The sequence below is a fragment of the Rhamphochromis longiceps genome, linkage group LG19, assembly GCF_057381845.1.
Source record: "Rhamphochromis longiceps isolate RC_006_pf linkage group LG19, R_longiceps_female_GT1.1, whole genome shotgun sequence".
Taxonomy (NCBI): domain Eukaryota; kingdom Metazoa; phylum Chordata; class Actinopteri; order Cichliformes; family Cichlidae; genus Rhamphochromis; species Rhamphochromis longiceps.
Genome location: NC_140575.1, coordinates 31,495,747 through 31,554,913, shown reverse-complemented (window position 1 = coordinate 31,554,913; position 59,167 = coordinate 31,495,747). Strand labels below are relative to the sequence as shown.

Genomic DNA, 59,167 nt, shown 5'->3' with positions numbered 1-59,167 from the left:
CAGGGTCCTCGTTTTGTGTGGTGTGATTGGGGGGCTTCACATTACAGACAGGAGCACAGCCCATGACTATAGATAGAGCTGATCTCTTAGCTCGGGACACAAGGGGAAACACCTGCTAGCACTGCGCTGAACGGACTACACCCATCAATAGAAAGGACCGACAAAGTGGATTTAAAACATCATAGCAAAAACAAACATTAAATCACTAAATGGTATAAAGAAGAATATGCTAAATAATTCTTATGCATCTTAAACTTGAAGTTTGCTTCAAATTATATTTTCATACTTTCGGGAAATAATATTTGTTTGCTTTCTAAATATTACATGATAAGGTAGATGGTACTGTCACAGCTGTCCCATTAGACTGTAAATAAAAGACAGGTGTAACAGTCATCGCTCTTTGTTTTATGATAATAATCAGGGTGCAAGATTTTTGTTTAAAAAAAAAATCTTAGCAAACGTTTTTTGTTATTTGCGAGGAAAGTGAGGCTGAGAACCTGAGTACCCTGCATGCACATATCCTAGACAAGATAGCGACACACTAAGGGCCTTTTTATACCCATCATGCAGTACCTCACACAGTACTGTGTGACAAAGGTCGTTCACCTTCCAATTTTCGTCTCCTGGCACGTTGTGCCATGGCTGCTGAAACTGATTTGAAGAGTGTCTCTTACCGTGAGCCTGGTTCTGCTGGAGGTTTCCTCCTGTTAAAAGGGAGTTTTTCCTTCCCACTGTCTCCAAAGTTCTTGCTCATAGCGTGACTTATGATTGTTGGGGTTCTCTCTGTGTTCTTTATATTATTGTAGGGTATTGACCTTACAATAAAAAGCACCTTGAGGCAACTGTTGCTGTGATTTGGCACTATATAAGTAAAATGAAACTGAATTGAATTGAAATAGCATATGAATGCCATTTTACAACATTTCTGCCCTGGTTTCAGTTTTCAGACCACCAAATATGTCCATCTTTTATATACAGTTACTTGTTTGGCTTAGCTTACAATAAGAATAAGAAATGGAGGAAAAAATATAGCCTGACTGAAAACCCATATCTGGCTACCAGCAGATTCAAAGCTCACTAATCAACCAATGGGATGGTGACCTTCTCATCTATCTAACAAATTATTATTAATACTTTAAACTGACTCAAGAAGAGACACAATAGGTTTTTAATTTTATCTCCTGTGTTTGCATATGTTACATGAACTGTTCTGCACACCCAATTCACAACTCCCTCAATAGAATAACAACAGAAGCTAAACAATGGGCAGGGAAATAAATCCATCACACAGGCTAGCAAGTTAGACTGGGAAGTCCCATGGAAGACAGCAGCGCCAGCCCCAGTCAAATGCTAAGGGGACGTTATATGTGATGGATGGAGTCTTTGACTTCCAGTAGAAGTGGCATGATGGCCTGGCATCTCTCTGAAGTGCTCCGTTCGCATTGTGACCAAATCCTGTTATGTCCCTGTTTCATTGTGGTGACAGCATGAGGAATGCTTGGTTTTGTTCTCCCCACTGTTGCTATCCATCATCTGTGGAGAGAGAGAGAGAGAGCACAGTGGCACTTTGCTTTCCACCCCCATCCCACCCCAGCGCGTGCACACACACACACACACACACACACACACACACCTACACATGCTCACACCTACCCACACATGCACACACCTTTCCCGGCACATTCCTCTCTCGAACTCTCTGTTGAGACATCCTGTCTTTGCCACGGCGCTGGCCCCCTCCTTTTCATCTACACAAGTGTTGTTCAATTACGGGCGGGTGACAAATTAAAGGAAAAAAACCAACAACAACATTAGGTGTCCTGCTATGGTGTTAAGGCCAAAGCGCGACAAAGGAAGAGCTTCAATATGCCTTAGCTCAGATTCTCTACCTCTCTGAGGGTATTTTGAAGGGAACATTTGGAACAACATGGTTCCAAAAGATAGTTGCATGCACTATCAAATTTGATAATCGTTGGTCGAGGTCTCACGACAATGATGACCACAGCCTTTTAGTCACATGATTTTCATGTCTTGAAGAAATTATACTCATTAAAAAGGTTTTGGACTGATTTACAGTACACCTAAACTAGGCTTGGAAAATGCCCCACAAAGCACAACAAAGCTGCAGGATACCCTCACTTTTTAGGGTCATGGATTCTTCTCCTTCTTTTTTTTCATTAAACTGTAAACATCTGAATCACTTCTGTTTTTCACATACTCCCCACTCCATTTGAGCGGAGCCCTTTTTTTATGGGGGAATATGAAAGGGCAGTAGAGGAGATATATGCTGCAGCTCTATTCAGAAATACTTAGCTTGTAAAGACAGCCTATCCTTTCCCCAATCAATCCACTATTTAAAGGCGGATGTAATTTGAGCTCAGTCAATGTGCTTGGTGTTGAAAGCATCCTGCCTGGGTTTTCCTAACCTGGGGAAAAAAAACAGTGATGTCCAAGCGTCTAATTAAAGCTTGAGTCTCACTTGATCACATTCTGGAGCGGTCATTGGGTGCGTGGGGGTGTAATAGTTTAATTACCCCCCTTTTTCCCTACCCTCAACGTGGTTAAAGCTAATATTTAATTACAAAACAAACAGAAAGCAGAGACCTTGGTGTGCAATCGTGAATCAATGAAGCACAGCCAGGACCTATATTGTAATAATAGGGGAAACTCCCAGCTTATATTGCCGCATAAAAGACTCATAATTAGTCAAACGTAATTAGCAGAACATTACGGAATTATTAGGCTGCAGAGCAATGCCTTTCATGCTTGTGTGAAGAAAAAGCAAGGAGACGACTAATCAATGAGCTAGTCATTGCACAGGCTTATGCATATAAGTGGTGTTTATATACTGGTGAAAACCATCCAGCTCTTTACTGTAATGCAATCTGACCCTTCATAATCATAGTGTTGTCATTTTTTAAAATTAATTTCTTTAGCTTGTGCAATCTGATTTAAAGGCTGATGCTTTATAAAACACCGTCGGAACATTTGTTAGCATTGTCAATAAGGATAAAAGTGATAAAATCCGTCTGTGGATGTTTATTGAGGAATATCACACCTCAGGCAAAGTATACAGATATGCCATTATTCTGCTGCCTAATAAGCACCGAGAACCTGGCACTGCGTGCGAGTGTGTGTCAGCGTGGATGATGCAATCTCAAGTGTTGAGATCTTATCTCATAAAGAGGCTTATAAATGTACAACTATCTCATGTCATATAAAGGAGCCCACTGATTTATTCCTATTGATCAACTGCCGGAGGCCGAGACAGCCTCGTAACGGAAATCAACACTCCCTCAAAGCCAAGGCAGTCTGACTGCACAGACACATGTGCACGCAAGTCATCTGTTGGACTGTAAGGATTAAAATGGAAATTATGCATGATTTATCACGCTCCGCTTGCAAGTAACTCCATGGAAAGAATTACAGGATGCATTGCAGAAAGACTGGCGGACAGGTGGACCATACAGAAAGGCATGAATATTGCAGGTGCACGCTACACAACAATCCCATCCCCAACTTTGGTGAGCTTTAAAAAAACAAACAAGTGGAGTAAACTGACAGCCAAGTTTACGAAGTGTTTATGTGACATCACAGCTGACCAGTGCTAGACAATGACCCTCAACCTGTCTCTGTATGGTGCCCCAGAGGTGTCATAAAACCTGGGCAGGGAGCTTTGCTTGGGATGACAGAGTGCCAGGCGCTCTCCCACCAGGACCTAATTTCCCCCTGTGAAAATGGATAGCACGTCCATAGCGTAGCTTAGTTTAAAATGCAAAATGTGGACATTATCTGGCATGGAGATTCAGCGGCATCCATCACACTATGCTAATGCAGCCCAGTGGTTAAGATATTCTAATGTAAGCCACCCTGGAGATGTAGAGGAATTAACACAAACAGAGCAGGGCGGCGGGAACACAGAGGGGTCAGGAGATAGGACAGGGAAGCTGCTCGTGAGACAGGCACTGCCCCACACACGCACAAACACACACGCAACACACACACAGGCTTAAATAAAATGAACCCCATTAATGTTTCTGAGCATGTACACACACACACACGTTTGCAGGTGCACGCGCTAATACACCTTTGAGGGAATGTCACCTTTGATAGATGTAAACACTCAAATTGATGGAGGAATATTTCAATAGACATAAACATTCTTCAAACCAATCGCCCGCTTATGAATTTCCCTAATTGTACAGGAATTAAATATCTAACAGGATTCGTTTCTTGCTGTTGTATCCGATTCCCTCTCCATTCACATTTTTCCTCCCTTGCCAGGACTTTCTTTCCATTCATGTTCCAGCTGGAGGAGCAGTGAGGTTGTTTCCCTATCCTCTGGGTTGTTTGGGGCTGTGCAGAGTCCCAGCAGAGTTCCTGTCCTCAGCTCTGCAGCACTCATGAAAGCCCTGTCCCAGTATCCTGCTCTGCCTGCCAGAGCTGTAAGGGAAGGCATTATTATCATTATATTAATGTGACATTAATTGCTTTTACTTTTTCACTCCATTAAGTGTGCTCTATCTCTTTGGGAGCCTGGCCAGATGGTTTATCACTTCCCATGCTGTTGGTAGCACCATTAATGGGCTAAGACACTGGGCTATAAAATAATTGTGCCGCAGTGTTGGAAATGTTCATCGTGCTAATTGAAAAGTAATTGCGGAGGTATAGTGCAACTGTCACACCATAAAAGCCTGTCATAGAGAGAGGGAGGAGTGCTTTCTTGTAAAAAGGCTATTGTTTGCAGTCATACAGTACAGCACAGCAAGTGGTCAAAGCAGTCTTTAGGCTAAATGTTAACAGGGGCAATGATCCATTGAAAACATTATTCTTTTTTCCCGCAACACCTCACATATTAATGTAATAAATATATCACCGCAGCTCTCTTTTATACGCCTGTCGTGATTAACTTCATCATAGTGTTTTGTTATGTCTTTAAGCCGTGTCTATACATAGTAAAATTAACACTGTGAGCAGGAGTATATGAGACAGTTAAATGAGAAAAATGACAATTAACAGTTGGGAAAAATTACGGCACTGAAAGGTGATTTCCCAGCAGGAGGCCATGCAATGTAAACATCTTTCTTAAAGCAACGGAACGAGTACGTAAGTGGTTAAAAACCATGCATGGAGCACAGACACACGGCCGCCCTTGCTTTTTCATGTGCAATCAGCATAAGCGTGCATTAAGTTCCCGTGGTGTGAATACATGCTGTGTTGCATGTGCACGCTCATGCGTAGTCACCTCTGATCAAACATTTGCATCCGCATCCACGGCTTTTCTTGCTATACCGTATATCTCGGTGTAATATAAATCAGAATTACAATTTCAATAACTCCAGCATGATCAGTAATGAGATATGATTTACTTCTAATGAACTTTGGATATTACAATGCAGAACCAAGAGTATTAAATCGTTAAAGTGTTAATGTAACATTATAAAATGCCATTAAGCTGGCAATTAATCAGCATGAAAAATAAAAAGGAAGGGTTTTAGTGCTGGATTTCTAATTTCTTAGTTAGCGCTGAGAAATAAGACCCTGCAACCCTTGATCTGGATGAGGACGTTGTGAACTTTGGGCTTGACAAAATAATATCTGAAGAGGTTGTGCAAAACTGCGTGTCATAAATGTTTTAAGGATGAAGCCGTACTAGAGATATGTGTTATTGTCCCTTTATTGATGTAAGCTTGTTGTTTGAGTTGAGGCTCTGGTTTAACGGAAGGGCCGACGGGCGTTCTTTTAAGCCGTCATTACTAAAACAAAGCAGCCTGCTTTTCAGCCCCTCATCGACTCCCTTTCGAGCCCCTGTCGCCCGGACAATCCAGCTTATTGACACTCATTGACTGGGTGTTGAAGAAGAACGGGATGGTGAACTTGTCTAACGCAGATCAGGGTCAGGGCAAGGGACAGGGGAAGGGAATGTTTGTGTGAGACCCCCACATTCGGCTTCATGCATTCAATAGTGCTGCGTTCGTGTTTAAAATCAATAAAGTGCCGCAAAAATCAGGCCAGAAAATGGAGTGATTGATTCCAACAGATTTGGTGCCATGTTCTTGAATGTGATGTTATTTGCACTCCTTTGATTCCACAAAGGTTGCAAACATCATTGAGACTGTAAACTATGTGTGTGGGCCGCACTGAGATGGCCTAGCTGTAGGTCAAGCAACCGGCATGAACTGTGAGCCACCTCAACCCTTCACCCAATTTCCCCTCCCTCGTTCTCTCCTCCTTCCCAAGGTCAATATCCTCAACAATTAGTCCGAGGAGGAGGAGGATTTGAAGCATGGTTGCACCCTCTACAAATGCCCCCTCAAGGGCTTTAGGGGGCAGCAACGGTATGTCAGGCTAAAGTGAAAAGTGTACCCATTCCCTCTTTATGTCTCCATTTGCCACCCTCATTAGGGCCATTCATGAGCACTTAGAGGCCCCCTGCACATCCACACATCACCCTGGTGGGGTCTGCCCTCTCCTCGATGCCCCTTTCCCAATCAGATAACTATCATTAAAAGTCCATGTGTGCTTGTGGGTGTGTGAGTGTGGAGAGAGGCATCCACCAACTCGTATCCATATCAAACTAATACAGTATCGATTGGTCCCAGTCACCATGGCACCAGGACAATAGTCCAGCCTTGCTGACCACTCAGTCTCACGCCAGTCTCCTCCTCCACGTGGCAGACTGTATGATCCATGCTTCTGGCATATCAAAAGGCACGGCTCTCTGCATTTAATGTTGTAACCTATAAAGAGGACAAAATCATAAACTTCATAAACTTCATCCTCCGGGTGGCAGATCGATGCAGCCGTAAATCTCTGGCTCATCCTCTTCGCCGCTCTTTTTTTTTTTCTTCAAGAGGGACAGATGCCCGCTGGCCTGTCAAGCCTCAAAGGAAGAGAAAACAAGACGGGGCAGTTGTCAGGGAGCAAGAAGAGTGTGAAAATACAGCGAGGTGAAGGAAGTACAAATGTTGAGCTCAGAGAAACCAGTCCCCCGTGAGCCCATGTGCACCGTTACAGAGAGAGAGAGAAAAACATGGGATGGAAGCACTGCATTCAGCTCAGGTTGTGTTGTTTGCTCCCACAATAGACTCATACACTTTTACTAAAGGGGAAAAAATGTTTTGAACCAAACACAGCGTCGAGTTGACGTAATTTTGAATTCCTAATATCTGACACTGTTCCTCAGTTGTTTTGTCTGGACAGCTGTCCCCTTCCATCCAGCGGACCACACATTGTCTCAGAAACGGGGTGGGCTTGCAGAAACTGTGCACAGAAGACAAGAAGCTTCTGATTTTCTTGATGCCTCAGCTGCCTGAAAACAAAGAGCACGGGCCTTCATTTTTGATTCAAGTGAGTGATTTGCATAGAAAAGTTCATAAGCACGGGACATAAGGATATGGTCGTAAAAGAGGGCAATAAAAAATTTAACTATGACAGAATATTAAAAGTGGCAGTAAATTGAAGGCAGGGTGCAGAATGACCCTTATAGAGTGACTTCCTCGGTTGGGACTGCTAATCTCAGCGTGTGAGAGGGGGCACTCACTGTACACAGAGAATAAAACATCTCCTGCCGACCCCTGACAGATATGGTTGTCTCTCACACTTTCATCCTGCTGGATAGTTAAGATTTAAGATAATGACACAACGACTTTCACGTTGATGCCGACATTGAATCTTTTTAAGAGGCCTCCTGCTGCCGAGCCGGGACGGCCTGTCAGCCACTGGCAGTGAAAGAGTTGAATGTCTTGCGCATACTCGTTTCCCGATGTCAGGAAGAAATTGTTCGTAACACCGGCCCCTCACACTTGTCTCAACTCATTTATTTCAGCCAAGGTCTGCGGATATAAATAAAAGGAAATGTTACTGGAGCATTTAAACTCGGCGCCAGCCTTGAGACCAGTAATGTAACCACATATCATCAAAAGTGCTGAATCTCCTTTTGTCACCACACATGACATGCAATTCCTCCAAACATATTCATGTTTGTTGCATTCATACAAATAAATAATCACAGGAAGCCAGGAGGGCCCTTTAAAGGCTGACCTCTACAGTAATACTGAGTGTCCATCAGATTTATCCCGTGGCTGCTAAAAATAGAGCTTTGAAATCTGAAATTGCCCCACACAAGCCTTTCTGCTCCCCCAACACCAAGCTGGGTTTACAGGATTTTATCATGAATGCAGTTCAACAGGTGGTCCATAGATGGAGCTCTTCTCATTAGAATATGCATTACATTACATTACAAGGCTCTTCTCCGGTAACTGTGCGCCGTCCATCATCCTTAAACAGCATCACAAGAGCTGTGCTGTGGTGTAGGCTCAACCTTTACCTGCTCCATGTTAAAACAAAAAACCCAAAAGTGTTGCCGTTTTCAGGAAGAAAAAACATTTAAACGGCTATAGTGACCATTTTAGTTGTGTTTCTCTGCCTTACTTAATACACTGGACCCCTTGTGGGTGAGTGTCAAACCACAAACCACCGGGTCCCTGGAGCGGTATGACTTAATTGAGCTATCCTGGGAAATCTAATTACAATAATGCACAGAGGATTGTGTAATATTCCCTCTGCTTCTGCTCTAACACCTATCCCTCACACACATGAACTCTCGTTACGCTCTCTCTCACTCACACACTCACACACACAGATGAAATGAAAGGGGAGGATGAGAGAACATGTACAGACACTTATAAGTTAGGAGGTTGTGGGTACGCGCGAACTGCAACAAGCGTAAAAGATATTTCACAGGAGATGTTTTCATCACGATTCATGAACCAGTAAAGCTTTAAATAGCAGGCAGGCAGATGTGCTGGGCACTGAGGACAAAACAATGTGATGTGATCGCAGGAAAAAGTTTCATTTAATTTTTCAAATTAAGTTTTTCTGTCTGTCTTTGAAAGTTTGTGAGAAGCAGTAAGAGAAACCAGTTTCCTGGGCAATGATCATAGCCGTGTCACTGTAGAGAGCTGTGAGCAAGTCACAGTAATTCAAATGCAGGTATGTGCGGTGTGTGTCTGCGCTGCTGGGGCCAAGAGACAAGCTGCAGATCACACACATACTCACCGATGTGGTCACAGGGATTTCTAAAATTATTCATCCTCTGACTGCTCACTCATTAATTACGTTGAATGTGTCCTAAAACGCCTCGCAGATACATGAGCTCTTACTGCACAAAGAAAAAAAGAGCATGTACACTAAAAATATTGGATGTTTGTCAGGCTCGGGTAGATTTCTGTTTGCCTGAGTCTGACAATAAGAGGCGCTTTTAATTGCTCCATAAAAAAAGAAAGAAAGAAAAGAAAACTTGCATAAGTGGCACTAAACTAAAATGAATATATGAATCTTTTTTTTTTATTTACCCCAGAGTTTCTTTGTGTGCAGTTTCTCATGCTGTCAATATGTGTGTGAAGTCTGTTTGTGATTGAGTGCAAGGTCAAAGGGACACAATGGAGAGACGGGGGAGCGGCAGTGAACTGAGAGGGGGACTGCTACTGTGCCCAAGGCCATACCCGTGCAGACGGACACCATATTGAAATTAGCAAATGGACTGCAGAGTGTAGCTTGCTGCCCCATTTGTGGTCCCCTTCCTCCTGGTGATATACCGACGCACCCAGTGATGGGACATCACTGTGTTAGCTGGGCAGCAGGGTGAGGTTTTGGGGGTTGGGCCGGGTTGGGTGTGGTGGTGGTGGTGGGGGGGACAGCTGACCTCCCCACTGTCCTAAAATGAAACGGGTCGAGTCTTATTTATTTACAGCATGTTTTGCACTCGTCCCATAACACTGTAAATTACCTGCATGGTCAAGGCTTCTTTCTCAGGCAAGGAGAGACAGGGGAGAGGAAAGGACATAAAACGTGCGATCTGGATGATATTTAATTCAGGAATCACATATGATCTGTCAATTTCCATAAATCACACTTTATGAGTCATATTTTAAATACAAAATCACATTTATGAATACAAATGTGTGAATTACAAGCGGTCATATGTGTTTGTATGATTTACAATACGTCTATAGGCCCCAGACAGAGTGCCTTACCAATATTTATGAGATTTCTATAGAACATCTCATCAGAGGATAAGGGATGGGCGATTTCCTTGCTGGGGGTCTTACGTGGCTGATCACGTATCTATTTCAGACTTCGCATGCGTGCTTATCGTGATGTTGACTGTTTGACTCCCTGTTCATCTCCTCCTGAGATGACACGAAAAGGATGGCCATAATGTGAAATATGATGTGGCACATTTATCCTTTGGAAAGCATGTTGAGTTTTGTTTGCTTGATACAGAAGAGCGTGACACTTACTTGAACGTGATTATATGGCAAAGCAGGCGGCCGGAGACAGCAGACTCAGTGTATGTGTGCAAAGATTTCCATCAGAGGGAAGTCTCTAAGGACCAGACCTGGTCCTTGGCTCAAAAAAGGTAAGGGGCCTCCTCCATTATGGCAAACAAGTGCATTTGTTTTAAGGCCAATGGAGACTTCTAACCTTTGCTTGACACACCGAAAAGGTCAGGCCTATCCGTGGTTTCCTTCCTTCTGGAGTGAAGACGGACCATTTTCTCCCTGCTCTTAGGACCGCTGGAAACCTTTGGTACAATCCCAGGACCCACACTACTAACAAGCATAGTGCAGATAAGCAATCTGCACACAGTTTTAGCCTAAAACATGTAAATAAATAAAATAAAACAATTAATGAACAATCCCAGCTCTGAAACTGTAGAACAATCCCACCTGCACACTCGGATGAAACAAATGTCTTAATATAATTCAGAACACAGGCTGGAAACGCTCTAAAAACACTGTAATTGTTTTAAACGCCTGTGAAGTGAGCACACACAGCACCCAGTGTGAGTTTTTCTCCATTTGATGGACGTATCCATGCTTATCAATGTTCCTTATCTCCCTTCATTACTTCCTAACCAGTGGTTAAATTGGAAAAGCCCATAAGAACGTGTGAATACATGGCAGAGGCAATAAAACAGTAGGAAGAAGAGCCCCCGCCTCCAACACACACGCACACACACACACACAGACTGTACATCCCACAACAGTGTTTTTCTTGGGTGGAGGCAGATACATTGAGCAGATAGTTGGAAATATTTCTACTCCCTCCACAGCTTCATATCAGTGAGCAGCACAGATAAAGATATAGGTGGGTAAATAAATCTCAAAATGAAGGAACAAAACCCTTCACAAGCAGTTATCAGTGTGTGTGTGTGTGTGTGTGTGTGTGTGTGTGTGTGTGTGTGTGTGTGTGTGTGTGTGTGCAGTTTATTACCTGTTCTCTCATAGCACTTGTGTTCCTGCAATGTTTAAGTGCTGGGAGAACACAAGTGCACTGATTTCCGCTAAACGTGGCATTTTCTCTGCAATACTAGCAGCTCAGTGTGGTCTCATCCTCACTCTTCTTGTGTGGTGTCGCGTCTCCGCAGGGACTTGTTCTCAGTGGATTTTTGTGGGTTTGCTTAATTTCTACAGTGCTTATCAGCTAAAACGGTGAAAGACCCGAACCGCAGTTTGGCCCAGAAACAGGCCGCCGTCGTTTAAGAGACACAAAGCTCGATATAATATTTCCCGTTTTCTTTTTGTTCCAGATTTTTTCGCTCTGACACTTAAGAGTCTGCTATCGGATTAAAAACGGGGATTTTAAACGTTCACCTTTCACTACATCGTTGCGTAATGGCTCTGATGAAAAAAAATGTAACCAGAGTCATTTGACAAACTGGGACAAAGGTCTGCTGATGGCCATTGGGTTTTTAGGACAGCAGCTCAGCCATGCATTAAGTGGCGAGGAGCTCAGGAGTGTAACCTGATAAATGCACTTAAAACAGTGAAGATGGACAATGAGAGGGCGAAATCTCAGATGGTCGGGCCTGTGTGCCTGCTAGGCACTTTGACAGCCTATTGATCAGCCAAAGAGAGTATTGTGTGGGGTCAGAGGTGTGGGGATGCATGGCTCAGATACTGTTAGTGGGACACATACAGCACAGCGTTAGGATCTATTAGGAAACAGATCCACTGTCGAGCAAATCACATTGTTCTTTTCGTTGAAGATCAAACCTGTTGTTGACTTTCACAGTCCTCCCTGCAGAGATGGCTGAAATTTCTCCTCCGATATAATACACAACAACAATATAGCAAACTGTCTGCCTTCTCAAAGTGATGTGACGTAACGTTTTCTGTCTGGCACCATTGATAGCCCAACGCTAGTGAAAATGCCCAGCTCCTGTTATTGAATAGTAATAGGCTTGTCGGCCGGTGCCTCCAATTTCACAAATGGAGCAATAAATACACATAACAGAATCAGTGGAACAATAAGAACGGCCATAAAGAATTGTTGGGCAAAAACAAGGAGCACGGGTGGGGAGGAGAAGGAAGGAGTGGAGGGGGGGTCAAAAAGAAAATTTGACAAAAGAAAGAGATGAAAAGTGTGAGCGTGCGAGAGTGAAACGGAGAGGGGGCCAGGAAGATGGTGGCCCACTCTTCATTTCTGTGCCACCAGCTCTCCTGGGCATTTACGTGCTCCGTTTTCAACCTAAGTGTAATTTGAGCCCTGGGTTGATACAAAGTGTATGCAGCAGCTCTGTTCAAACCCAATCACTCACCCTGACGTGTAATCCTTTCCCTCACCATCATCAACGTTGCTTTGGGAATAATGAAACACACTTAAGCAATACGCAGCAGTCGTACAGCTGCGAGCGGGGCCGCATCTTGATGAGATGCCTCGTAACTCTAATGAAAGGTGTTTTGACCTGTCAGTGGAGGTAAATGATTGCCTCGCTACTGTATCTGTGCGAAACGTATCGATGGCAATAGCCGGTCCCACTGGATGATTTGCATGAGAAATGAGGAGCGCATTACTTTAAAAAATAAATAAATAAAAAATAAAAATGACAGCAGCTGGCAGCAGCGCTCTACATTGTTTGGCCTCCAGATCTCCTTTTTTCTTTCCCTTTCATCCTCAATTCATCTTGTTTCTTGTCTTGTGATGCCATTGTTTCCACATAGAGGATTATCACGATTAATTGGCTAGCAAGACGTTATTTCAAAAAGGGAAATTGGCTCTTATAATTATATAGTGAAGGGAATACTTTAACTCCCTGTAATATCAGCTTCCTGAAATAATGGCGCTCCAGCCCCTCACTCCCCCCCTCCCCTCCTACTCTCCACCGCCGCCTCCATCAGCGTTAACATGTCTGTCTGCCTGTTTCCTGTGACGGATCCATTTTCAACAGTTCCTGGCCCTGCAGAGGCTGCGGTTGATTACTGGATGGTTGGGTGGCCTGCGTGAATCTCTCACTGGCTTGCCTCACTTACTGCCACCAATCTCTGGTCTTCTGGGAGCTCCTGTGTGCTCTTTGTTTTGTCCCATCGCCGAACTCGCTCTCAATGTGTGTGTGTGTGGAAAGGGGGTATTTACACCAAGCAGAGGACAAGGTTAGGTGAAGTTGCTACACTGAATTAAGTAGATACACAACAGCGTCAGTGCTGCAAACACACACACACAAAACCCCTGTAAAAAACTGTCACCCTTAAACATTACCATCCATGTGAAATTTCCTTCAAAGTTTTACTCGACAGACTTTTTAAGCCAGAACACAAAATAATCACAGAGGTCGGTGAGTATTTAATTCATTGATCCTTTACCTTTTTGAAAATCAAAACATAAAAGTTACACAGATATTGGTGATTTCAACGATCAGAGATATCAATGTACACCATCGCCAAATGATATATTTCACATCATAAATACTCACAGCGCAGAAGCAGCAAATCAGTCACCTGCTCCTGTCTGCAGTTTCATCATCGAGGGACCAATTCTGACAAACTGATGTTCATATAAACACACACTTGCTTAGTAACCAAAGCGTGGGGGTCATGCCCACTGACGGCCAAGTCGTATGGTCGATGTGAACGCATGCTTTACCTTTACAAAGAGATCTATGAAGAATGACGGGGAGGAGGAGATGTACAACTACAAATGTTTTGGCAGGAGCACTGCGGGAGAGAAGAAGTCTTTGATAAAAACATGGATGGCTCAGGTGTGTCACAGACGTGAGGATGATAAAGACCAGAAAGTGCTGAATCAGAGAAATATTGACAAAATGATAATGAGGTAGTAGTCAGCAGGGCGCTGCATACTTCTTTTTTTTTAAGTGGTATTTCGGCAACCTACTGTATTGACGCTGATATATTTACACACTTAGACACAGCTTCTAATGTAAGACATGTTGTCTTTTCCTTAACATAGTGTCATATTGCAAGGTGAAGAAAAAAAATCTAATCGAGTTTCTTATGGCTGATCATCTTAGGCCACTACAAATTTCTATTTGTCGAGATTTTCTGCAGATGCTTTCATTAATGCCGCGCTTTCACTGAAACAAGCACAAAAGTCATCAGTGGAGCAAATCAAATACAGTTCTGATATACAGGATACATGTTACTGATTAGACGGATTTAGAATATGTCACTTGATCGCTTACAAATTCTCCAAAACCTAAGTAAAAGCATGCTTTTAGCATGGTTTCAGTCAGAATTGGTCCCTGTTGTATTGCACAACAGTTAAAACAAGTCAAGTTGGTAATGTCACCCTTTACAGCGGAGCTCGTTTACTCGATGGCGGCTAACTCAGGTTTTGGAATTGGGCGGGAAAATTTGGAGAGGGAGTGGGCGGTCAACCTTGGATGCACGGCCAATCAGACTGCTACTTAAAAAAAACCGTCATGGCGGCGGCTGGATCAGTGTTAAACACTGATATCACAAGCGTGGCGGCAACTCTACCCTCCTGCGATGTCAGGGATTCCTTTGATCGCGGTATCATATTGTTGTGACAGCGCCACAATTTATCACATCACATAAAATCCCTCAGCAGTCTAAGCATTCCCCCTTCAACACGTTCCCTCTCACACGAAGACCAGTGGCATGACTCCAGTGGACTGGACTACAGTGTTACTCACACCCAGCACAATGGACCTACAGCTAAACACAGTGGGGGTGGGGGATCTCTCTCCCACCAGAGTCCACACCTTGCACTGACACAATGATGGGCTGCTGCTACCCGTTGTAGCATACTGACCCTCTATTTCTTGCATAGCTATTCACAGGTACATACTTGAGCACCCCGAGCTCTTTCTCACTGACGTCTACCTGCCTCTCGTCCGGCGGGAGGGGTGCTGCTGGCCGTGGTGTCAACGTGAGGTCAAGAAGAAGTGCTCCACGTGTCTATCGTGGTGCGACACTGCGCACACAACAACCTCCTGCTGGCTTAAAAATAAACCCAGTGTGAAACGCCACAACCGCATCTCTGCACCTGCCATTTACCTCTGTTTCGTCGAAGTCCTATAAATGCAGGCGCAGCTATTAAAAGACAGGAGGCGTCTAAAATGGTGAGAGCAGATGCTGGGCACCTTGCTCCCAGTGTGTGGGATGACTCAGCCACAGGCTTAAAGGAGACCAAAATAGAGTGGTTGACATATGGGCCTCTGATTGTTTGAACACGGAATCTCCTGGACCTCTGCCACTCGGCATAAATCCTTTGATACTGCCACACCAAAACCCGCTGATTAACTTTCGCCTAGCCTGAATCAGGTCATCCATTTGCATGTAAAGAGGCAATTTTCAAAGGCTCAAACAATGACCAAATCTGAGGTTCAGTCTGGGGTTCATTGGCTTGCACGAGCAGCAGCAACACAAACCGCTTTGGAGAAGGAGAAACGGTGGTTAACCGAGGTACAGCGGCGTGTTCCACCGCTGAGACGGGGCTACGCAAATATGGTCTTTTAGTAACAACAGCACTGAAAAGCGCACAAAAGATAGGATCTGAAGCTTGGCTCCCCAATGGCTCGCTTTATTGCTGAGTTACTACAGAATAGGAACAACTGACTATTGTACCTGCCTACGCTAGTTTGGTTAAACATGGGACCAGCGAGTCTTCCAGTCTGAGCATAGATCCACGACGATCACACGGCATAATGCTCTGGAGAGGTATATCCAAGGACATTTAAACTGATAAGAGTTCACATATAAGTAACCACTTTCATTCTTTTTCCCCCCATTAGAAGAAGAACAAGAGAAAATGGCCACCAAGTTCACCAGACTTTGAACTGTACACTCAGTCTTTCAAATAATAAATATTTACAAATATTATATTCCAGACCACAAAAAAGAAAATCAGCTGTTAGACAAGTAGGTGTGTTTATGATGGTTGACACCTCTTCAGAACATTTTTTTTTAATTTTTTTGGAACTTTAAATTTTCTGAAAAAAAAAAGTCTTGTTATCAAGATCTGGCAACTACTAGCTGAAGTAGTTGCCAGATGCTGAGCGGCAGAAGGGTCCTTCTTCATATACAGCATGACAACTGACAGTTAATTAACAAAAAAAATTATTACTGTACATAGTATTTCTTATATATTTTAAATTAATCTGCATCATTTTATATTTATACTAATAACCAAGTTTTGCATTTGCTCTTTTTTTCCCTTTTTTTTTCTTTTTGTGTCCCGGGGTTCCAGGAAGAGGAGGAGTGAGAGAGGTCAGTCTCCATCCTGCCTAGCAGATTCAGCAGGGGTGTCTCCCTCTCTCCTGAGAACCCTCAGCCTTGGTTCAAGTCACTTTCTGTTGCCGCAGCCAATCAGCCACCCTCCGATCAGACCTTGGCTTCCAGCATCTCCAGGAAGAGTTTGTGCATGGGCACCTTGCCCTGCACTTTGATGCTGTAAAAGTGCTGCACAGCCTTTGTGGCTGTCTGCCTCAGCAGGGGCAGGGTCATGAGCAGTTTGCCAGCCCGTCGTGGATCCTCCTGATGCTGGCTGCTCTCATAGTCCTGCAGGGCCTCGTGGAGCGCGTCCTGAAGCTTCTGGACTGCCTCCATGTCCTCTATGTGCATGGAGTCTGACAAAAAAAAGGAGAGAAAGAAAAAAAAAAGAGCATGAATATGATGGATTTTTTACATTTGAGACGAAGAGGGAAAAGGGAAATTGTAAGAAATACAGTTTGCTCTTCTAGACGGTGGTAATGTAACAGCAGTCATGGGAAATAGAGTCTTCTAAAACAAAATAAAATCTCATGAGTGATCTTAACTGCTCGGTCAGTTGCAGCAAGGTTAGGAACACATTATCAGTATAACTCACACCCTGACAAGATAAAGAATAGATCATAAAAAAAGAAAACACACACACACAACAACAACATCTGCTTTGTTTTATTTATATATTTATTCTTTGGTGGATTGGGTAGGGTATTGATATGGCCCTTGACCAGTGGGACTGAAAATCAATGTTATCCTCCAGTAACAATAGCATGAATAGCATCCAATCTTTGCTGAGTGAGTACACATTAAACACCTGACTGTTCCAAAGGACAGAGTGTTTTCCAAAAAAAAACAAAGGAAAAAAAGGGAGCTCCATTAGAGAATTGGACACCATAAACAAACGTGAGATGAATGCAACACTTCCTTTTGATACTGTCTCCTGCAAAACGGATGCGAAAGCGATGAATGTGGACATTTCTCCACGAGTTTGCGCTGTATTATCGAAAAGTGTCCACTTCACTACATTCTCCTGCAAACAGCTAAAATATGACTCTCTCACTTTCTCTCCCAGCTTCAGATAGTCCAAATCTCTCCCACCTCACCTCCTGGCATTTCTTTTTAGAGCTGTCTGCAGTTTCCGTCTGGCTTCCCTCCGGTGTTCTTCGCTCCTATAACGTTTCGCTACAGTGCCACTGTTTTTCAAGCGATCCTCTTGTACATGGTGTTACCGTACTCCCCTCTCACTTTCGCCTTTTTCTGCTCCCACCTCTCTCAGGGACAGTCTAGGGGTCGCCCTTTCTTTCACTGGTTAACTGGCATCTGGCACTCAGGAGGCAGCATGTCATTGGCTGCCTGACTCGACTCACCTTGGCGGCGCATATTTTACCACACGGGACAATAAAAGGCAAAACAGATTTCAGGCTTCGCCCCAAATTCATTGACTGGAACAACTGTATTCCCAAGACCTTGAGACATTTCTCACCCTGACGGTTTTCAAATCCACAGTGGTAAAATGAAGTAGGTCGTTTTGTAAAGTGAATGTGGGAAAAGGAGGGGGGGTGAAGGAGGGAGGGGATGGAAGAACAAAAGACTCCGATGAGGATGTGGTGTGACATAATTATCTCTTGTTCTTTTCACACAGGCTGCATTTTTACAAATCAAACCAATTTTTTTTTCTTTTCTTTTTCCTTTCTAGTTTCTCAGCAGCAAAGGCATGCGCACACTCTAACAACCGACCTGACTGGCGCTGCGCTTTAAAGGAAGGTTTTGTCGAAAGAGGGAGAAGAAGAGAGAATAAAAACAGGGATGGAGACATCTCGACAAATGGGAAAGAAAATGGGGCACGAGAGAAAGCGAGCAGCTTACAAACACTGGAGGAGGGGGCTGACTAAAATGTAAAAAAGAAAACAACAACTTTGAAGAAACAATTTCCTCGCAATCCATCAGTGAGCCCACGTCGATCCGATTGATAAACTGCTAATTACAAAATCAATTGCTATGAATTTTCACAGCTGTCAGACAGAGGGGCTCCCGGGAGAGTGATCTCCCAGAGACCTTGTTCTAACGTTCTGGACACCCTCCGCCTCCCCCTCCTCCCATCTCTCCTTCCTCCTCTCACCTCACCTCCCTACCAACGCTCTGTTATCTGAAAGCAAAGTCCAAGCATCAGCATTTTCGTTTTTCAGTCCCGGACAAAACAAGGGAAAAACTGGCCCGGTGACCCAGGCGTGGATTGATCAGAGGAGGACTCCTCAAAAAGGCGCCTGTCAATAGCGGCGTGCCGTCTTCGCACTGGAACAAACGAGCCCCATCACGCCCTGATACTCATTCCATTTGACTTAACACATTTTATTGACAGCCCCCTGCGCTCCTAATGAAATGCTAAATTTATCTCCCGTGGCTGCCGTGCCCTGCAGCTACTGTTATGGAGATGGAGAAAGAGGAGGGAGAGGGAGCGCTGGAGAAATACCACAACATTGAAGGTGTTCAATTAAAAAAAAAAAAAACTCCCTCCGTCCCTCTTTCTCGTACACTGGCCTTATCTTCTCTCCATCTCTCCATCTCACGCTCCAAACTAAAGGTTACACTGAAAAACTCATGAAAAACTAAGAAATGTCATTTCTGAAACTGTGTTAGACAAAACCCATATTACACTGACTAGTGTGCATTCCTCAGAGGTCCAGTCGGGAAAAAGTAAAATGTCCTGAGTGAGTAATGCCCATGAGGATTTTTTTCAAGAATATTTTTAAACCTTCACTTTTGTTTAAGCCCAGAGATTGTGTCCTTTTTAGGATAGTGTGCGTGTATTCATTTGTTTTAATTCAGGTGAATTAAAAGCTTAAAATTTCATTGCTTCTTATTACTGTATGGTTCATTAGTTGTTGTATGTCAAATTTGCATACTTACACTTTTTAAACAAAATGCAACAAAATATTTTAATTACAGACATGGCTTTTATTTTACAATCGTTTTTAAATAAGTGATTAAACTAAAGAAAGGTGATTTTTTTTAAACAAAAATAGAGGAAATGTTGGATAAAAAAAAAAAATTAGTTTTAAAAAATTATATATTTGGTTTCCCCAAAATTTTTAAATCAAATTATTAAAAACTCCAATTTTATTTATATTGTAATTTAACTCTTTTGAGGATTCTCTTTTAGTCTACATTAGTATAAAATAAAATGTATTTCAATAAAAACTCAAGCGCACTCCGTGTCATATATGATGCGTCACTGTGCTGAAGATAACCCACCTGAGTTGGCAAGAGCAATGGCTTTGAGGGTTACAAACTCCTCCTTCTCCACTTTGAGCTTCTTGTATTTGCGGACCAGCTGCAGGATGGACACGTAGAGGTCGAGCAGGCCCGTCAGCCGCGAGTGCTCCTCATCCATGATGTAGTCCTCGGCGTACACCAGCTCGTCTTCGTACGGCAACGAGCGGAACACGATGCTGAGGATGAGGATCTCCATCCAGGCGCTCTGCAGCAGACTCATCTGGTCTCCCAGAGAGAGAGTAGAAAAGCCTGGGCAGGAAGAGAAGGGGAAGTTGAGCGAGAGAACCTGAGCACAATCTGCAAGCTTATATTTCTAGTCAAATGTTAAAGAAAAGGACAAAAAAAGAGCAATTATGTGATGTACGTAATTTTATCTCTTCCACGATTTAGAAAAAATCTTCTTTATTAGAGGGAAAGAAAGCTAAAACCGTAGGATGTCGGAGATGCGATCAGTAAAACAAATACACATGTACATGCACATGTTAGCGAGTGGTCTTTAATTTCAAATGCACAGTGCAAGGTCCTCTTTGAAGCTGGTGTCAGAGCACTTGAGTGGGCTTTAGTGTAAGTGAGGACAGTAAATCGGTGCAAAGGTCCGGGATACACAAAGCCATGTGGTTACCCCTTGTATCCTGTCACTCTTGTATTGGTGTGAGGGGGGATTAGCACCAAGACACATCCTCATTGGAGGGGTTGAGGACATGACACGCACTGTGTAACAAGAGGAGGTGATGAGGGAATGCACACACACACACATCCACGGAAGTGCAAGAAAACAGACATGCATGCATATTCAGATAAAGGCATCTACATGTATGCACATGAATGCATAAACGTAAAACGACGCACATCAAGAGACACAAACGAAGCCGGGGTCACATGGTGCAAGTCATGCCCAAAGGCCTGCTTAAACCCAGGGCCAAACTCTTCGACAGCAGTAGAATAAAGCTGAAATCGGCACGAGGACAATACACCTCCGTCTCTTTCTACCCCAACGCCACGACATATGCTCAGAATAGAACATTAAATCAAACAAAGTGTGAGATCCCTGAAAGATGAGCTGTGAGAAATTCAAACAAATTAATAAGAGCAAAAAAAAAAGAGAGCCAGAGAGGAATCGTCTCGTCCCTTTTCCCCTTCGTAGCTCCCTTTAGCTGTCAATAAACCGCATGACATCCCCCAACACTCCCCATATTCATTCCCCCCAATCTCCCACCTCCCCTCCTCCTGCACAGCGTTCCTGCAGGCGCCTCATTCTGACAGCATATTAGGCTCTTCGGCTCCACCCCCGATTAATAAGATTGCCTTTACAAGTTTGCTGTTGCCACACTTGCGTAGCCGTTGTGTGATTTAAGGGCGATAGATTACAGTATTGACCAGAGCGCTCACTGCACCCGCATTCCACATTTTCTCTTAAATATAAATGATCTTACTAGGGTGCAGCCACCAACCTGATGTTTATCTCTTTCTGCCAGGACAACATAAACGCATAGACACGCACGCACACACGCACGCATGCAGCTTAAGAAGAATAAGAGACATAATGAGGAAGCGTCAGAGAATGCGAAAAAGAAACGGGACGATGAGAGCGAGCGAGGGAGACGGGCGGAAAAGAAGAGCTGGGGAGAGAAGTACCCGAGTGTTCAATTTCCCTTATCGTGGTGATGACCACTGCAGGGGAAGAGCTGGAGGATACATTAATTAACAGATTGTGATCAGAATGTGAGGGCCTTCACATTTTGAAGGGGAATCAATAGTCAGTAAAATAGAGTGCTAACTGAAAGGTACCAGTGCCCTGCTGGACTGGTCAGAGGTTGTCTCTGAAGAGTCCAAATTAGACCCAACAATTCAAACTGCCAGAAGCACTCACAACACTTTACTATTATCAGTGAAGGCAATAAGCCATATTTTAAAAAGGCCTGTGCCATTACACACATATCCAGACAGCATCTTAAAACTCTTTGTTGTGTTATTTCCTTGTCTGCATACGTGGCCATTATGTCGGACAGAATGTGGACTGGCCGGAGCAAAATTGTCATGCAAGCGTGGACGTGGTCTTGATTGCCGCATCAGGTTGGCATCACAATCACAGGAAAAGGCTTTGTGTAGCCTTTTAATGCCAAGGAGGAGTGAAGCGGAACTAAAGCGCTGTTCCCAATATGACAGCTCGTGTGAAGGCCTTGTTCAGGGCTCGCTGAAGTGGCTTTGGAGTTGTTCTGATACAACAGACACCTCTCAGCCATATGCACACATGCGGCTCCAGCAGCCTACAATTACCTTTGACGCTAAAAGTCCTTGAATTTAATCCAGTGTTGTGAGATGGAGAGGTAGTGTTTTTCCTTTGCTCCATTTTCTCTCTTCAAGGCCTAAATTATCGCTCCAAATGGGATCTCATGTCGTTGCCTCGCCTTTTTCCACTCAATTTAATCGAGTAATGAAGTGACTTCCCGACTCCGCAGGTCACACGCCGCTCCGGCCGCCGCACTCTGAAGGTGGCCCGGTTAAGTGCCGTCGGAGTGGGTGATTTCCTCTAATGAAATATCAATATTTACATCTTCATTTCCAGCCCACTGCCTTGGCGGGGTTTGACCAAACATGACACAATATTGACCAAATCACAGAGGCCTGTCGGTGCGCTTGAAGGGCCTTTTCCACTCCACTGCTGAGTGCACCGGCAGCTTTCTGTCTGAAAGTCTTTGCGGCCGAGGAGATAATAACAATGCAGCTCTTGAGTTTCTCTTTGTTCACTTTGACTTAAGCACCCCGCTCAAATAGGGAGCATTTATATCTCAAAGAAAATGTTCACTTTCAAAATTCTCTGCTGCGACTTTTTTTTTTTTACACTGCTTGTGAATGAAAAACTCAATCGAGACAAAGGAGCACAAATAAATACGAGTGATAAAGAAACAGCACCGCATAATGGCCCACCTAATCGTCAACTGCATCATCATTAATAGCTCAAAGGGCAAAAATCAGACCACTAAAGTCCAACAACAGAAGCCAAAACCATCATCTCCTCCTTTATCTACCCAAAAGCCCTCGGCTGTGAGCAGGAGGGGGCAGCCCAAACCTACAGACGGCTGCTTTAAACCCCTTGCAGAGATTAATCAGAGCACTGTTTCATCTGCCAGAGCACAGGACTGTCCAAAATGAAATGCTGGAGATTTCTGTTGAGCTGGAGTTCATATTCTATTAATTTATTATTGTTTCCCTCTCCCCGAGGGCCATTAGCGTGGGTAATAAAAAGAGATGTAATTACGAGGCACGGTGGCCCCCTCCAGCTGCAGCCCCCTCGTAACTCAACCTCAATCAGACAACAGAGCAGACAGAGCGAGGGAGAGAAAAAGAAAAAAGATGGCAGGCGGGAGAGAGGGAGGGAGAGAGCTAGAGAAATGGGGGATAAAAGAGAGGAGAAGATATGGGCCAGGGAGGAGGGAGATAAGGAAGAGAGAGAGCAAAGGGGGACCAGAACATAAGGGAAAGGCAAAAAAGGAGATAGAAAGAGGAAAGAGAGTAATTCTGGCTGGACAGGGGCTGATCTATCATGGCCAGATATCAGAAGGACAAGCAGGCCCTGAAGACTTCTGCCCAGCGGCAATCTCACCTCAGCCAAGTCAAGTGCTCTCCGGGCTCCAGTTAGAGTAAAACTGCCCCTAACAGGACCCCAGAGGTTGAGCACATCTTTCTTTTTTCTAACCTCAAACTGGGCTGAATGATCACACTGCCATAAGCTTATTCTATATCAAAGCTTTTTGTTGTTGTTTTGTTTTATTTCAGATAACAGTTTAAAAGGGGGAAAGGACTGGGGAAAATGTGCGTGCACCTCTGTTTTGCATGGATTCTTGTCACTTCCAAGTGTGACACACAAGACATACAAGCAATATAGGAAGAAATGTCCATTTTGAGCAATTTTACAGATGGCGCAAACTCGTCTTCATGGACCTTTGTGCATATAACTCGCATGCCGACTATGACCCTTTTTTGCATTTATATGACGGCGTCAGGAGGATCCAATCAATAGCAGCTTGGTAATAAATTGCTGTGCTTGACGTAAATAATTTGACCTGAAATCCAGCCACATGTACAACACAGACAGCTCAGTTTGCTGCGAGCTTTCTCTGGACATTGATTTGATGACACGAAATGCTGCTTTTTTTTAAAAAAATTATTGAGTAAAGTCTAGTCAATACAAGCTGACTAGGTGAAAAAGAGGTTGATGACTGAAAATTAATTGCGTTTTCAGGAAGCGCCTATCAGCCTTCTTTTGACGTGATAACCAGCCCATTATCCCATTGTAAGTAGCTGGAGAATGGGGTGATTTGACCAGCAGCCTGTGAATGTTATGAGGTTGAAAAACGTTAAATACAGTAATCCCCTTGTTTTAATCTGCACCCTATAACCTCCTGACCCGGGCAGCAAAGTCTTTAGCTCTCCCCAGGGTCCCACTGGCCACTACTGACTTTACATATCTCTTAGCCCCAAAGACCAGGACGAATCAGGCTTTAATCATTGCTATAATTACACATAATTTATCTCCACTGTCATCAAGTAACACTGCTTAATGAGGTATGTCTCTCTGCTGATCATCACTTAAAGGCACATCGGCAAAAAAGATTTCACACAAAAAGATTATGCACACATGTTAAAGTTTAAGAAAGTATTTAAATTTGATCTATTTTTGTCATTAAAAATATGTATATAACAGCGCCGGATGTACCTAGCTATACATCTGTCACAATAACTAAACAAGCTTGGCTTCCTGGTCCTGCACACTGTTGGCTTCCTGTCCCCCATCTCAATCTCCCTGCATGAGATTGGGGGGTTCTGCCTTCCTTCCACTCTCTGACTGGGTTCAGGCCTCAGCATCCACCTGATTGCTCAATCTGTCTTTATCTCCTGTGTTGAAGCCTACGTCAGAAGGTAAATTGAATATACTAAGAGCTGTCTGTTGGTGTCTATATTTAATAAAGTGCACTGATGAGGTGCTGATTTATTGCCAGGCAGTATTCACACTCTATTACAAGGAGATTACGCAGCTCGAGTGGGATCAGGCTGGCAACACAGTAAGTAGATTTTACAATTTAATGGCAAAGAGAAAACAGGAGCCCGGGAGGAGGGGGGGGGTGAAGGAGGCCAGGCGACTATAGTGGAGGGTTGAGCTGACAAAAACAAGACAACGTACAAGAGGCACAATCTTTTTTCGACATCGGTGCCTCGGTGCTAACAAATAACGCGCCAGGCAGTTGTGTGTCAGACGCAGAAGCTGATGAACTGAAATCCAATAAAGCACAGACGATGAATATTCCCAAAACACCAGCGATGAAAAGAACAAGGCAAACTAGTCTGATTCATTAGGTTCCTCTGGCCTGAATCTAATACGAGAAAATCCTTTGCGTGTATATTTTATAATAATTCATTATAATTAAAGCTGTGTGACAAATGAACTTCTTAACGTTACAAATGTAAACAGACCTGAGAAATAAACAATCCTCACTCAGTGTCAGCCAACATCACTTTATTGTTCAGATGATACCCATTTATGCATCCAATTGGCACCGTCACACTGCGCACACTATTTAAGTTCCTTTAGTCTACCTATACAATTGTCATGCATCTGCAATCCGCTTTGCAACCCACATCCACCTTAAATCCTTTGACTATATTGGTCCTGACTGAAACGTGTTTTCTTTGTATGGTGCAAAGTAGGACAGTGTCAGTGTTTGCTTGGCCCTTTAGCCCTGAGAGAACTCCCAGCTGAAAACACTCGGAGCTGGGAAGCTGGGAGGTGAGCTGGCAAGCACCAACCAACGAGCACCTTTTGTATAAACAACAGGCACGGCACTCTTTACATATGAACACATGACATTCCCACTGCGGGTGTGAAGGCATGTGGGGAAAGCACAGGGTTATGGGGGGTTACACTTGAAACTCACTGCTGCTGAGGAAGGCAGCAGTGTCAAGTTGGTAAGCAGGTTCTAGTGTACTGAAGTGGTCAGGGCACTTAGTTGCTCACTAAACGTCTTGGACAGAGGAAAATGCAGCTCTAAATTGATGGAAGGGACCAGAAGGGGTGGCCAGAGGATTGCTATGTGTGTCGAAGGTTGTTAGCACCTTAGGAGCAACAAACCATCTGTCAGCGTTGCCCTAACACTATTCCTAATGACCCCGTGCCCCTAAGGCAACAGCCGTGTTACTTTGTGCTGCCATTTGGAGCAGTGACACAAGTGTCTAAAAGCTCAGCGGTGATTATCAGTTAATTAAAGATGCTCTTCAGATGAGGGCAAGGCTGCAGTTTTGCAATGGCAAACCTGTTAAAAAGGACTGATATGTGACACCACGCTGATCTGAACAACTGAACGTGTTCTTATTTCGCCTAAAATTGCAGAATTCTGTAACACCTGAAAAGAACTTCACGTATGTAAGCCGACCTTTCACGGCCAAAATAACAAAGTCGACATCGGAGCCTGTAAGGCAGATATCGGCTCCACTAATGATACAGCTTTGTTATCCTCCAATTGTCCTCCCATTAAAACCCAATAGGGCTACTCTTCTCAACATTACGCCACTTTTGAAACTCGTTCCAAATGTTAGCTGAAAATAGGAGAAATTAAAAATCAATCGGGAGAAGGTAACTGCCAATTTTCATGACATTTAAATTGTTACACTCAGACTTCAGTTGCTGGCCCATCTGTCAGTGGCCTAATCAATGTGGTCTACTTCATAATGAACAGTTAATCTCTTTAATTCCATTGCCCAAGGCCACAAAAATCTATCAGGATACAATCAGCAGGTTTTTTCCCCTCCTTCTCTTCCCTGTCGTAGCTGGAGAAGAGAAATATAGTAGGAGCGGAGCGTGGTAGGCTGCCCTGAGGTACCGCTGGTGCATGCAGTGTTAGCGCATGGAGTCTCGCTCAACCAGTGAACCGTCTCTGATCAGGTTCAGCCATGTACAACTCAATTATGCAGCCATTTCATGGCCAGAGGACACCCACTGCCCTAATGCAGACACGGACCGAGCACTTAGTTGAAGTGGAACTCCTTTTTTGCCCTCTTAAATTGTTATTTAACAAGAATGAGTGTGGTTTTACGAACAAAAGCATTAAAACGTGGCCACAAACGAAACCAGTGTCGAGTCTTCTTCAGAAGCAGATGAGAAAAATCTGCTTCCGTCTTGTCAACGTGCAGCCAGTGCAGATTATTTAGGGCAAATCAGTTAGTGCAGCTATAGTTCCACGCGCCGGCTCACAGTGGAGCACACAGTCGGGCTTAGTGCTTCAGGTTTTGGGTTAAATGATCATTATCGCCACATTTGGAATGACGAGTCGTCAGCTGCAGTCTATGGGGCAAATCCCATTAACGTTATGAATCTATCCACTGTACAATACGTGTTAGTATAATCTGATTAGCAACGTTTCAACACCACGACACACAAAATCCGAGTAAGCATGTACACATATTAAAATGATGAAGCATTTCAGGGATGCGAGATAAAACCTTTAATACTTGTATATTAGTGTTTTTTAAATAATTGGCTAAAAGGACCATCTATGAAGAAGAAACATTTCTGACTCTGAACAATACAAACTAATGCTCTCTTTATTCTCTCTAAATGCAAGTTTGCACTAGTGACGATTCTTCCTGTCTGTACTCTACAGTCAGCCTGGGAATGCTGTCAATTTTGTGCATGTCTGCGCCACTGGTGTAATTTTTGGGTCACAATGATGAGAGTGTGTTATCGGGTCAGCTGTGATCCAGTCCTGAGTAAGCTCCTTGGTTAAACTCTCAGTCTGCTGACCATGCATGGCCTGTGGGGAGTGATCCAAATGGTTTAGTCGCGTAAGGGACTGGGGCTGAGGCCAGGGGCTGGGACCGTATCCATCTCTAATCTCCTTACTATCAGATCTGTACCTGATTAATACCCCTTCTTCTGAGAAGTACTCTAATACCTATCGGTACACAATGCACCACCCCGAGGTCACTAAGAGTCCACTTTGTATCAGTGAAAATAAATAAACTTTTCATGTGCGTGCCATGCTTAGAGTGTGCATATGTGTCAGTGTTGTAATGATGTCGTGCATTTCCTGCATGCTGACAGATGCATGCCTGTCCAAGTTATGCTGATGAGAAGAAGAGGTTATGGCGTTGGCACCGAGGGACACATTGATTTAGTTTGTTACCGCTTTGTCTCTACAGCACTGCAGTGCTACAGAGTTATGGGGGTCGAGCGAAAGATCAAGCGGGAATCTGCTTTAGTTGCCAAAAAAGAACAGCTAAACAACATGTACTCTGTCAAAATCAGAGGAAAAACTCTCGAAGGAAGCAAAATCTCTGCTGATGTGAGGTGGCCTATCCTCAATTCAACAGCCTCTTATAACCTAACACCTCCTCTATCAGAATGTCTATGGGGCAAGGAAGAAACATGATTATGCCCATCAATAATTCAATATGTGTGTGTGCTTGCACTTGTGTGCATTCATGTGTGCATATGTGTGCCTGTGTGTGATATGATGTCTTGTTTGACTGGGCAGGTCCCCAACTTTGCTCTTAATCTCCCCGGTGATTACAACATACAATGGCACCGGGTCTGTGTCCCCCCTTCTCCATTGAATGGAGGGATTTAAAATGCACTCTATTGATTTGTTTCTCGCACAGCGATGTCCATTTTGCACACCCCTCAATCCTCCACGCACCCGGAGGCTGTATGAGCTGCTGTCATTAATTATCTACGTGTGAGTGCATGTTTATTTTCACAGAGCAAGTTTAAAACTGGGGGCAAAGAGAGATGAAAGAGGAAAAATAAAACAGTATTGAAAAGGAGCATGCCTTGAAATAAGACAATAAGAGAATATTTTATATGTATTGTACCTGGGATGTGTTTAGCCCAGCCGATTATGACCACCAGCTCGCGGTCAGCCAGGTCACAGAGCGTGGTCAGAGCCTTGATGTCACTCTCCGGCATGGTGGGGTCAGGCATGGCATAGATCTTCTCTGGCTCTGCCACCAACAGGTGAGACACTATCTTTGTGACTGGATCGAAGAGGAAGGAGGGTGGGGGTGTCAAAAAAAAGGAGAGGTCAAAGGTTATTTCACCGTAATGCTTAGAGAGGCACACAGATGTGCAACACTGATATGCATGACAACATGACGAAACAGTAGCATGGTGGTCCCACCTTCCCTTTTTTTTGCCTGTGTGTGTGAAGGAAACGCCACATTGTGCAAAGGAAATTTACAGTGTGCAAAAAACATGTGAGACAGGAGTGTCCTCGAGATCTCTCACTCTTTAATATCAGTCATCTGTTCAGAGACTTATCGTAACTCGGCTCCGAGCAGAACAATACGTGGCCTATATTTACGACAAACGAACTCTCAACTGTCCAAACATGCAACATGATGGAGGAACGCGAGTCTGTCCTAGAATTTTATCTCAGTTTTACTTGCTTGCTCGCCTGGTAGAGGAGAGGCAGCGGAAGAAAGAGACAATGGGCTATTGACGGGGGGTGGGGGGTACTCACGAGGCTTTTTGGTGGGAGGAGGGAGCGTCAGGCCCAGGTACGGATTGTTTTCTGTGTCCAACCTCCTCTTGTACTTCTGTCTGCCCCCTCGCACACGGTCCAGACGAACCCCTAAGAAAGAAAAGATAAGACCGCCGTGTAAATTGTGATGAAGTTGTAAAGACAAAAATATAGGATTATGGTTCAAAATTACACCCTCACATATTCTATATTATAATATATTAAAGTAAATGTGAGCTACAGTGCTGGCCTTTAGCTTGTATGTAAGGAATATAAAAGGACTACGTAGAGGTATAAAAATGTGTCCGTGTGTATGAGCATACTTTCAGTGTGTGTGTGTGTGTGTGTGTGTGTGTCTGTGTGTGTGTGTGGGGATGTGTCAGAGTCGCGGCAGGCTTCCCATATGTGGTCCATGCCTGGCTGGTCTACTGTGACACAGCTGAGCCCAGAGCAGGTCTAAACATATGAATATTTAACGCAGGGTCAATGATCTCACAGACTGGCCCTCTAATTATTTAGCTTTTGGGGTGAGGCAGACTGAATACTAATTAGCTGCCAGCCACTTGCCTCTTTGCTTGTGTGTGTGTGTGTGTGTGTGTGTGTGCTCAGGTGTGTCCTTTTTCAATATCCACAAACAGAAACTTAACCAGCCAACAAGCAAAGACATAGTCACACATACAGTGTACAAAGCATCCACTGTCATACTGCAGATAGATAACTAGGTATTGCTTTCCAATAAAAGACCCTTATTTCACCCCTCTTTCACAGGAGTAGCACCGAGGCCTTATCATCCGCAGCCACACCTAGGGGGCCAGGTTCCACACTGATACTGTAAATGTCAAGCTGGCCTCATCATAACATAAGTTATTTATTATCTCATTATTTGATAAGAATGTTTCTATTAAGATGTCTTTTCTATTCTATTAATTTTCAACATTGTAAACATATTTCATCTGCGCCGTTCTATTCATTTGATGCCACTCGGCAGGTATTTGGCCATTTAATGAAATTGTATGCAAACATTTATATCCTGCATGCCCTTATTTGGAATTGTGTCACTGCCACCGGACAGTCTAAACATACCGGCTATCTTAATCCAGCTGAGAAGGAGAATCTGTTCAATTTACCTTGTATGCATAATGTAACACCACCACCCCCTTACACAGACGTGCAAACAAATTTAATACTAAATGTTGGATGAGGAAAAAGGCTCAATGAAATTCTTGCGGTGGAGGAGGAGTTAATTTGTCAGCCTCCCGTGTCCTTTGAGTGAACAACACCCGCAGCTGGAGCACTTCCTTGATGATTTCATCACTTTATAACAGGGAGGACGGTGTCAAACCTGGGCATTGTGTGGCCACTGCAAATGAGCCTAATACAATTTGCCCATCAGCAAGTGCTCTTGGAGAGGATGAGTTTGGATGTGTCCCATGCGTGGCGATTGGAGGTCGCCCGGTGAACGGATGGGGAAAGGGAAAATCAGATGATGTAAGATAGAAGTGGTGGCCTTCATTTAACAAAGAGGAATTCAGCAGCAGATTTATGCAAAATAGCTGATTTTTATATACAACAGACACAAAGCCCTACTCGCTCTCTGTGTGAATGGGGAGTCCAGTAAGTTGTATTAACATGTAACTATGAAACAAAGATTTTTTTCTACTTATATAAATTATTTGATTCCCTAGAAACACAAATCTGATTAGGACTGTCTTTCAATTTCCTGACACTGACAACCTACTAACCTAATTACCCCCAACTCCCAGCAGAGCCTATCCTTCCCAGTGAGTACCAGGGAATCATCTGACATCAACTACCTGTATTTCATGCACAAGCGTGGATACTTGGTGACAATTTATTTTTTATGTGCATTGTATCAAGCAATCAATTCTGGCAGTGTTGTGGGCTACTGCTTAAAAACTTTCTGCATTAGCTAAAATACCGTTATTCTTGGATGCATGTCCTGTCAAATGTGCTATCACCACTTTCTACAGTTTCTTCCGGCTCTCCAGATGAGCTTGGCTGCTGCCAGGTGGCAACGCTTCTGCTCTCCGTGTTCCTCTCTGCCGGTTGAGTCGTGTGGCTGTGTCAGCCAGCATAAAGCCAACTACGGAGGTAGATGGGTGCCTCTTTTAATTAGAACAGTCCTGGCCATAATTAACAGATGCTGACAGGAATTAAAGCTCCGCACTAACCTGTCTCATTTTACTGTCCAACAGGGCCAGACACAGGCAGAGAGGAAGAGAGAGTGATTAAGAGCAGCCAGACAGATTCATTCACTCATGCTGTCAGGTACTATAGCCAGGACTTTTATAGGGGCCTTTGTGAGGTTCATATGCCCCTTTGGTGACGCTTTAAGCGCTCCGACTCTGGCCAGTCTGTTGTGCTCCCTCCAGAGTAAACAGTAGGTGCGTTATAAATGTGCAAAGCGAGTTGAGTGCCACCTCATCCACAGTCATCTTGCTGTTTTATGGCCCACTACACAGTGCGGCAAGGGTAGCAGCGGGTGAGCTCGGGTATCATCTCTTCAAAGGAGGGTGCTCAGGGAGGGGGCTTTTGGCCAAGGCGGCTGGCATTTGTGCACGGATTAGCACAGGCCTCGAGGTGGGGGCTGGGGCCAGCTGACCTACAGCTCTTCTTTCTCTCCAAAAACAATAATAATCCCCTTCCGAGCACACTCCTACAAAAGGGCCTGTCTTCACTCACTTTATGCGGTAGGGGTCCTTATTTTGAGTCCCTCACCTGTTCTGGGTGTCTCTCCCTGGGGAAAGTGTCAGGATGTCTGGGATGGTTGGCAATGCCAAGGGGGGCTTAGGCGGTCCCTATTTTAGCTGGGAAAATCAGAAGGCCACATGGCAAGGCATGGTGAACCTTGCCTTTCAAGGAAGCCGCCCGCTAAACTGCCGTCAGCACTATTTCAAAGGGCCCTCGTTGCCAGCTTTGCATGCTTCTAAGTGCATCGCAGCATTTTTAATCACGAGTGGTGATGAGCAGGGGTAGCGGAAAAATTGTCACGCATTGCCCCCCGTCCTCATCTGCTGACCCCAGAGGCTGCCATAGTGACACCCTTGTCACATACTCCATTTACAGGTTAGCTACAGTATCCCTCGTGAGCTGACATCCTTGCTCGTACTGCTAATTGAAAAGACTAAACGGCACTTAAACCTCACTTCAGAGTCTAAATTAAACTGTTGAAAAAACATTTCAAGTGATGTTTGCCACAGTGGAGGCCTCCTGTTACTTACTTATTTCAATTATAGATCTTAGAAGCAGACTGGATTCATCTTACTGGTGCACACAACTTTGAAGAAATGACGTTTAGTACTTTACTTCACTAAACATTTTTTTTTTCCATTTGTATGTTGTGCGTTTTACTATAACTGACTGTTAGAGCTTGTTCTCTGCATGAAAATGTATTGCATATCAGTACTAGGGCTGCCACGATTTGTCGACTAGTCACGATTACGTCGACTATCAAAATCGTCGACGACTGATTTAATAGTCGACGTGTCGTTTGAAGCTTTGTAAGATCGCAAAAGACGCAGGAATAATAGCAGGATTTAAGAGTGTAATAACGGACTGAAACAGAAGATGGCAGCACAGCATGTACAAGGATGCCAGCTGCCGTTAAACCCCGAAGAAGAAGAAGCAGCTGTGTCCCAGAATTCATAGCGCGGTCCAGCTTAGTTTCCAACAATGGCGGTAGCTAGTTAGTTTTAATATTACTCTTATTATTCTTTCTGGGTCACAAAATAAACGTTTAACATATTTTCAGGCGAGAATGTAGCTGTGTAAACCTCAAATATCGGCTCAGTTTATCAGGACACCACATATTTTCAAAAGCGCTCCGACGTTTTCGGAGACGTCTGTTACCCACTAGCTCGATAGCGAGCCGGGGGCTAGGTCACTAGCGCCGTGAGAACACCGGACTCCCGGCAAATTGTTTTCAAACCCACCGCCGTCTTTCGCGACTCAGGTTAAATATATATGAGTCACTTAGATAACTTAAAATGTTGTTGTTTGGCTTTTTTTTTTTTTTTTGTATTTTATTTGTTCCTGAGTAAATCGGTTTGGCTGAGATTAAAGTTATAGTTTTTACACAGATGAATAAACGTCAAGCAGACAGCTGATTATCAGAAGTGTGAGATGCTGGAGAATATACTCCCGGTGTCCTGTTATATTTTAGATAGCAAGGAGTTTATTAAACTTTACCGAAACAATCTGCAAATTTCATTAAAATTGAATAAACTATCATCTTGTCTTTATTTTTAGTTAGCACCTTAAAAGCTTAAAGCTGTAAGCTAATGATAGTTATATAAGAGCAGATGCTGCTGGTGCAATAAGCTGTAGTTTTACGTCCAGTGGATGATGATCTGATTAGTCGACTAATCGCATAAATAATCGGTGACTAGTCGACTATCAAAATAATCGTTTGTGGCAGCCCTAATCAGTACAGACACACTCCTTTGTTCAGCAAATCTTCACAGCTGTCGCACTGCTTCCTTGCAAAACCAGACGATTCCTTTAACACACAGTATTCCAAAATTAGGACAATGGAACAAAAAGCTATTGTCTTTGGTCAATGCTGTGGATGTGCAGATAAAAATATATATTAACTTTACAGAAATGGTCGATTTTCTTGAGCTCTGAGCAGCCAGTAAGACTAGAAAAAGCACTATGTAAAATATACCTGCCCATTCTTGCATGTGGAGGCATGTACAGTAGTGTGAGTGTGCGAGAGAAAGGAAGTCGTGGTGGACAGCAACTGCCACTGAATGATGTCAGTCTAATCTCCCAATACTATCTTGTCTTCTCTCTTGCTCTAAGCTCTGATCTGTTTCCATTGATCAGAGGAAAAACCTGTTGCATCTGACATTTGATTAGTCTATTGATCACTTCCTCCTTTACACAGTCAAGGGAAAGTACAGCTACTCAACACAAGGTTCAGGCAGGCCTCCTGTAATCGGACTGCTGATCTTCCAAGACCATTTTCCTTATGCCTCCTATCCGGTTTCCAATATTGAAGTGCCAAATGTGGCTTTAGTGGCTTTGCTTTCACAGGTGTACCCACACAGAACAGAGACGTGAAATCTTAAGTTGTTTTATTTTTTTGTTTAAATCTAGTGAAGGATTTAAACTTATGTTTCTTTGGGGGGTCAGCAATGCACTTTGTTGGGGCTATAAAGTTATAATTAGGCAATTTTCCATTGAGACACAATGTGACCTTTCTGCAGTAATGAAAGTAAGTTGCAACCAGAGCCACATGAGCGGTTGCCACCATTTCCTGAGCCGACGGCTTCATTGAGCTTACAGTCGGCACAGACCACGTGTCTCTCTTTCCATTTAGTCTTGGTGACACAGCCCCAAGACAAGAGCTCAAGCAAACGCTCGTTTTCTTGGTCACAGCCAGCATGTTTCATAATTTCGACTGTGACAAAAATCAGTTATATGAGAGGGATCTGTGAACACCAGCACATGACTTTAATCACGCACAGTGACAATAGCTGCCGTGCGGTGATGACAGCCACTATGTAAATGAGAAGAATTATTCTTATTCTGATAATGTGCTGAGTACACAGAGGAGTGCATTAGAACCTCAGGCTTAGCCGTACTCTGCATATTCGGGTTTTACGCTCATTTTTAGCCTGACCTGACACCAGTCATTCATTTATAGCAACGGCTACATATTTTTGTAGTCTCTTATTCTCCAAGGTGATATATTGGCATAAATTTTTCATCAGATAGTAATGCGATTACTCTGTCATTCTGGCATTGAGGCTTTATCTGGCTGTGCACAGTCCAGCAGATTCTGTTACTGGGTTGGGATCCATACGGGCTACGACTCCGGCTTCAGGTCGCGACTGGGTATGTATGCATCTATAAATCCCCCACTCTCCAATAGAAGAGAATAATGGGATGAATAAAAGCAGAGTATATAAATTTCACGGAGTTTGGCAGAGAATTTAAAAGTGGACGTTTTAACTGGATTTAATTTATCTTCGATTTCGGAGCTCTTATCTGGCAAAGCATTTATACCACCGCCCAACCGTGAGGGATGAAAAAACCTACCCTTCCTGCTTTTATCTGCACTTAAGAGAGAAGCAAAATAAAAATGAGTGAAAACAAAAACAACACTGCTTCCCTCCAGATATTGTCATTTCTATGTTATTTGTCTATCTTTTATTTTATTTTATATTTCAAGCAAACAGCAAATGATAAACTGACAGAAACAGAAAGAGTAAGGGAGGTGAAAACTCACCCACTAGTGCAGTGGGATGAGGGAGAGTGGACAAGTGCCTCCGCTAGAAGAGCAGCCAAGGTTTGTGTCTCGGGGGAGTCAGTCAGTGGGGAAAGGGAGGGGGAGAGAAAACCAGCCAGACAAATCCATCGGAAGCATGTTTAATTGTCACTGAATTCCCTGTTGGCGTGACTTTAAAAAACCATCCGCAGGAAGAGAGCTGAGATGTTCGGAAAACATTTAGTGGATCAATATGCCAGGGAGAGCTGAGACTGTTGCGGGTGTGTGCTCAGGGACCTGGCCTGAGCCTTTCCAAGTGGAATACTGTTACATTTCTATTACTCAAAGGCAGGGATCAAGCTATTCAGCATATTTCTGTCCCCAACTCAACTGCACATTATTTACTGCTGTGTGGATAGGAGGGGGAGGACAAGGGGCTGGGAACTGTTGTGCCGGCCAGCTCGTTTTATGCATTTCTCACTGTGGAAATGCATAAAACGAGCTGCTGCAGGAAAAAATAACATGGGCCTTCTTGGTGGGTCATAAGACATCAGGCACGCGATGATGATGTATTAGACTATTGTTGATCTGATCAATTGTTTTTGTATAAAGTGTGTGCTTCTATGCTACAAGATCTATGCTACATGAGTGTGTAAGAATAATAAAAAATGTTCTTACTCTTCTTACCTTCTTTGAGCATCCCCACTTTGAGGCATTTCATGAAGCGACAAGCCTGACATGATTTGCGTCTCCGTTTTGTGATCTCACATTCATTTGTGGCAGGACAGCTGTATTCTATGTTACCTGTGAAGAAGAAGAAGAAGAAGGAGAAGCACAGCTTAGCACCAATGCCATATTCAAATAACGAGTAGAGTATAAAGTACAAGCATTTTGGACCTGATGCTTAGCTGGGTGCTCCCAGTAAATGCAGAAAACACCATCATTGTGTTTAGATGGTCTATTATATAATAACCACTCTGGTATGGGCACCTGTTAATCATATAGATTCTTACAGAACCAATTTCTATGTGCCCTCCAGTGTGTGGAGTACCTTCTAGTACTGAGGTCCAGAGTCTGAGGAGAGGTGGTGGGGGCAAGGAGTAAAGGGCAAGAGGTTAGGGGTGGAGTGAAATCTAAAACAGTCCTTTAGGACCGTTCAGCAGATGCCACTCTACTGCAACACTAAATTGGTCTCATTAATTCTGTGCATGTCCCCTCCAGGCCCCGGGCGCAGGCCATGTCCCTCTGCGCTCAGAGGGGCCTGCCACTGCTTCAATAGCAGGCTAGAGAGCCAGACACACTGCCCCTGACCACTTTACATAATACTCCTGCAGACCCAAACCTGTTGTTACCACTGTTGCCATTGTTGACTATTTACATAGTGTACAGGCAAGAGGCCTTATGCATTATTCAGCTGCAGCGTCTGATTCCAGGACGGAGCAATGAAAAAGAGTTTCATTGCTACACAATAAAAGCGCCGGTTCCGCACTACTCTAGCATTAGCAATAGGAAGGGCAGGGTATGTGAGGCAGTTCCTCCGCTGCTGCCTGATTCCCTACATTTTACTGCATTCAGGGGTTTTCAATAAAGGGTTTCAGTGTAATGGTTGCTTCGGCCTAGGAATTTGAATTATCCTCATCTTGAGTGGGCTTTTAGCTTGAAGGATTTTGACATTGATATTTTCTAAACTTTTCTTTTAACCTATTGTTTGTCTTTTCCAGTGTAGTGCTGAAATAGATTGACATCTAATGTCAGAATCGAACCTAATCGTTATAATTCCCACAACATAAACATCCTTATCCATTAAAGTGCATCTAAGCAAACAGGACGTAGCAAACGTGCTCTCCACCCACCAACCTCTTCCAAAGGGGGAAGCATTTCCTTGTGTGTGCGCACACCGTCCAGACACATTCACACGCAAGCACATTAGGATTGCACCCCGACGTCCTGAAGCTGCACCCCAGCTCTGACCCTGAGTTCACATTTCTGTACAGAAAGCTGTGTAATATTCCACTGGCATTCCTATGCTAGCCCTCTAACATCCTTTGACAGCTTATGCAATTATGTTAACATTATTGGACAGATCAAGTAGAGGGTCCCAAGATGTTATAAATAATTAGAAATTCCTCTTTATATCTGGGTTAGAAATCATTATGCTAATTCTCCTCTTCTCTTTGGGGTTGGGGTAAATAAATGTGTGAGGCAAGTGGCTGATGAGCTCTGATTGTCTTTCCTCTGTCTGTTTTCTCTGTTGTCATAGCAGAACCAGACCATAATAATCCTATCCCTTTCTCATAATCTGGCAGGAGGCAATCAGTGCCGCCCTGCACAGAAGTTAATCTTCTGAGGCTTTTTTCTGTTTGTGTTTCCATTACACACTAACCAATCTTTAATTTTGATGTAAAGCACTAAATCTAAAAAAAAATATATCTTTCATTTGCATTTCACTAAATTATACAATTAGGAACTTGTGGACCGCACACCACGATATGTTGCAGGGCTTATACAGCACAGCTGACCCTGTGTGGTGATGCTTATGGGTTGTTGTTTTTTTCTTCCTCCTCTCCGTTTCGTTTCTCAGGGGATCCCAAGGACACGTGCACAAACCGCACAAACCACACCTGGCACTAACTAAGTTAGCCCTTTGATATCGCACACTCCAGAAACAAAAGCAAACATGCGAGCCCACACTTCTGCGCTACCGTATTCACCCCCCCAGCCGACTCCCCCCCACCCCCACGTTCGTCTGATGTTCTGTCAGAGGGGGCTTCTCATAGCTCAAGGCAGAGTGAGAGGTGGATTAACTCATTTTTCATCCCTACATTTGATTTATATTTAGAACAGGGATTGTTTCAGTGTCAGCACACACGCAACCTTACCAAAGTATCACTTTCTAGCATGACTGCTGCTTCTGACCTGTTATTTTAAGTCAATATAAGTGCAGAAGAAAATGCTAACGGACATAATAAATGAACGTGAATGTAGACAAAAATGTAGCTTTGCAATCATGTTTAAAGCACAAGACTACAGCACGTTACGAGTCCCAAATCTATGGCAGATCTTTTTTATTACACGTAACTCATTATATTAACTGATTGCGTTAAAAGGTTTGCTCCCATCAGCAGTTTTGTAAACACAGACGTGAAAAGCATAAAGCTTCAGTTTCACTTGTATTTGGTCATACTCTTAACCTACATTATATCCAAAATAATGGCTAATTAGGTACTGACCCTTAAATAGTCAAAGTGAAATGAAGTCAACTAAAGTTAAAAGATTTAAATATTTAATTTACTTGCATAGACGCCATAACTGAATTATTATCGTCTTTGCTTGAGTTGTCTTCTTAAAAAAATTAATAAAGTATTTTACTGGACTGTAATTCAGCGGACTTAACTGTATTGAGTTATACTGAAATTAACTAAACTGAACTAATATCAGGGCTCAGAGGGTATAAAAGAGAACAGATGGCTGAACGGCTCTAACAGTCTCTTTTGTCTTTTATCTAATAACAAATTGCACTATACTGAACAGGAGTTAAACACAGACGGTGACAACAGATTTAATGGTGTGCTTGTAATAAATGTCATACAACAGATCTGCCGTTCAGAAACGCTGCACAGATACACTGGCTGCTAGAACCGACTGTATGGCAACTTTCATTTTCTAAAACGAAGCGCACTGGCGGGAACCCCTTTAACCCGAGGGCCATGCTCGGGGGTTTATCTGTCTTTAGAGAGGTTATGGTATGGTTACCAATAACATTACAGAGTGAAGGGAGAAGAAAAAGATTTGCCTCCTTCTTCTCTTGATAAGTATCTGTCTCAATCTATTTTATGGCTTTTCAGGACCCATGCCAGGGCACAGAGGGGGAAAGTCAGGTCTTGTAAGTAAATTACAGTAAAATGGCAGGTATTTCTCATCAAAATCTAAACTGACTTTTACAGGCTTACTGTCAAGGTCTGTTACTTCATATAAAAGAGGGCCACTGAGTTCAGTCGGTTTTCAAGCAATTTTGCACTTGGGTTCAAAATGGGAAGAAAACACGGTTCAATAAGACATTTATGCTTTTGATTGGTGGGGCGCGCGAGGTGCAGGGCTGGAGGTATGATTAGGGCGCATTGAGAACAGGGGTATTTCTGGGATGGATGGAGATCTAGGTTGACTTTAATTTGGGTCTGGCCTTGACTAAAGCAACTATCTCCACATATGAGTTCAAGGGGCTTTTAAACTGGATGAATAGGTGGCAGAAGATGGATGTGCCATCCGTGTTTGTTGAAAACGGTAGGGACGTGGCCTTAAAAAAGCACAGGCCATAAGAGAACTGAAGCAGTCTGAAAGGACAGGCGCACACATTTGTGCACACACTCACTGAAAATAATATTTTATTTATATAATAATAATTTAAGCCTGCGTTTTAATAGCATTGTCAAGAATAAGTTGCTAAATCACAGTTACACAAGGTGAGCACAAGGTGATAAAGAAATTGTCGTGTACACGGTTAACATTAACTTCACATGTTTGCCCTAAGTGTTATAGAACAATGTGAGAAAGGGCTGGGAAAGACAGCTCCTTTGTTTTCTTCTCATTAGAGAGGGCCGTCTCACACTCCACCCTTGACTGCCTCGTTATTCCTTTAATTAATCAGTTCTCATCAACGGCACCCTCTCATTCTTTTCAAGGGCTCTACATCCTGCTCTTTACCGCTTCCATTTTCCTCTAGCAATCCTGCATGTGTTTCTTTCATCATTTCGGAAGGATTTTACCGCCCCCCCCCCCCTCCCAAAAAAAAAAAAGAGCCCTGCATCCTCTGCCTGGGACCCCTGTCTGATTATTATGCCATTAAGCCTCTCCTCTGCTCCTCTGAAAGAGCAGCAGGCTCCCTCTCCAATCTAAAGAAGTCCTGGGTTTTTTTCCCCTCCTTTCCCTGAAATTACCCGGCGACGCGTGCCTGAGTTTCTAATTGGCATGCCCGTCCCTGGAGACGGCCCCCTCCCTTCTTCCTAATGAAAAGCCTCGGCCTTAATTACACTTTCCAAACGCTGATTGTTATTGACAAAACTCCTGTGGCTCGGACAAACGACGGCAGATTAGCTCCATTACAGGCAGCCCTCCAAGAAGAGAAAGAGAGGGATTTCAAATTGACAATGCAAAGCGAGGGGGGAAAAAAGAGGAGCATTCAATTTTTTCTTTCCATGTACCTTGCTCTTAATTGTTTGGGCCGTTGCTCCACTTAAGACGTCTCATTCTTTCCCGATGCCTCTTTTCTGTCCCATTGTGTCGCCGTCAGTGTACTTTTAGTGAAGGGACAAAAGCCCAGTTATGTTACTTGAGAGAAAATGTTCATCTTTTGTCAATAGACAGGATTGCTGATGGCAGCATGGGTAAACAGGAGGATTTGGCCTAATGCTTTTGTTTGCCTGCAAAAGGTACATAGACTGTCTAAAGCTGATAGGGCAGTAAGGTCCAAAATCAACACCTAGCATCAAGACAGGCAGCCTGCTCTCCATTTAATGCCCGCAATTATTTGCTGATGAAAAAATTCCCTGAAAGCAGCGGACAAAATGATTGTTTTGTTTCACCTTAACCAAACCCTTAGGTTCATTTGATCTGTTTTATCTAGTTTGTTTTTCACTGAATTTATTCCACGACTAAGCCAGCACAGCTTAGTTCTGGGCAGCTGTGCCTGTTGTGCAAATTTTTTTTTTCTGCTCAACAATATCTTCGTCGCCCTGATTAATCTGGAGCGGAGCGCACAGTTTCACAGTGGGGGGCCTTTCATTGCCTCTCCAATGAGAAGCTGTGATACATCATGCCTTGCAGATAGAACAGTCTCACACTAGTCCCGTCCCCCCCACACACACAAGTCAGAACAAGAATAATAAAGCATGCACTCTGCACCCCCCCAAGGCATCTGGACAAACAGCCCCCACCCTCCACCAAATCTGCCCTCTGAGTGATGATATTGCCTCCATCAAACTCCACCCACCATGACAGATGATGTCATAATCTCAACAGTTGCCTCCTCTGTGTTCAAGTCTCCCTCTTTTTCTTTTATTTCAGTTTTATTGTAAAGATTCTTTTCAAAACGCATAATTATTTGTTAATCATTAAAGAGAATTTTATTTTTCTGTTTTGTTTTGTTGAGTTGTGAATAAATTAAAAACAGAGCCTGATATGTTTCTGGAGGCTACTGGTCCCCTGTGGTATGAGGCATCTTCCACACTCCAGTGATTTTTTTTTTTTTACATAGGAAAGTGTTTGGACTGAGTATGTTTCAGTGCTGTTGTGAGGCCAAAGGTGTCTTGTATGGAGGGTGTTTTGGTGTTCTGTGATGCAGCGACATGGGATGAAATATCTTGTATTGAGTGTTTGTCGGGCGGGGTGAAAGAAGAAAAATACCTTGTATTGTCCTTTTAAAAAAGGCTTTGCAGGCCTCACAAGAGGCTACCCCATAGTGATACCCCGAGGCTATATCTCCACAGACCAGGCACAGCCTCTTGGGGAGGGAGTTCAACATGTATTCGCACTTTATGGACGAGTCCTCCATGATGGTGCTGGAGCAGTCGTCATAGCGCTTGCGGCAGGTGCCAGCCCCAAGCCCGCTGGGGGTGAACATAGGAGGAGAGTCCAGGCCGTTCGAGTGGCTGTTCATGGTGCTGACATAGCCGCCGCTGGCGTCCGAGTTGCCGCTGGGGCTGTGGTGGCTGACCGTGTCGATGACCGAGGAAGGACTGGATGGCTCCGTCTTGATGTAGGACCCACAGCTGGAGGGTAGATGCCGGTCATCAGCGGCCATTCTATTCAGCAGCCTGGAAGGGGGTGGGGGGTAGGGTTGATAGGAAAGAGGGTGTGGAGGGTGGAGAAGATGAAGATGATTAGCAGAGGTCTTCGGAGAGCAGTAATGAATCTCATCAACCAGCCAAGTGACAGAAGTGCAGGAGACAGCAAATTATTAGATTATATGGCAATTCAGAACAACTGTAACAGAAATGCTTCTTTCCTTTAACGAGAAATTTGGAGTGAATGGAGTGTGAAAAGATGAGCGCTAACATACTGCTTATTTACAACTACAGAGCAGAACAACTCACTTTCACAGCTTTTACAGTGGAAAAACATGTGTTTGATTTTCCTTTTCACAAAGGAGAGGAAACTGAAAAGAGGACAGATGATAAGTTTCGTGTGGTTGCAGCCTTACGTTTAAAATTGAAATTGAAATATGTAGTCATCTCTGTTTTTTTTAATCTTTCCAACTTGTCTGTCTACACCACTGTGCCCTAACAATCCCTTTACACCAGTCAACCAGGGGGAAGGGAAGTGCTTCATTAGCCACACATTACAGCAGCTGCGAAAGCGCTTCAGAGCAAAAATACACACCAAACACGGCGGCACAAGTCCGTACGCCACACAAACCCAGTGAAAAAAAGGTAGTTGAAAGAGAATAAGAGGAGGAGAGAAAGGGCACTCTGAAGACTTAACACACCCACACACACAGAGCGTGCACACACATCAAAGATGGGGGCATCTCCGTAGTCTAGAGAGCACAGTGGACCTTGGCTTGTCTCCTTGAGTCAGCAGTCAACCAAAAGGAAACATGATGGGAAGATATTGACTTTTTCACTGTCTGCCTAATAACTGTATTTTGGAGTACATGCAATCTGATGCTGTAACGTGTGCAGACTAAAGTGCAGTCTTTTGACTGCGGCCACAAAATCCTCTCTGAAGCCTCTCCTGCCCATATAAATCTACTTCAGTTCAGCTCTATAACCTTTAACTTGAAATTGCACTAAGAGAACAACGAAGAGGGGGAAAAAAACTTATCCTGGACACACTCAACTCGTTTTTCCATCTGCAAATAGAGTGTATTGAAGAGGTGAAGTGGTGGAGGAGATGAATAACTCAATCTGCTGGGGATGCCGTGTAGACACAGTAACCTCTTAGGGTCAAGGCGAGGTCACACACTAACATACGCACACACCCCTATGCATGAGGGTACCACTGAAGGGGTGAAAGGTTACCTGCACTTGCCTACATTAACAAAATTGAGCCTTGCGTGGCTTATGCAAATTCAGTTTCAAGGGTTTCTCATGAGTGGCAGCTAGAAAGCCCAAGTTGTGCTTTAGCACATTAGTTTCATTAGCATATTGCCAACTAACGGTAATGTTTACATATTTGACATGTCAGGTTTACCATCAACACGGGGAGAAGATGCTGTTTCCCACTTGGGCTCCTATCTTTTGGACTGGACTGCTCTCAGAGCACTTCAGAGGAAACAGGAAGCGAGAAGCGTATGCTGTGGTGTCCGCCGTTGGTTGGCCACACTGCTTCTCGCTCTCTGAGGCTGATTTAATTGTGAAGATGGGTGATGGAGGGGTTCAAGCCCAGGGGTCAGTGGGTCAACCTTATTTTCTCACCCTGGATTCCAGGGCCCGTGGAGATGGGGGTCAGCGTGTCAAATTAAATCTCATTCCCGGGTTTCCCCTCCCTGCTGTCATGTATATTCATTGGAGCTCCAGGTGCCTAGCACTTCTGGAAATTCACAAAAAGGTTAACTGCTAAAATAAATAATAAAAATAAAAAAAACGTCCCCTGTTAAAACCGTTGACCTTGTGGAATAAGCTCTTTGCCCGAGCTCTCCTGGAATCCTTCTTGTGATATAAAACCTCTCAAAATATAAAACTGACACACAGCCGCCATCCTGTTTCGCAAAAAGCAATCCAATACATGCTTTATTTCCTCTTTCTTTCACTTACTCTCAATTTAACCAATTCATGCAATAACTGTATAACGGGTGGTTGTTAAGAATTACCGTTTTTTTTTAAATTACCTACCTCTACTCTTAAATGGTTTGCAGAAAAAAAAGTGAATCATGTTCATGCCTTTCTAAAATAGATCTCGCCGCTCTTAATAACGAATGCAGATTACATACCCATAAATTAATGCACGCTCTGTGTTCATCTGCTTTATGTTCTCCGTTTCAGGATGGATATGTGCACCTGCGCGACAGGGCACCTGCACTTGGCTTATTAAAGGCTATATATTAAAACATAGGAGCACAAGATGGCTCCATTTAGCTTTTATTTCAGAAATTCAGAGTAAGCTTAACCCAAGTTCAAAGGCCACCTCGAGGGTGACACTTAGCATAATTGCATAAGTGTCTTAACTGTTTCCCCTCCAGCTCAATGTGGTCATTTATAATGAATGTGCTGGCTAGAATCCCCTTAACTCACACCGCTATGACACATTATATCACTGCTATGCTTATGTTTTTAACAAGCCTGCATATATTGATTAATGATACTGAGGGAATACTAACCATGAGAACCTGGCGTATTAATCAAACAGTCGAAAATATTTCTATAAATATTGGTAATCTCTAGTGGGACAGGGCCAATTTAAATCTATAAATACAACTGTACGGGAAAATGAATTATGAACATTAAATTGTTTGACAGCAGCAATAGTCCCGATAAATAATTCAATATGTGGGGCAGGTGCTAATTAGCTTGTGTGCCACAGACAGAGCAGACAGGAAAGGGTGTGTTGAACTGAGACTTGATGCTGTAAAATCTATAGTTCTTTCTTCCTTCCTCAAGGTAAGAGCTTTTTTCTCTCTCTCTTTTTTTTTCAAAATCTGCTGCCTGGCTGCCTAAAGGAGCAGCACTCATCTAAGACACAGTATCTCCCCCTCTCCCATTTTCTCCCTCTGTTCCTCCTCCTTTTGTTCCCTTTGTACCGATCAAAATTCATGCTGAGTAGTAGGTTATGGGCCCGCAAACGCACACTGCGCAGTTTGGTTTTAATCTGATTCCACCTGGCCCTCCTAACGGCATTTCAGATCCCTAATATCATTCCACCAGTGCTGCTGTGACTGGGATTAGCCGGCCTAATGATGTGGCAGCTCGTATCACACTCACCGTTCCGCGATTTCCGAGAGGAGAGCCACGGAGCGCTCTTTCCTAACATCTCCACTCTTTCCCTTTGCCTGCGAGCGAAATTCTGAACATTGGATGACACTGTTATGAGAACGGAGAACATTCAGGATCTAATTGAGCCAATTTGTAAGTATGCCTGCTGAGAGCTAGCAGCTCTCTTCAGGAGGATAGTGACATCTTCCATTTTTCTCTGTGTGACTGCCACGCTCTCCCTGTTTCATGTATAAATCCCAAGCACAGAGTACAACCCTGCGCTAGAGACTCAACTCAAGCAGCGAGTACATTCCTCATGTCCTTTTCACTCTCAAGGCCGCCAGATGCCAAAAAACACAATTTTTATAACATTTGCTCACCTCATCTTAGAGTGTCACACTCCTGCTACCTGATCAGACTGCACAAGCGAAGGGGAAGAACGGGTAGGCGGTGGGGGTTGACATCTCAAGGCAGGGCGATGGTGATATCAGATGCCCCAGTAGGGGCAGATCTGTCTCGTGGGCCTCAGGCGATGTGGCCTGATAAGCCACTGGCCCCAGAGTCAGCGGTGGTAGGACGAACTCAATTAGCTCCTGACAGACCCCCTTGCAGCCCAGCGCAGCCTCCTCAGCACAGCCAAGAACCCGCTGGCAGCTGCCACGCTGACCTCTCCTCCAGGGGCCACTGCCACCTTTTACCGCTCCAACACACACACAGAGCCAGGGACTCATTTTTTTGTAAAAGCGAAAATCATGGTCAAAATCTACACGGCCCCACAAAAGTCACAGAAATACGCACAGAGGCTTGAAAGCCACCAAGGGTGCTCGCCGCACATTCACACGGGGGAAAATGTAAATGAAAAAGGACCGAGGCTCAAGGAGGGGTTGGTTTGGCCCCTGGGAGAAAGGAAGGGAATGGAGATTCCAAAACACACTTAGCTGAAATATGGAGTGTGCCTCTCTCTGTCTAACTGGCTCCAGGTTAATGACCACCAGGGGAATAAGGGCCAAAAGACTCTTGGGGCAATGAGCATAAGTGTGTGTGTCTGTTAGATTGGTTTATGCGCTCATATGCGAGTGTGTATTTGCACTGCAGACAGAATATGAAAGATGGAAATTTGGGGGTTGGCGGTGTGTCGTGTGGCTGACGGCGGTGGTTTGGTTGGAGGCAAGACCGGCACTCCACAGGGACCCATTCTAATCTATGAGGAAGAGGCCCCTGATTTTGGAGTTTCTCATTCATTAGTCCTGCTCTAGCAGGGAGACAGGGAGAGGACTGAGAGGAGGGGGTGGACCTGAGGAGAGGGGAGGGGCATCTTTATTAACGGATGTGCCAGACACTCAGAAGACGCTGACAGAGATTTATGATTTGCAGATCTATGGAGGCAAACAAAAGGAAAGCGGAGGGAAAAAAAAACAGGAAAAGAGAGAGTGAGTGAGGGGCTACATTAGAAGAAACAGAGAAGAGAGTGTTTACTGTTGTGATGGGGAGTGAGGGTCCCAGATCGATAGTCAGGAGGCTACAGGGGCCAGGGCAGGGTTACCACTTCTCAGGGACTGCGCTGCTGCTGCTCCGTGGTGCTCTAGCAAAGGATTATATTTAGCTGCTTCACAGCGATGTTACTGTAGTCTTTATAAAGCCATGAGCTCACTCCACTACGACAACATGAGCCCCACGCTCCAGCAGCACCACAAGATAGAGTCGACCAAGAAGCAGATCACATCTATCGATCGCCCCTCCCGCTCCTTCCTGTTCTAGAGACGCTGCTGGCAGAAGAGAGAGGGCCTCTCGTGACACAGGCGCTGCTGTTTGTCTGACGTAAACTGTCTGGGCCGCTCTGGGCAGATCTTGTTCTTATAAGGGGCTGAGTTCAGGATGTTGAGGGAAGCAACCGGCTAATGACAGAGCTTCTGTCAGTGGAAGTGTGGGTGGGGGGGGTCGGGGGGGGAAGTAACCGCCGTCTAAACTTCTTACGACAGAAAGCAAGGAGTTAACAATCTTCTATGCAGAACCAGTGGGAACGGCTCTCTGCAGAGTTGGACAGCTCATCACGCTGTATGTAAAAAAGGAAGTTCAGGGATAATTCCGGCCTGCCGTGCCGTTACCAAAGATTACTTTTCATTACATCCATTATGTGGCACAGTCATGGTATAATTTAGCAACATGAATTTACAATGGCTCTTGATAACTACAAAAAGTAATTATGGTGCATGGCAAAAAAAAATAAATAAATTAGCCTTGGGGCCTAGAAAACTTGGGGTTAGGTGATGACATCGGACACAACCCTGTGTTGTGTGATATGTTACCGATACACAGGCAACAATATCACAGTACGTTCTCCTGCGATACTGTGACATGGAGGTTTCTCCCCTTTACTACAGACGGTTTAACTAAACCGTTTCTTTGTCATGTGATGGTTTTAAAAATGTGAACATTTATTAAAACTGCTTAATTAAATTTGGCTGTAAAACTCAAATAAGAGCACGGTGCAAATAAATGCACTAACAACGAGTCGTTTTTTCTAAAATTGTAAAGATAATGTATTATTCTCAGGAATGCATTATAGTGATATATTATGCAAATCCTCATGAACAGTGTGATTCAATACAATCTGAACTTTAACACTTTTTCTTAAAAAAACTGCACGTTCAGTTTTGCACGATAAAAGCCGACTGCTAAAGTTTTGCTTAACTGCAACAAATCCAGTAAAAAGCCAACAGATATCAACCACAGCACGCTCCATGAGGAGGGAGGTGGGATTATAAAATTTGAATAATGAAGAAAAGAAAAAAGTTTGCGCATAACTAAAAGTCATGCATTGCAGTTCAGAGAGCATTCAGAGATATTTGTGGAGCAAACCAAGAGAGAAAACAGATCCACAAGGCTAATTTTCACAGAAAGTTGCAAGCTGTGCTGGATGATTTTTTTTATTGTTTGTGTGTCTAAGTGTGTGTGTGCCTGTGTGTGTCACAAACAGAAAGAAATATTTTTATAAAGGGTTAAGGCTATTTAACACAGTGCAATGTAAATCACAGGTTTAGACACAGTCACTGTGCGTAGAGGGGGACGGAGGCATAGAGCCATGCATGAAATTACTTCATTAATCTTCTTCTGATAGGCCGTCCTTGTTTAGGAGGAAACTACCTGCCTAAAACAAAGAGCCAATCCTGCCTCCACCACAAATTATCCCCTTTATCAGAAGAGGACACAAATATAAACAGACACACACACACACACGCGTACATACACAAATGTTAGAGCAAAATTAACAGGTCAAAAATCGGAGGTTTATCAGGTGTTTCAGACGTGACGGCGTTTGCAGAGGCTCACGGTCAGTGAGCAATCACAGCGCGGCGCGCGATACGACATCTGTGAGTTAAAGATGTAACTTGATTCCTCGCGTTTAAAGCGTTGTTCGAGGCACACAATTCAGACGACTCCAAAACGAATTGCTGTTACTCAGAAACACCATTGTTATGACTGTCACACGCCACAGCAGTCGACACAGTCACAGCAATAGCCTCTAGCTTTTTACAGGCTCATCTCTACCAGCTGCCACACATTCTCCATAAATAGTGCTGGTAATAAAAAGGCGGGTGGGCCTAACTGATTTATATGGTTGTGTCCACCACCACACCATTCAGGAATAATTAAACTTTGGGGATATTTCCTGAATTAATGCATCTCCTTCAGGGGTGGGGAGGTGGGGGGGTTGACATCTAAACGTGCGACGCGGTTTTTACCAACGTCTCGCGTCACAGGATGTAGTGGGAGAGGGGGCCTCTCAACATTTCGACAAGCAGCCACTCAGTGTGTGAACGTTTGATTGTACTTAAGGATGCAAGGGCGGTCTCTTAAGGTGACGTTTTAATGTGCACATGTTTTGTGACCAACAGGCAAATACTCATATAAGCACACGGTCGTATAAACTGAAGGCAGATGCAGAGGAATACACACACACACTTTTACACTAACAAATCTGTCAGTTATCAGATTTAATTATTATATGACAAGAAAAGTTGTAAAAAAATGTTAACCTCTAATAAAAACTGCCCTTGATGACAGTAAGGGTAAACAGCCTGATTTTCAGATTGAGTTATAATTTAATTTTCCCTTTGCTTCCATATTTGTGTCACTGAAAAGTTTGGAGAGCAGACAAGAATTTGGTTATTTGGAAACCGAGCACAAAAATTAGAAGCTTGTTCTGATTTATACAGTATACTGTATTTATCATTTATAATGACTCCACATTTAAAAAACTGAAGTCTAAACAACACCAAAGACTCAGAAGTAAATGTGTAAAATGTTCTTACATTTAAGACTTTCACTAACTCTTATTTGACAAAGACATTCAAATATTTTTGCGCTGCTTTTTAATTTATTTATTTTTTACATGAATTAAAATCTCAAACAAAAGTTGCTTTTATTTTTCTAATAGCAGGGTCCAAATATGGAAGCACAGAGACACTGACCGGCGTTTTGCACACTGTTCTGTTACTGGGTGATTATTGGTTACATCTAATTGCCCAGGGCAAATCTGGGATAAGCAATAGTAGTGCTCTCTCTCTCTCTCTCTCTCTCTCTCTCTCGTAGACACACCCGTAAGACAGCCTCTGTACACGCAGCATGTTTTCAGTTTAACAATTTCAGCAGTTCATGAAGCTGAGCCCTACAGCTTTCTTTAAGGCTGTGCTCTGCGTGTTTCAGCACATGAACCTGAAACATTCGAACAGCTCTCCAAAAAGCGATGACAAAAAAAACGTTATTCCTCTAAAAGCTGTAATGGGTGGAAGGCTCACGCAGACCATGCATAGAAGACCTGGTGAAGCTGTCAGTAGGAATCAGAGCTGCTTCAGTGATGGACGCTTCCAATATTGATTTCATAAATAAACAAAGCTAAGCATCGATCTTAATGTTATTTTGCATTTCAATTACTGCTCCGAAACATAACCTTCAAACAACTGACCGCTCAATACTAATAGCCTTCAATGATAAACACCCATATCGTTACCCACCTTACGTCATGTCATTTTTTAACTAAGTGTGAATTACTGAACCTGGAGTCGCACAATGTGACTGCAATCAAATAGAAAGCAAAATGTTTGCACAAAAAATGTTAAACTTTGTAATCACGGCTGATTTTGCTTTTAATCTTCACCGTGTGGTGTTTTCTTGTAATGCAACACTCAACAGCTCATGCTAACGGCTCTTTTCTTGACCGTGGTGTATTTCCCAATTTCCGCTTTCTATTGTAGGTGTGTGTATGTGACTGTATGTATGTGTGTGTGTGAGGATGCATGCATGCATGGATGTGTGTAAATGAAGAGGAGCCCTTCAGTGTTGGAGCAACAGGAAGAAGTGCTGACGCACTGTGTCAGTGATAGCACTCTGCTGCCACAAGGGCATGAGAGCCCACATAGGCTAGCATTATCCTTCTAGACTAATGGGCCTGGTTATTTTTAAACAGATTCTCACACTGCGGTGGAGGTGTCCAAGGTTACCATGGATGAGAAATCAGGAGGGACGCATGCAGTGACATTTGGTGATATCTGTGCAGGTGGATGTTATAAAATAGCCAAAGAGGTATTGTAAGTAATCATGAAGAGATCTAAAGGCCAAACATCAAATAGGCTCTCAAGAGAGAGCATGTTATTATGAAAGCATGATCTTCCAAAACTGACCAATACTAAAAAGAAACATTCAGAATCTGGTCTTTAGTAAGTTTTAGAGTAAAGAAATACAGAAAAAAGAACCAGCCTGGATCCTGAAACCTTCTCTTGTCCTTTTATTTTATCAGTTAATGACCTGGGAAATAAAGCAACACAAGAAGGTGCTTGATTTGGCAGCTCCTTAAAAGCCAGCCTCAGCACTAACAACTATGAACCCAAATACCTCTGAAGCTAGAGAATTGAAACTATCTAGACATTGCCAACACACTCTGCATCACCATTTGGCCTGGAGAGAGACAACATGCTCCCCCCGCTCAGCTTGAGCTGAGTGACATATTTACAGTGAAAGTAATGATACTAGATACCAGAAATGAGAGGGCTCCAGCGTGGCCAGTGGACTCAGGAATCTCTCTAATGAATTGGACAACAAAGCCCTGTTGGTACAAGGAAGAAGTATTTAGAATTTGGCAAAAATCTGAGCTTAAGCACATTAGGTTTCTCTTTAAAAGGCACACATCCCAAAAAACCTCCTAACATTTGCTCTGGGAGATGAGGAAAGTAAGAGCAGGACAGGTGGGTTGCCTGGGCTCCATGCTGCAGCTACAGAGGCCACCGGCTCCTGGCTCATAGCGGGGTGGCAATTCTCGGCCAGGAGCTTCTTCTGGTAATGTATTCTGAAACCAAATTACCGTAAGCTGATCCCATCTGGATAGCGTCTGTGCACGGCTGCTTTGGTTACCCACCACTGCCTCTAGCCTGTGATAGCATCTCCATGAAGACAGCAAAAATCTGATTAACCCTATAACAATGAAACACTTGGTCAAAGAGCAAGGAGCTTTTAACTTAAGATACACTAATGCAATTCCCTCGCCTTGTTTTCTGAAACCTAATAAGAATCAAGTGGACGGACTGCTAGAGATGGGTGTTTGCAGGCTTTAATGCAGCAAGCTGGGAATGAAGTCAAATAAATTGAAATCTAATTCATCACTGTGTGTTAACTTCTTTCTGCTTCTCTGAAAATACATTAAAAAGCTCTTATTTCATGAAGGGAAATTGGATAGCCTAGTTAGTTTATTGCAGTGCCTCTGCCAGGGCTTAAGGGAAGCCTGGGTGTTGATGGAACATTTAGAAGCAGAGAGAAGTCACATCTCAATTCGCTGCCACTCAAATGTTGTGTTTTCTAACAAGCACTGAAAAACTTACACTTGCAATCCTCAACCAGAGCTGGTTTCTAAAGAGAGTGCAACAGCCAGTGCAACACAAGTGAGTGCAGAGAATCTAATTCCACTACACGATAAAAAACACTTGGATTTAAACAACTGAAGCAAAACTGTAAAACGGGGCGAATGTAATGGGAACATAAAACATTATTAGAACAAGTTGCAATAACGTCGACGTTTCTTTTCAATTGATTTCCAACATTAAAGAAACAAGAGAAGCATCTCTCTGTTTAAAAGATAAAAACTCTCCTTCCAGCTAATTCCCAGGCAGTATTGATGCCTTCGGTTCAGTATAGGTACTACAGTGATACGGCACTACACTGTTGTGCTAATAACATAGAGCACATACGTTCTACTAATCCTCTCACTTAAGCATCGCGGCCGCATCCAGCGCTCAGTAAGAGGCTGCAAATACCAGTGCATAATTAGCAGAGAGCTACTGCTGAGCCAAAATTACCAGCAGCACACAAGCATGTGCTGAAAAGAGCCCACAAATTAACTGTTTTGGGGGATTGATATACGTTCACATTACTGCTGAGCATTCCTTCATTAAGATATTTTAGGTTTACTGATTGCCATTTCAAAAGAAATGTAAACAGTTACTAATATGTTAAACACCTGTTCACAACTGAGCTTTGAAAGAGTAGATTTTCTGCTCACCGTCAAGTACAAATATAATTATTTATATTCAGCATAATCACTAAATTATATTTAATGTTTCCTATTATTTTAGACAGATTTTAAATCAGCACAACATAACTACATCTCTGATAATAAACAAACATAAATATACTTCACTCTTTAAGTATTACTAAAAAATATCCCAGCACAGCTACATAAACTTCGTCTTTCACACCTGAAAAATGGAAAAACAAATACTAGATTATGTGTAATTTCTTTAAGAAATACAATGAAAAAAATCTGAATTCTGACACCTGAAAGATCAAACTGATTTAAACTAAAAGACTTACTAAGCAATTACTTTTCGACATAATTGAAACTGTCCTAAAATTTAAATGTTTAATGTTTCACCTTGTGCAATTCATATAGTTCAATTTCTGCTGAAAACTGGATTTTACAGGAAACCATTAATGAGTCCATTAAAAAATGAAAACTTAAATATGTGATTACATACTGGTGTAAATATGTAAAGCTCTTCTAAAAGAAATAAAAATTGCAGTGGTTTTCTTTTCCTAATTAGGAAATACAGACAAAAGAATACAAAAAAGACATTATGACTTGAGCCCATCGTACCTGACATGCAATAGAAATGTTCACTTTTTTAGGGTTTGTTTAATTTAATTTTAAGATGTATCAAAGAATGAAACTACACAAAATACATCTTAAGGGAAAAAAACAGAGATGATTCCATTTATTCCTTATTATTCATAAGTATCCTAGAAGAACTTTGAATTTCCAGTGATTAAAGCTCAAACTAAAAAAGTCAAAAAAGTAAGAAACACTAAGAGAATTGAGCTCTAACTGTTTTCTGTTAATGATTTTCACATTTTTTAAAATCTAATTAATTAAAAAAAACTAAATATCTTATTTATGGTAAAACTGAATAATATGAGAACAACACTAACAAGAAAAAATTATTTACCAAAAATATTAAATTATTATAAAACACTGTCTAATTTGGGAAAAGCTCCTGAAATTTCTTTAAACTTCTACATAATAACCCTTATAATTATTATCATTTACAAAATATATGATTTATAACCTGCTTAAATTCATAACAAAAAACTTTAGAACAGCCAAATGTCTTAGAGGCTGGTTTTCATACTATATCTGTTATTGGTTGTTGTTAGATATATTTGTACCATAATGATAAAACTGCTTCTAAAAAAGAATAATAATAATTACAAAGAAAACTGGTGATACAAAAAATACCTTAACTAAAGGTAATTTGTTTTGTTTTAAATGTAAGATACTGGTTGATTTAAAAAGTTTGGTGAAGGCACTGTAAGCCCAGACTGTCCCAGCAGCCAGGAGCTGTCGAGACAGCAGCTTGCCCGGCACGCCGCTGACTGGGACAGACCTGCCGCCTGACTGAGGTTACAGGGTCCTTTCATTCGTCTTGCCTGGCTACAAATATATATTACAGCGTGTAATTTATCCTCTCCAGTTCTACGGATTCACGTTAATCTCTCCTCTTTATAATATCATTCTCAGTCTGCCTGGGTGGCCGGATCTAGGGACAAAGCCATCAGCAAACAAGCTCCTAACCAAACTGGACAGGCACCCCCCAAATTCTATAGAGTAAAAAAAAAGGAAAGAAAAAAGGAAAACACACACACGCACACACACACACACACACACACACTGCTTCAAAGGGCCAAGTTAAATCAATCAGCCATGCTCTGAAAGATATTTATAAAACATACATCATGATGTGCCACACACCCATACACGCATTTACACAGTTGCACCTGCTCTGCTGCTCAATCCTGTCAAGTCCAACGATATTTAAAATCCCTCAAAACAACGAACGGGAAAAAAAGTGCAGGTAAGGAGTTTGAGTTGGCGTTAAGAGGCTATACAAAAAGAACAGCCAGGAATTAGAAAGTTAAAAGTTCAGCGCCTCGACTAGTAGAAAAGTAAAAGAAGAGTAGGTAAAGAGCAGATTATATTTTTTTAAATAGAAGAAAAATGAAAGGAAAATACAGGAAAAAGCAAAGGGATCAACGGCAGAGGTTAAAAAAGAAATAAAAGGGGGAAAACAGAGAAACAAGTGCACCTACTGGTTATGATAGCTGAGAGGGTCTGGAAGACAAAGTTCTGAAATGTCCATCAGTCCAGTTTTAGCATTCCAGGAATGAGAGGAAGAGGAAAGAGAAAACAATTGAGACCCGCTTCTTTCCCAAATGATAGCAAAGCACCCTCAGAGACAACGCTGCCGAAAACCCCCTCCAGCACCGCTTCCCCCCAGCCTGCACAGGTATGCTGGACTCTGATGGATTGAGTGGGCGTGTGTGTGCCTGAGCATGTGTGTTGTGTATGCGCGTGTGTTTATGTATATATGAGTGGGAGAGAGAGAAAGAGTGTGTCTGAGTGTATGTGTGAGAGGCAGAGAGGGAAAGAGAGAGAGTGAAGGGGGGAGGGACAGATCGACAGGAGAGGTAAAAAGGGGGTGGGGTGGGGGGGGTGAGAGAAAGCTAGAGAGAGAGTGAGAGAGACAGAGAAGCGCAGGCAGCAGCGGGATGAGCGCTAAGATGGAGAGAGCATGAGAGTGCGAGCAAGAGGAATGACTCTTTCCATGGTCGGGATAGGGCTCTTTAAGACTCAAGGGCTTGATGAATATGGAACAGCTGCTGTTGGCTGGCTCTGAGGGGCAGGACTTAAAGCGACAGAGGGGGCCGGCGGTGCACTGGGGGAGGAGGGATCCAAACGCTCGCTCACACTCTCCGCTATGCACAACACGCATGGCTCACACGGACATAGACAAAACAAGCTATCGCATGAACAACAGCGATCTAGCGGTCAACACACAAAGTTTCCATCTCATGATATGACAGAGATGGGTGCTAGAAAGTTAAATAAATAAGATGATAAAGAGAAGTAAGGGGTTTTAAGTATCAGGGGAAGCTCCTAGTGTTCATAAAGCAAAAATAAATCAGAGTTTCAATACTTGCTGTTCTGAATTGAGTGGTTTTTTTAACAATATAAAGCAAGGTCTCTTTAAATGTGACATTTTACCTGCTGTATCTCTTTAGTTTTCTGTGTTATATCCAACCGTGCTGGGGTTAATTTGAAGTGGTGTCATAAAGCAACCACACATGAACACTGAACTTAACCAAGCAACACACACACCTCAGAGATATGACTGCACGGCAGTACTAAGCCTGCTGTCACACACTTCAAGTTTTTTTAAGATCAAAATGATACCTGCACTGTTACACAACACATGATAAAGTCAGATCTGACGCCAGCCGAGAGCAACACTATAGAAGTTCCAGCGGGCAGTCGAGTGCATCCGCAGCACTTCGCTTTCAAAAAGCAATAGCTTTCAAACCGCGCTGAGGACAGTAAATGTATTTATTGAGCGGTGTCATTAGCTCCATTCGCGGGTGTTACATGTGAGGGACCATTGTGAACCTTTCACCACCTGTGAGAGATGATCTCAAGCCATAACTCATATTCTCGAAGCCCATCATCTTCTAAAGCAGCAGAAAATCCAGCTCTGTCTCTTCTAACCCCAGCTTTATAAGCGCCTGTGCTTCGCTGTTGATCAAGCTCAGTAAGAATGCAGAGAATGCAGATACCATTTCACAGTCAGTGAGGGTCTCCATGTTACTGTATCCCCACATTATAAGAACAGAGCTTACCATGGTATCTTGGCACTTGGTCGAATTGAACTGAGAAGAAACAGCAGCTTGCCCATTTCACAAAAAAAAAAAAAACCTCACAAGGCGGCTGATAAGAGCCTTCAGACTCTTCAATAAAAAAGTAAAGTTTGAGTGAGTGAGGAAGCGAGGAGGAGTGATCTAGCGACAGATTCATGCAAAAAAGGGTGTGTTGTGTCGTTTTGCAGCTCTCCAGTTTCCTCTTCCGAACAGGAACAGCACAACACCCCCCCCCTCCCCCCCGGAGAGGAATCCGGTTCCATTCATCGGCTCACGTTTCTATAATCAATGCAAAAACATCACGCAATCCCTATTGATCATCACAGGCCTATTGATGTGCAGCAATGGTGCCTCTAAGGTGGCATCACATCACACAGCATCTGCTCCCTTTTTTGTGACAAAACAAAATGACTAAATAAATGAAAATCCAATCAAGGTCGATGCCAAATCAAACACCTGTCAGTTTAATTTACCTAATTCAGGAATAAAATCAAAATTACAGTTCTTGGGCTTCAATACGAGCTGAATATTGAATAATAAGGAAGACAAGGCATGGGTATAGATTCAGCCAATTTCAGGTTGTTGGTTGTTGTTCAAGTTGTCTGGTAAATGATGTAAAATATTTTTAAATAGTGCAACAGCTACAAAAAAATTATTGTTTTGTGTTAAATGCGCTGAACAGGGCATACGTTACAGTAGCAGTGATGTTAGGAGATCATATTATTACCAAACAGTCTCATGACAGACTGGTTTCTAACTTTTTAACAGTGATAACTGCCGTCATTTGACGAATCACATTTCTGCATATTTCCTATAGGCCTCCCGGGACTTGACATCATACATACTTTTGTCATGCAGTGTGAGCCATGAAAGCCATGCTGCTGTTATCGCTGCTTCTTATCAGCTCTGTTATGAAAAAAAAAAAAATCACAGCTTGTGGCAGCTGTTTGACAGAAAGGGATCTGATTCAAATAAATAATAGACCTGTTGTAGGCAAACACTCAATCACACTTGAACGGGGCTGAAGTTGAGAGACTAAAATTTTTCTTTTCCCTTTTTCGGGTTCTTTTTTGTTTTTTAAATTGAGATTCCTGTTTGCATTCTTCAAGCCTGCTCACCTCACACCTGCCTGTTTGTTGGTTCACATGTACTACATGTATGCAAGTAAAACAGTAATTAAGGTGTGTTGAAAGTCACTTCAGGTGAGAAAGGCAAAGAACCTCTACACAACCATTAAAGACTTGGTACTATTTGCATTGAAAGTCTCGACACTGACAAAATTACACCTGTTTGTGTCATAAAACGCCACACACAAACACACATACACTAATAGCACTGAAAGCAAATTACAAAGTTCTGACAACACTGAGGCAACCTGAAGAATCAGTGTGCTTCAACAAGTATGGCATTAACTCTCTAAATGTCAAGTTAATTTTATTATTAAAAAACAAATGATATTAAAGTCTGTTTATGTAAACAAGTGTGGGATAATGAGCAGAAAAGCTTTAAAACAACTTAATGTCCTTAAAAAGACTGCTATAAAGTCGTATTTTTTCCTTCCTCGGAAACTAAACCTGATAATAGGCCTCACTAGTTTTTACCCTATGACAGGCATACAGAATTAATCACGTAAATATCGTAATTGATATGATTTATATGACCAGTGAAAAAGGTGGTGTTGCACGTGCACTGCGCATGCTTTAATAGTAAGAGCTAAACTGCCCGCACGCTGACGTTATTCAAGCTAAAAGATAAGTAAACTAGTATAAAAATTTTAAACCTATTAAATCAAACTCTTAAAATCACGTGTGTTGGATGTGTAATTGGAAGATAAATACGGTTGATGAACGTGCCGTGTACCTTACTCGGACAAGTCATGTCACATCCCCGGGCTGAGCACCGCGCACTGTAGAGGTGGTGTCTCCAGGTTGTAGTGGTGTTGGTGGTGGTAGTGTGGCTCTGTGTGTCTGAGCGCCGCGTTTAACTGTCACACAACGGCAGCCGCACTATCCACTCCTCCTCCGGCGCGCGCCCTGTGGCAAAACCAAACACCTCCACCGGCAGGCAGCAGGACCCGGCGAGCGGGGTCAAATGTGAATCAAACGCGGGGGGGAGGGAGTAGAGAGGGGGGGGGGCTCTGCTGTGCTACGAAGAAAAACAAAACTTACAGCTGATTCACCCACTTTTTCTTTTAGGTCTTGTATAAAAAAGATAACACATTTTATTCATACTGTTTTTTTATATATTTTTTATTTTAAGACTGTGAATTCCTATACCCCCCCCCCCCCCCCCCCCCCAAAAAAAAAAAAAAAAGGTAAGACACCTCAGTGCTCAGTTTCGGAAACAGATGCTTCCTATGTACCTCTGTATGCTTGTACAGCTGTTTCGAGCTAACTAGGTTTTTAGAGGCTCTAATTTAAGTTAATTTTGCCTATCTGGTCAACCTTAGCCCTCCTTCGGAATTCGGTGGGTAGC

The 59,167-nt window shown here is 43.2% G+C and overlaps 1 protein-coding gene across 8 annotated transcripts; it reads right to left on the bottom strand.

Moving 5' to 3' along the window:
* Positions 1–13,614: 13,614 nt before the first annotated feature.
* On the bottom strand, positions 13,615–58,677 carry esrrb (estrogen-related receptor beta). 8 transcript variants are annotated; one of them, XM_085391618.1, is made up of 8 exons: positions 58,553–58,662; positions 51,492–51,560; positions 41,952–42,361; positions 36,231–36,356; positions 29,318–29,428; positions 28,671–28,832; positions 19,785–20,054; positions 13,615–16,894 (listed from the first exon to the last, which is right to left on the bottom strand). In XM_085391618.1, exons 3-8 carry the CDS (start codon positions 42,346–42,348, stop codon positions 16,650–16,652), a joined length of 1,311 nt encoding a protein of 436 aa, XP_085247744.1. In that variant the 5' UTR covers positions 42,349–42,361; positions 51,492–51,560; positions 58,553–58,662; the 3' UTR covers positions 13,615–16,649. The 8 variants fall into 8 exon arrangements, with proteins under 8 accessions (XP_085247744.1, XP_085247746.1, XP_085247741.1 ...); XM_085391620.1 differs by lacking the exon at positions 51,492–51,560 and adding an exon at positions 55,091–55,127 and having other exon boundaries at positions 58,553–58,640; XM_085391615.1 differs by lacking the exon at positions 58,553–58,662 and adding an exon at positions 55,091–55,540.
* Between the last annotated feature and the right edge of the window lie 490 nt (positions 58,678–59,167).

Bases quoted from the DNA above. Each gene is read 5' to 3' on its own strand.
- esrrb (XM_085391615.1), bottom strand. From the start codon at position 55,140: ATGGACATTTCAGAACTTTGTCTTCCAGACCCTCTCAGCTATCATAAC. The intron at 36,357-41,951 runs GTATTTTTCTTC...TCTTCTTCACAG, and splicing joins TTTTAAAAGGACAATACAAG to GTAACATAGAATACAGCTGT. The intron at 20,055-28,670 runs GTACAATACATA...CTTCCTGCCCAG, and splicing joins CTGGGCTAAACACATCCCAG to GCTTTTCTACTCTCTCTCTG.